The sequence below is a fragment of the Musa acuminata genome, chromosome BXJ2-5 (assembly GCF_036884655.1).
Source record: "Musa acuminata AAA Group cultivar baxijiao chromosome BXJ2-5, Cavendish_Baxijiao_AAA, whole genome shotgun sequence".
In the NCBI taxonomy this organism is placed as follows: domain Eukaryota; kingdom Viridiplantae; phylum Streptophyta; class Magnoliopsida; order Zingiberales; family Musaceae; genus Musa; species Musa acuminata.
In genome coordinates this window covers 3,040,742-3,101,689 of record NC_088342.1, presented here as the reverse complement: position 1 = coordinate 3,101,689, position 60,948 = coordinate 3,040,742, and the positions used below count along the sequence as shown (strand labels likewise).

At 38.3% G+C, this 60,948-nt stretch overlaps 5 protein-coding genes across 6 annotated transcripts; 3 read left to right on the top strand and 2 right to left on the bottom strand.

Annotated features, from left to right (window-relative positions):
- Positions 1-1,428: 1,428 nt before the first annotated feature.
- On the bottom strand, positions 1,429-7,524 carry LOC135612149 (zinc finger protein CONSTANS-LIKE 9-like). Its single transcript, XM_065108021.1, has 5 exons — positions 7,386-7,524; positions 5,694-6,297; positions 4,752-4,979; positions 2,962-3,284; positions 1,429-2,285 (listed from the first exon to the last, which is right to left on the bottom strand). Exons 2-5 carry the CDS (start codon positions 6,279-6,281, stop codon positions 2,156-2,158), a joined length of 1,269 nt encoding a protein of 422 aa, XP_064964093.1. The 5' UTR covers positions 6,282-6,297; positions 7,386-7,524; the 3' UTR covers positions 1,429-2,155.
- Positions 7,525-10,242: 2,718 nt separating this feature from the next.
- On the bottom strand, positions 10,243-13,551 carry LOC103983905 (cytochrome P450 724B1). Its single transcript, XM_009401254.3, has 9 exons — positions 13,304-13,551; positions 12,392-12,716; positions 12,163-12,315; positions 11,838-12,080; positions 11,673-11,756; positions 11,515-11,593; positions 11,258-11,364; positions 10,857-10,981; positions 10,243-10,628 (listed from the first exon to the last, which is right to left on the bottom strand). Exons 1-9 carry the CDS (start codon positions 13,507-13,509, stop codon positions 10,526-10,528), a joined length of 1,425 nt encoding a protein of 474 aa, XP_009399529.2. The 5' UTR covers positions 13,510-13,551; the 3' UTR covers positions 10,243-10,525.
- A 6,547-nt stretch (positions 13,552-20,098) lies between these two features.
- Positions 20,099-34,613, top strand: LOC103983904 (enhancer of mRNA-decapping protein 4). Of its 2 annotated transcripts, none has more exons than XM_009401253.3 (12): positions 20,099-20,971; positions 22,356-22,405; positions 22,480-22,636; positions 22,819-23,037; positions 26,488-26,616; positions 26,857-28,407; positions 32,148-32,495; positions 32,817-32,936; positions 33,132-33,302; positions 33,431-33,592; positions 33,797-33,940; positions 34,090-34,613. In XM_009401253.3, exons 1-12 carry the CDS (start codon positions 20,228-20,230, stop codon positions 34,396-34,398), a joined length of 4,104 nt encoding a protein of 1,367 aa, XP_009399528.2. In that variant the 5' UTR covers positions 20,099-20,227; the 3' UTR covers positions 34,399-34,613. The 2 variants fall into 2 exon arrangements, with proteins under 2 accessions (XP_009399528.2, XP_018682031.2); XM_018826486.2 differs by having other exon boundaries at positions 33,794-33,940.
- Positions 34,614-36,222: 1,609 nt separating this feature from the next.
- Positions 36,223-41,319, top strand: LOC103984336 (disease resistance protein RPM1-like). The gene is made up of 2 exons (XM_065110318.1): positions 36,223-38,305; positions 40,579-41,319. Exons 1-2 carry the CDS (start codon positions 36,296-36,298, stop codon positions 41,119-41,121), a joined length of 2,553 nt encoding a protein of 850 aa, XP_064966390.1. The 5' UTR covers positions 36,223-36,295; the 3' UTR covers positions 41,122-41,319.
- A 404-nt stretch (positions 41,320-41,723) lies between these two features.
- On the top strand, positions 41,724-44,139 carry LOC103983903 (uncharacterized protein At4g14342). The gene is made up of 4 exons (XM_009401252.3): positions 41,724-41,845; positions 42,319-42,404; positions 42,496-42,619; positions 43,900-44,139. Exons 1-4 carry the CDS (start codon positions 41,834-41,836, stop codon positions 43,945-43,947), a joined length of 270 nt encoding a protein of 89 aa, XP_009399527.1. The 5' UTR covers positions 41,724-41,833; the 3' UTR covers positions 43,948-44,139.
- The last annotated feature ends 16,809 nt before the right edge of the window (positions 44,140-60,948 follow it).

Genomic DNA, 60,948 nt, shown 5'->3' with positions numbered 1-60,948 from the left:
TTAGCTTCATTGTGATTATTAGGAGTGACATGACTTCAGGGATACAGCACTGTGTGCTGTGCTTGGGTCAAGCATCCAAGTGACATGCTTTCACTTGCTGAATACACATGATGTCTGAGGTAAGAAGTGTCCAGACACATTTGATGGCTATTTCCAGCTCAATGTGGTTATAAAAGTAGAAGAACATTTCTCCTAGTTCTTTCCATCAAAAGTGAAAGTAATAAAATAATTGAATAGCAGGAGGGATAAAAAGTAAAATAATTTGTAAAAGTAATAAAAATAATTTTAGATATTTAATTTTTTATAGTTAATTTGAGTTTATTGATTGGAAATTAATGGAAGAAACATACATATATGTAAGATTTAAATATATTTCTACAGGAATATAATATATGTGCAATATTAGAATATGGAGGGATGAATATACTATTTTCAAAAATTGAAAGGATAAGCAGTAAAAAAACTCAATTTATGTTTTTATTTATTGGCAAAACCCTTCTTTATAATTATTGATATTTTTTTATACCCACTGAATAGTTTCTTTGTGAAATAACAAAGGACAAAAGGTGTTTGAGGAGGACCTTAATACATTAAAAATGAAAATAAATTAATAAAAAAGATTTTTTTTATTGGGAATTGCTCCCATTTCAGAGATTCTTGTTTGCTTCATTAGTTGGAATGTTTGTGTTCATTTTTGCCAATCTACTCATTTGTTGTCCTATAAAGCCAAAGATTGGTCAGTGTGGAGACATTAAAAGGAACATGAGTTCTATTTGTGTGCCATATGGGCTCATAGAGCCAATTTTTGTGTGGCAATTGTAAGACTTAATTACTAGGCTGGCCAAATTGAGAGAATTAATTCTAGGCAGTGGCTGGTAAAAGATTGCATTTGATGTCACTCCATAGACAAAACTGAGGAATATAAAGTAAGCATGTGTTTTAGACATAAATTGTATGTTGTGGTGTCTCTAAATTGATCAGAGGAATACAAAATAAGCAAGTGTCTTAGATATAAATCATATGATATGATACCTCCAAAGCTTATCCATGGTTCATTGTGGTCATTTGACTTTTGTCAGTTATATACCACACCATCATTATACATATTACTAAAATCCATACATACTTGCATATGTAACAAAAAATAATAATGTTCTTCATTGAGATCAAAAGCGCATGCAAACACATTACTGATAGTGCACTCATACAAGCAGAATCATGTATTAAAAAGGAGATAATATTCAACATGAAAAAGAATTAGCATTTATAAGGGTTCCCTCTCATAGGACAGGATTCAATAGAACACCTTGTGAGCATGTCTCATGTATGTGCATCTTGTAATACATATACATAGAAACACATATATGAAAGAATAAAAGTTCATAAGAAAATAATGAGAATGAAATATCGCAAGACAAAATCACAAACAAAAGGAAAGTGTCTTTCGGGCAGAATTCATTCAATACCACAGCACTTTTTGAGAGACATTAGAGCTGTACAACCCAAGTTATAGGGCTTCAAAGTTTTAAACAGATATGAATAGTGTGACAATTATATTATGTTTCTACAGTCATTGGCACACAAACCAATTTTACAGACTCTCCAAGAATCTTATTACATAAATGATCCTCTTTTACATGTGAACTGATACAAAGAACTGTCTGTCAGTTACAAGAGTATGCTCCACAAATTCAACATGAAAAAAGTTAGAGAGATATCTAAAGATCTGAATTGGAAACCTAAACTGGGAGCAGAATGCTGCAGCAGGTCATGCATAGCATGGCTACCGATCCTGGGGAGAATCAGAAGAATATACTGAAACAATAAGTGAGGAAGAAGATGGGAAGGAAGGAACTCAAAGTAAGGGGGTTGAGGTTCAAGGAAAATACTGTTCGGTTAGTTTGAGGCGGAATAGAAAATTATGCACTGGCTTTACCCAAATTGTAGAATATGTACACACCATTGCCTATCAGAATGAATATGAAGACCAGTTTTTACCAGATCAGAATGCTGGGCAAGATGGTGATGGAGAACTCATACTTCAAGAACATGCCCTGATGGCTTTTGTTTTCCCAAAGGAAGCACATTACTTGCAAGGGAAGCGTGATATATGCCAGTTTTCATTTTCCCAAATTATTTATCATTGACCATGCTCTTAAAAGCTTCTTGTCTGTGCAAGTGGATCATAATCATACGCTTCACCAGCTTTGACAAACCTCCCCTTTACACGCCTCCTCACATCTGCCATAGCCTTGCGAGAAGCGTACCTAATTTTTTTCTCAAACCTGTTCAGAAGGCAAGATAGATGTTTCTGAGAATCTAATCGGACATATCCGTGAAATATGTTAACCAAGAAATTACAATTTCCATCCAGTATCCATCAATTATCTGCATTGAAAATTTAATTCAATTGGATGCTGCAAAATGTTGCATCAGACATAACTTCAACAAAAGGAGCATGCAGAACTTGACTACATTAAATGCCAGATAATTTAATTTTGACTTTCATAAGGCATGTTTCTCCAAAATCAAGTTTTACTTGAAAGTTGCATACTGGATAAACAAGCAATCTATGCTTCATTGTAGGAACTTACATTACTCATAAGCTAAAGTGCTATGCAAATCACAATCACCAGAACTTATGCCCAAAATAACAACATGTATAAATTATTGGTCATTGTTTTAAGTCTTTATGAGAACATTTCCCCTGCAATATATGGCTGTGGCTTAAAAAGCAAGCATCCAGAAGTATAAAATTTTAAAAAGCATGGCTGTGGCTTCTAGGGTACATTGTAGTTTCAGACACTAAAGTTCCATGTGCGGCTATAAATGATTTTCCACAATCATGTAAGCCCAGCCATCCAGAATTTTGTAAGGCATTGATTTCAGTTCATTTGTTGGCACATCACAGAGAAGAATATAACCAACCTTTTGATTGAAATTCTCATAGTTAGTACTTACTTGCGTGCTTTCTTCTTTTCCTTGTAACGCATCACAGCACTATCCCTGCTAGCTGTAGGCAATTGGGAATTATCAGGATCCGCTGGGAACCATGGAGGTTCACCCCTAAAAGGCACTGATGACCCCCCACAATCTTGATAGTCTCCGGCACCGCTTTCACCAGTCAAACCAGAAAATGAAAGGGATAGACTGAAGTGCGCATGTCTTGCAGAAATAAACAGTCTCGAATCTGCATTTTTTCCTCGATTTGACATCACCGAATCAGCAGAAACTGCATTACTACGTGTTGCCAGCATAGGGTTAGGCTGCCCAGCAGATGATGCCTGAGAAAGATGGCAAGGATGATGTCAACATTTCCAATAAACAGAAAACCATAAAAGTGAAACAAAGCTTGTCAATGTTAACATAGGCAAGTTTTTTAAATATATATAAATATAAATAAATATATATATATATATATATATATGTGAATAGCATTGTTATGAACTTATGATAACATAGGCAAGTTATGATAATATGTGAACATAATTGTTGCAATCAGCATTCAGCTTTACTGAGTACCACGCTCTTTAGCTTTGAAAATTTTACATAAGCTATGGGACTGGTGTCTTCTGACTACTGTAGGGTAAAAGCTAGGAAAATTGTCACAACATTGATAAAAGATTGGCACGAGCAATTTAAAACAATTAATAAGAAAATAGAGTTATGTATTTACATTCAAATCATTCTTAAATCATGTTATCCAAAGTAGGAATTGAGTCACTTTGGTGCATGATTGCCGCTTCATGCCACTCATATATCCTATCATCCAAAGTGTCCACTGAGCAACACCCACCTCACTCAAGTAACTTCACATGAAAAATATCAGGTTTCTAATGGTACTGCCTTCTCATAATATAGGACTCTTTTTAAGTTGCACAACTAGAAATTTAAATGAAAAATACTAATGTAAAGATACATCAGTTTGTGAAACACAATAAAACTGACTAAAATAAGGAAATGGGTGGAAACAAGCAGGGCATGTCAATCAATTAGGTCATGATAAGTTAATCTATCCTGGCATGAAATCTCAATTGCAATATATTGGGCTTATTCAGGTAAAAATACATAACGTATAGGTTGAACTCTATATGCCGTCAGGTCTCAGGATAAGGCAGTTCAAAATTACACTGGAACAGTGAGAACATAAAGAATAAATGACAGTGAATCAAGATGTACTTGTATTCAGTGAGTACCAGAATGAATCAAGACATACTTGCTATTCTACCAGTCAATTGTAATGAATATGTTGATAAAGCAACATCATGTCATTTACTGGCATGGTTGCAGCAGACATGAAAAGAAAGAAACACAAATGTTTAATGTCATCCCCTTTTAACTTTCATATCTACAAAGCAGTTAGTTAAGGATTCTCACATACTCATCTGTTCTAGAGCATTGTTGCCTCTTTTTTTTTTCACTTTTATCTGGCAATCTTTGCAGCAATAACTACAGAGGACACTACCATGATGAAAGAAATAATCTGCTTAAAACCATCTCTTCTTCCCTACTCGACAGAAAGTTGAACCGAAAATATTATGCAGTGCAGGATGCACAACACTAGTTAATGCATAAATCTAAGCTTGCAAACAACAGAGAAGCTAAAGTGCTGATATTGAATAAGTGATGACAATAGAATCTGATGAGCTAGTGTTTGATTTTGAAAAGGAAATACAAACAATAAAAGAAGTTTGTGGTTGCTGATAAAAAATTAGAGACAAAAGTACAGAAGAGCAAGCAGCAAGATGTACCTCTCCAAAAAATTCATCCTGGTGGTTCAAATTGGCAGCAGAAGTTTCCCTCAAATCAAAAAAACTATCTATGCCATCATCATCATCAAAAATATGATTTATTTGGTTATGAGACACGCCAAAAAGTTGTTCATAGCTTTGAAATGTCATGTCGACATCATTCACATTGAAATCCTCACAGAAATCATCTTTGCTGAATTCGAAATCTTTAGTCCCAACACAATCTAGCTGAAATCAGTTAAAAATTTATAAGCAATTGGCATCAGTGTAAGAAGCTAACATCGGAAAACATTCAAGCATAATTCTCAAGGGTAAATTCCATTCTATCTCTCCCACACGGTGCATCCAAAATCTAAGTTATGAAACAGTTTATCGGAAATTGTTATTATTCTAAGTGTTAGAAACCGGTCGTATTTGTTAATAAAGCATACACTACAAAGTTCTTAAGCTCAAACGAAATTTCTGCAATAGCTGCAGAGTCAACTGCAAGGACACCAGACTAGGGAAGTTGCTTTAATGATAATGATAGATTATAGTTTAAAAGTATTTTTGGTGTCAAGGGAATACCTAAAAGAGATCATTTGTCAGTGTCACAGAGACAGAGGAGGTGCAACACAAGGTTATAAAATGCTGAGGGGGTGACAATCTGATAGATTGATAATTTATGGATCCAGAGGAAGGGTACCCTTAAATGTATGTTATATCATGCAGACTAATTGTTAATGCAAGTAACAGCTGCAAATCTTTGGTGGCAACAAGCAATTCTGGAATATAACATGCTAGCTGATTGTTAGTGTCAGGTTTGAAGTGGGGGAAAGCATCTTGAATGGCAGAATTGCATTTCATAGTAGATAGTATAACAGATTTTTGTCAACAGAAACAATCATCAGTATATTCGATAATTTGAAGCCAGTTAAATCAAATTTCAAATGTCAAATGCACCTTAGGTATAGTTGAGTCCACTGAACCAGCTGTCTGATCAGCAGTAGAGGGCAAAGGACATATTGCAGGCCCTGAAGATGATCCAGTCAGGGGATTGAGCTTATCTACAACTATTGGATCTTTCATCTTGCCTACACTGGAAATACCCAAGGTACTGTTGCTTTCTGAACGTCCCCAGTAGTTACTAATGTTGTTCTCACTGATGGTCATCAAGCCTAAACCCTTTTCACAATCAGGCTCAGCTACAGGAGGGAACTCCTGAAAAAAGGGCCAAATTCTCGAAAGCTCTGCTGCTGATGGGCAGCCTGAATAGCAGTTTATTGTCTGCCTTTTGTGCCCTGAAGCTACCCCTGATCCATCATGACTATTCCAATCACAATTTTTACAAAGTGAAACACTTTCTTCAATGCACCTAATAACAGCTGGTTGTGCACTGCATCTGTCACACAAAAGGGTGCGCAAGTGGCGCCGAGAAAGTGCATTTGCAGAGTGGACATTGTGGTCGCATGACAAGCACAAAGAAGCAGCATCAGATCTGCAATAGATGATAGATCTTTGTTCCCCACAAAAATCACAGAGATGATTCATGCTTCCTCACTTTCAGCTGCCAACCAGTCAAATCAAATGCTGATTTGAGAAAACTGATATTATTCTTTAACGAAAATTTTCATCATGTTGGTGTTGTCAGCATACTCTTGAAAGTTTTGACCAATAACAGCATTTTCCAAATAAAACACACTAAAATTTTAACTACTTGGTTGGTTAAAACTGGTTAGGTTTAAAGTGCATTAAACAAAAAAGAACTCAAGTTGTACATTTGTGAATCAATAATGTGTCCTATATAGTGCATTTGTAAAGCAGATTTCATAACAAAAACAGACAGATATGGTTAAAGCTAAGCTCTAAAACTCAAATTGCTTATATGTAAATATTAATCAACATTGTTGATCCTATTTCAATAAAATTGCCCACTTAATAATCACCCAAATATTCAAATTCTTTCAGTTCACTAATCCCAGTTTCATAATCTACAGAAGGGTAGTTATAAATAGAACTTCTTATGATCTTGGAGACCGCTAGTAACATAAAACTCTCCAAGCTGATATCTGAAACCAATAGCGAAAAGGGCAAAAGCTAAAAACAAGCCACGCTAAACGTTGAGGAGCAATTCAACTACAACAGCAAACCAACAGAAATCTTACGCCCGATAAATTAAAGAATATTAGGTACCTTTTAACAGTACAACCAGTTAGCGTGTCATGCGAGAAGAATCTTTGAAGCCAAAGATTCTTAAAGAAAAAAATGCTTCTTTTACCAAATTTGGATTCGATCAAATCCGAAAAAAGAGAAATCCCAAAAAAAAATCAAAAAAGAATTTCTTTTTCTCGAGAAATTATAAGACGAACAATCCATCATTTGATCCCCCGTCATTGGTCCGTAGTGGTACGGCTCGTACGAAATCCACATGAGAAACCAAGAAGCGTTAGTGGTCGAGGAGTCGGGTTGGCAAAAGAACTGCAGGGGTCGTCCAAACCTAGCTACCCAAAAATGCAAGTGAAAACAACAACCCAAAATATGACTCGTTCCACACGACATCCAAGTCCACATGATAACAAGATCCAAAAAGAAAGAAGACGCGGTTATCGATTCACGGCGATCTCATCGGAAGACGAAAAAGCTTGTTCTTGTTACCTCGTCTTCGATACGAAAAAGAGAAATGAGGGGGTAGAAACCCACAGCGAAAGACGAAGGATGCGAAAGCGAATTCGCTCAAGAGAGGAATACGAGAGAGATAGGAGAGGTGAGGAGAGGAGGGACCGAGAAGATAAAGAGAACAAACATGAGACGACGAGGGGGCGGGGGCGGAAATACCTTTGCCTACCCGTATAAATCGTACCTGCCCCCGTGCTGTCCTCTGGATTTATAACACGTGCGGGACCCGCAAATACTCACAGTTTTCGGGCAAACGTGGGTAGGAAAAAACGGGTGCCAATAACTTTTGCTTTTCTGTCGAGAGGCTACTTAAAAGTTTGCTATCAGTATATTATCATTAGGAAAATATCCTCTTTCTTAAGGAAAATATTATTTATATATATATATTATTTTTGATATATTTATCAAAATAAAGGCAAATGAACTTAAGACCCAATAGAAACTGACTAATATATAAAAGTAGGTTTAAAATATATATCATTTAAGAATAATAATAATCAGATAAAATATAAAAATAACCAAATAGAGAGACTTTCATGTGGATTGTAGTTTTTTTTTTTTTATTCTTCTACTAAAATACTATCAGTGTATTAAAAAAATACTTGGTTAAAAAATATTATAATTGAGGAACTTGATCGATTCATCGTTCGGATAAGATGCTCCGATCTAAATCGATGGATTGGTTCGTTCAATAGATCGATTCATCAAAAAGGACGAAAGCTATTATTATCTCATCGAAAATATTATGAGAAATATGATAAAATGGAGAAACATATAAAATTATGACTTTTGCATGAATTTATCTTTTATATTTTTGATAAGTCTCGAGATAAAGAAATAGAGGAAATCATGGTGCGGAATGCACCCTTTCCTTCTCCCTCTACTGGATTCTCATTCATTCTCTTCCACAGGTAAGCCTCTTTCTATGAGTTTCTTCTCCCTCACTTTGTGGATATATGAATGTTAGTTATGGGTCGAAGAATCCCTGTACGATAAGAACTTGGGGTTGCAGGTCAGTTTGAGATGAAAAAGATGATAATATTTGATTGTTTTCAAGAGTTTATTTTTATTATTTGTTTTCTTATTAGTAAATTTGGTGTTCTTTAATCTAAATGGATGATTGTATGGTACTTGAATCTATGATAAATTGGGAGAAAAAGAAAAGGCAAATTATTGGGTTAAAGAAAAAATCTAGATGAGATGTTGGGGTCATGGATCTGAGGGATCTGAACTTTGTATAATGTATTCTGATTTTACAGGAACAAATGAATTTTATCTTAAGAAAAATTGTTCTACTAAAAGTCATAGCCATTAGTGTGATTCCCTATAGATATTGATGTAACACAAAATTTTCTCTTTATCATTTGGGGATTGTTTAAGGTCCATTCCATGTTGAATGTTACTATCCATTTTCTTTCATCAGTTTTCCTGTTCTAATCCAGCCAAGTTATTTCGATCATAATCATTTGACTCTCATCTTGGTTGAGATTGAATAGATGAAAAATATGATTTCTTTCCTATTTTCAACTTCTACAAACAAGTAACTTGAATATCCCCAATTAACAAATCCTTACAACTCTTGCTTGCATTGTTATTTAGATGTATTTTTCTTAGTTTATATTCTCCTATCTTTTACTTGTGGATTTTAGATGAGTAAAATAGAATAAATCTAGTGTTCTTTCCTGAGGGTTCAAGTCAAAATACTAACAATCATTCTCATTTTTTATATTCGACCACTTCTTCGCTTCACTTATTTTGTATGATAAAATACACTAATTATTTCATCTATCTCTTCCCATTTTATATCAGTTCCTCACATTCCCTATGGAAGTTCAGAACATTTAGGCTTGTTTTTAAGCTATTTGGGAGGCTTTTATTTTGATTATGATACTGTCTAAGATTGTATGTAGTTGGGTTTTTGCCAGATGAAAGACTGCTGGATGGATATAAGATGAGACTCTGTAGTTCTTCTGAAAAACTATGACTGTGGATCTTGATAATGGTGTTCAAGCCAAAAGGTTTCCTTGCGATGTCCATCGTTGCCCTTCTCAAGTTTTATTAGTAATTCCTCGGTTCTTCTGCACTTCGAAATTGTATTTTGTTTGAAGGGTAAGATGCAGAAATCATTTAGCAGAGCTTGGGAATATGTGAAGAAGACCATTATCTGCAACATTAAATAGCAAACGAGAGAAGACCTTTGACAATTCGATTAGAAACAGTGAATTGGGGACATTAAAGGATGCTGCATTTGGTAGTACTGCTGCTAATGGCTTGAAGGATCCATGTAATTTGTCCCACATAATTGGGCCTTGCAACCTGTTGCTGTTCTCATTTCCTAGACTCCAGCTTCATCCGAGTTCAAGGTAAAGAAGCAAAAACATCTGAGTGAAAGAGAAGAGAGGCATTATGATGTCTGAAGCTGTGACCATGTTGTCGAAGCAATCAAATGTTAGTCTCCGCCTGTCAGTGATTGAGCATAACTACATTTAGTATGGTCAATACAGGAGGTGAGGAGAAGGGTATAGAATAGGAGCTGTTCTATGTCTTCACCATGGCATGGATGCAGCTATCAAGAAATTGGCTAGAGATTCACGCAGTTATGCTTCTGGTATCTAATCTAACATTTCTTTTTTCTTCTAATAAGTTATCTAATGCTAGTGTTCAATTTCTTTGTGAATGATCTGCTCCTTCGTTCTGTGGCTTTGTAGCATGAATATATAATAGTTTATTTTGTGTGTTACCCGACTGATACTTGATGTCAGAAACAATGTTTGATGATCGTACTCTTTGTTATGCCCGTCGTATACTGATGTCGATCTTGGCACACAAGCAAGGCTTTTCAATGGCCATCGACAGGAGGAGCCAATTTACACTGCAAATGATGGTTAAAGCTACACAGATTTATACAACTCTCTTTCATGTTATGGAAACTGGTAGAACAACAGATATAAACATGGAAGGATCTGCAATCTGCTCCGACGACGACTCGCGATCCGAGAAAACATGGCTGAATCTGATGCTATTGCATGATGAACCTGGAACAGAGGCAGTGTGGCCATGCCCTGGTGGTGGAGTGGACACTGGAGTGGAAGACTAGCCTTTTGCTCTCTCCTCCTCGGTTAATATTCGGATGGCACCGGTTCAATTTCCAGCGGTAATCCTCTTGGGAACTCCACGTAGGGGTAAGCCATGGGAATGTCTTCTTCGCCTTCCAGTTTCCACCTAAAGAACATTTTTCATAGCAAAGGTCAATTAAAGCAGATAGCTTGCACGCTTTACTTTGAACAAGGCATCAGTCCGCAAACTTTAATTGCGTAATTGTTGTAGGAAATTCACAATTTTTATTGTGATCATCCAACATGGTGAGGTCCTGGAACTCACCAGGATACCAAGGAGCAATCTCAGGGTTACACCAGAAACATTCTGGAGGCTGATAGATATGTGAATTACCTGAAATTGAGCACCATGAAGTGGAGGAAGAAAGCAACCTCCACTTTGGCAAGTTCAGATCCTGGGCAAAGCCTTGGGCCACCACCAAATGGAGTGAACTTCTTGGTTGATGTTTGGTTGTAACCCTGCTCACAATTTGCAACAAGAGAGATGCTCATTCAAATCAGAATAAAGATGCTAGATCTCATCAGTGTCTCATAACATCACCATGCAAAAGTTAGGATGGCATCAAAACCCAAGGCACACTGCTGCGGCTTCGGTGGATCACTATGTGTTGCATCAAATTATTTCATCGTGAAGAATATATACTTCCACTAAGTATATTTAAATGTTTCTTTTAAGTTCATCATCCTCACTGATACAAGGAAGCATGTATTGTCGTAATGTAACAGCTAAATTACCTCCCATCTCCAGGGGTGAAACTCTTGGGGATTTCCATGAAGGGAAGAGTCTAAATGTACTGCACTGAGGACGGGCAGGACCTTCCAGCCACATGGGATCAGATACTCTTGCCAAGAAAACACACAAAGGTTGTTCGTCAGAAAGAGATTAAGACAGGCAATAAAGCATTTGCAAAGGATGATGATCTACTGCATGTAGAGTCATGTGAAGACCATATAGGAAGGAGTAATAATATAAATCACAAGTGGAAGGACACCTTTGTATCTGACATCCTTGAGAGCCTTTCTGTGAACAAACTTAACAATGTTTCCACATCTTAAAGTCTCATTTATGACCTGAAAGGACACACCCACACCAATTACTCCAGCAGATGGTGCATAATTTAATCTTGGAAAGGAGGCTCTTCTCACTTACATGTTGGGTAAACTCCATTTTCTTGTAGCCTTCTGAGTTCAAGAACTCATCCTTCTTGTTGGCTCTAATGGACTGGTGTTCTGACTATAAGCAATACAAAAGAAAAGGGTGCTTTAAACAGCTACGTTTGATGAGAAAAATACCTGTAACACCACAAAATCATACCTTGAGCTGCTCCAGAGCTGATGGACATTGCCCGAGAAAGTAAACAGCCATTGACATCAGCAGGGAGGTGGTCTCATAGCCACCCAGCAAGGAGTCCAGCAAGAAACTGACCTTTTCCTCCTCAGACAAATTACCAACTGATAGGAGTTCATCAAGGAAGTCACCCTTCTGACTGGAATCCCCTCCATTCTTTCTTCTTTCTTCTAGTATGGCTTTCACAGTTAAAGAAATCCTAGCTCTAGCCTGTAAACATAGAGTTGGAGTGAACAAATGGTGATGAGATTACTCTTGAGACAAGACATGAAAGAAAGCAAAGAAGACACACCTGAACAGCTTTGGCATACGAGGTTCCTGGGATGTAGAGGGGAAAAGAAATGAGACCCTTCATAAAAGTCAGGAAGTCCTCAAGAATTTTTGCAGTCTGTGGCTCATCTTGTGACAACCCGAGGACTTGTTTCACTATGACACTGAAAGTGAACTGTGTAAAGAGAATGCAAAGCATTAGACTTGCATACCAGTAGCAGGTGCCCATGTTACGAAGCTTGTGTTCTAACCTTTCTGGCCTCCTCACAGAAGAAGATCCTCTTCTTGTCCTTCCATGAGCCCATGACTCGAAGAGCGATTCTCTCTATATCATTGAGATATCCAGCTCTTGCCTTGGTGGTGGTGACCAGTGTCAAGGCCAGGTTTCTCAGCTTCTTGTGGGTGTCACCTACCACCACAATCATGGAAGACTTGCCCAGTATGCCATGTATGGGTCTCGGGTAGCTGCACTGGAACAGCTTCTCCTCGTTCTGGAGTATGAAGTGGTTCAGCTCCTGGTCACAGGAGACGATGGTCGGGGTACAGAAGAGCTGCGACTTGAAGACCTTCCCATACCTGCACAGGTGAGTCTACAGTCACCTAATCTTTCCCATGGCTTGCTTTCTTCGAGTAAAGTTATTTACTCAGCAACATTTACACTGCTTGACCATCATGCGAGGTGCATGCACTCGAATACTTTTAGCTTTCCACACACAACAGCTTAGCCATAAAGGAGATGACCACATCACATACGTAAATGTTCTTGACAAATTAGATATCATTTTCGCAAAAGAAAGTTCAGAATTAGATGCCATATTTCGTCATTGAAAAGTAGGTAAAACGAATGTGTTCGAGATATCTAAGATGCAATACGTACTACGGAAAAGGAGCGTCTTTTCTCTCATTGGTGAGAGAACCCAATAGATCGACTTAGATTGCAAATGCTTCGAGAACAGTTTCTTTCTTATCGCAAATGGAAACAAAAATACGGAGAAAAGGAAGAGGGCACCATGGTGATTGATTGCTGGGAGAAGGAAAGGGAGATTGGGGAGGAGAAAGAGACGATAGCCATGCAAGAGCATGCTACAGTGAGTGTTGCAGTCTCCTTTATCAGAGAGGTCTGGTCTTGCAAGGAGAGTCAGTCATACGAGAAGAAGATTTACCTAGAACAATGGTCTTCTAAGAAACTTCCAAGAGCATATGAAGCATGTGGGCTCAAAAACCTCAAGGTCTCGCCTAACAAAGGCCATCCGAAGCTCCCCCTTGGAGCAGCTCCAAGATTCAGTAACAAGGGAAGGAAATGGTTCAACACCACAACCAACATCACAATGGATCCCAGGAGAAGAGCAGAGAGCAGCCCTCCCTCCATCACACACTGCCAGGCCAATTCTCATCACAAGAAGCCTTGCAACTCTCCTGGGTGGAACCGAGGAGGCATCTTTATACCAGCACGACAGGAAAAGCAAACAGGCTTTTGGCAGCTTGTTACTGCAGGGTTGAATTGGCTTTTCAGAAGCCTAAGAAATGATATCAAGCTAGACTAGCATCTAGCTAGGTTTCTTAACTCTTGGGGGGTGCGGTATAGCCAGACTTTGTACACACTCGTAGAGGAGGGGAATGGGAGCCTAACATTCTAGCTTCTGATCTGCTTGCTATGTTGTGAGTTGAGAGACATTATCTCATTCTAAGAAATGTTTGAAGCCTCTGTAGAAAAGCTCCTCACAAGCGATTAATTCTTTCTTCAGGAGGTTCTTACAATGCATTTGGATCTAATCTTCACTTACTTCATTTGATTATCGAAGATGCCCATTGTGAGAGGCTATATTCTTGAACTCACTCATCGTCTCCGACCAGCTCTGAGCTCTCCCCTGTTCACATCATATTTTATGGTGCCCTTGGAGCATTGTTCTATATGGGCAGAGAGTTATTCAAAGAGCCGCACGAGTTGCAGTGATTGTAGGACAGATAGGTCCACCTTAGCCCCCATTAAGATGGCTCACAAAACAATGCCACAGCATCTACATCACTCAGCTTTTTTTCCCCCTTCTTGTTGATCCCTCACTCCCTCTGCAAGAGCTACTCCAATTAATATCTCTCTCTCTCTCTCTCTCTCTCTCTCTCTCTTCCTTTTAACCAGCTCGATTTGAGCTGAAGTGGATTGTTAGTTTGCTGATTTAATACAATATAAGGCTCTGCTGCAAGAGGAAAGGAGAGTGGAGCCAAAAGGTGCGAGAAATAAGCCTTGGGTAGTGCAAGGAAAAGTAGGTTTGAGTTAACCAAAAGTTGATAGTATTAAAAACAGGAACAGATCAAAAGTTGATAGCTTTGAGTTAACCAAAGAAGATATTTAAGACACTAGATTGATTTTAAAGTTGTCCCCATCGCAAGTTGATCTCTTGTGAATCCTCTTCAGTTGTTGGCGTTACAACACCATGGCGGATGATCATCTACATGAAAACAACGTATTCCTGATGCATCCTCAAGAATGGTAGAAGCATCGACCTGCAGGCTAATCAACATTCCTTCCAAGGTAGGCAATGGCTGGGCAAGGAATGAAAGGATCAAATTATAGTCTCCGGCTCCACGACCACTCAAATCAATTCATAGGGGTTGGTGAGGGGGGCGGGGGATATGATATGGACAACAGGATGTCATATCAGTCTACAAAACCCTTTGGTGTCTCATAAATCCACTGATTTGACGTGGGCTCCCACTGGTGCATGCATGAGGCTGCATGAAAAAGAGAGAAGAAGAGAAAGGCAAAAAAGAGAGATCATAGCTGGTTGAGTGTGGAGTTGTGGCATTTGACTCTACGCATATTGGTCAAAGGCACTTCGTCTGCCAAATTTATGTTCTTGGGTTCCACAACACTCATCTTTTAAGTCCCAAGAAACCATCTTAGGCAGTACTGATGAGAGAGAAATGCAAGCCTCGGGAATTCTTATTGTTGGTGAGACTCAAATGAAGATTCTTACCATGAGAAGAACTGCTTAAACTTGAACTTGAGGGTTTGTCTAATATTCCCACTTGGTGTTCTTCATGCATTTACGATTTATGCAAAGTGTAATAGATCTATTATGGATACAAGATGCAGAAAAAACCAAGTGGGGAAGAGAGATGACTTGCACTGAGAATTCTTCACTCCTCACAGGTGTATCTTTTGTTCTCTAGCTTTTTGAGTTTATTAGGTCTTTCTTCCCGGTGTTCGAGATGACACGAGGTGGTGTCAGCCGAAACCAGCCCTCCCTTGTCTTGCCTCTGACTCCATTTCCCACTGTCGTCTCTCTCTCTCTCTCTCTGCCTTGCTAGGGGTATTGGTATTCAAACCCTACAACCCCACGTCCCTATTGACCTCATTCATTAGTGCACGAGGGGGCATTCAAAGCTTCCAATGGATGATCTCTTTCGAGTCCATGGCTGTGGGGGTAAACCATGACAGAGGTGGCCCAGATGAGCAGGTAAATGCCAAGTCAGAGGACTGGCAGCTTGCTTGTCGGAGACATGTGGATGTGCGCATGCCACCAAACGTACTTTTGTTTCTCTATGGTCCTTTTTCTTGACTGCTTCCATCCCCATGCAGGTGGTACAGATGCCAAGTACTCCCTCACCCTCAAACCCCAAAGTCCAAACCTACCTTGAATCCTAGTTTGCTCGAATGTGTTCTACTCATCACATCTCATACGAGACAACTTCTCAAGTGATAGATATGTAGCCTCACTAAGAGGAGTTAGTTTGATCAAAACTTTGCTTACGCCATTTCTTGGATTTCTGCCACAGTTCATTCCAGCGCATTGAATGCAGTATGGAATTTAAACCACGCATGACTACATGAAACTTTCTCGAAGAGAGCTAACAATCAATAACAGGAATGACATATGTATGATCTGCGCTCACCCTCGTCGATACGATTTGGTGGACCGCATCCATGCATGATCGCCTCATGCAGCAACAAGCAGCATCGACTCATCGTCAACTCGCGACAGATGGATCAGGGACCACGAACGACACTTCACTTCGAAGCTAGCATTCATGGCTAATGGTCCCTCCAGTTGGAGCTCTATAGCACCGTGCATCATTGCTGCAGACGCCAACCCATAAACTTAAGAGGCAGAATCCAGGCGGTGCAAGGAGATATTATGCTCGTCTGGAAGATAATAGTTTGATCCAAAACTTGTAGTTGATGCTTTAGACACTAGTGTTTGCATCTACTTTAATGTGATAACACACTCAAAAGGGTTGTTTGCTTTATGGTGGAATGATTACAACTGAAGAATCCCCTTAGCCTTTTCTTTTATTTAGGCAAAGAACAACACTGGATCCCCTTCACCTTCTTCGCCCTAAAGGAATGTGCAGGACCACCAACATTGCAGACATGCAAGAATAATGCACGCTGCTGGTCTTTGGAGAGCATATATACACACACACATCACCATTTTCACTGACCTGATCCATGAGAACGCTCGTGTTGCCGTATGCTGTGTGGCACGTGCAACCCCGTGGTCTTCATGCCACCAGGGAATCATCTTCGAGGAGATGTTTGGGTCCCAAGCAGCATAAAGCCGAAGAATGGGGGAATCATCACAAGCTTCCATCACAATCACTTGGGTTTGCATGTGGGAAACATATTCTTTCTTTGCGCCTGTGGGCAGCTGCATGAGCGAAGTCTTGATCGAACAAAACAATTGATTATGTTTCGCTCATCTGATCCTTCTTTTACTCAACCAGTTCCTTGATCCTTAACATGAAGGCCTTTGGATGATGCCTCCGCTGCATGCCCTCCTTCTCAGGTCATGATGCTTGCATCCAAAGATCTCATGCCTAAAGTTCTAAAGCTTTGTGGATGTGATGGATCTTTTACTTTAATAAGAGGCCCAACCTTTATGTTCTTTTTAATATGAATCAAGGATGTGATGTTTGGGGGGGGGGGGGGTCAAGTTGCTCGGATGAGGTTGAACCCTCCAATGAACTCCATCAAGTACTTGATCCATAATGCATGCCTTATAATTAGCTTCGAGTGTTCTTGGAGGCTGTGACTTGTAGCCACTATGTCCCTAGTATGACACTGTTCATGGAGGCCAAGCTCGTCGGTCCAATGGAGGTTCATCCAGTACAACCGTTGCCTCCCACTGTTAGTGCTGTGTCATTGGGTCCATAAAGATGTGGCTGCAGGTTCAAGGCAGCTAATGCAATGCATGATGGGAGTCTTGTGAGTGCAAAAGAGCACACAAAGGAGGCAAGCAACTTAGTGGTCTTCACTGTGCTCGATATCTATTTGGATCTACTCAATTCGGTGCAAGAAAAGGTTGATGCTCAAATCTAGATCCTCGTAAACTTTGTCAGCAGCCATTTTTGATCGCCAATCTAGAATTTGAATCCTAGTCAATGAATGGACTTCAGTACAATGACAAGATTGCTCCTTCATTAGATCACCCATGTATACTACTTCGATCAAATTAAGTCACGATTACACATACGTCACACGCTTGCTACCACGTGCGTGTCTCGTGCGGAGTAATTATCCGCTACCACGTGTGTATTTTTCTTTTAGTTCCGCACGAGATACGCACGTGGTAGCCACACGACACCGGCAAAGGCCTCGAACCAAAAGTAAAATACGTTTCCTACTCTTTCGTTAAATACCCTGATAATTACCGGCCCCGTGACCGGAGGTAGCGATGGATAGAGATGGGCCCCACATGTGCCCGACTTCATGCCAAGGTAGGTAGAGGAAGTGGTAGGGAAAAGAAGTGCTACTTCCGTTGAAAGGATGGTCATCGTCTACTTCTTCGACGACGAGAAGTGATACTTGGTAATGTTTCCTCTGCGCACAGTTCTGTGAAGATTAAAACCTGAGAAGGAAGGCAGACGTCCCTCTCACAATGAAGACTAGTCCATTCGGAGACGCAGCTGCACTAGAGTTCTAAGAGGTGGTAGGATAAGATGTGCTGCAACTCAGACCACACCAAGTGTTCGATCACTTAAGACTCTCTCTCTCTCTCTCTCTCTCTCTCTCTCTCTCCCTCTCTCCCATACATGAGAAGTATCCCAGAATTTGAAATTCTTTTATAACATTTTTTTCTAATAATATTTAGAATATTCTTGACTTAACAATCAATCACCTATCCGTTTTTTCTCTATTTTTCTATAGATCAATCCAAGTTATATTTTTTTTACACCATGTAATTTTAATAATATTATAATACAGTAAAAATTCCTATAACATAATGTAAAAACATTACAACACCATTTATAACATTATAATATAATTTTTAGACAAATTTGTTTGCTTTTGTGGATTTAGCATCAGTTGTTCATTTGAGGTATATATGTTTTAGAGCAGTGGGTGGAATCACCACTTTTACATCAAGAGGATAATGACATTTTGTTTGTATCATCATTTTCCAATAATGCTGCAGCCTACTAGTGAAGTTGAGTGCTGCAATAGAACAAATATTTTACCTTTGGAAGATTCCAAGCCTTTTGTGCTAGTAAGAACTTTCCAATGTCCTTATTTGGCAATCCCTATTTTCCCACCATTTTCAATAAAAACTATGAAAAAAAATAAAATAATCAAGTCAACAATTCCCACTGCAATTGCTCCTATGTACAATAAAACTTGAAATAATACACTCTTAATTTCTCTGAAGATTAAAACAGAATAAGATTCATAAATACAACAATAATAAATAATAAAAAATAATCATAAGTCTTAATTATTTAAAGTTGATTACATCAATATTTTATTGTAAAGAGTCATATATTTAATTAAATTTAGAATCTTTTAAAAAATATTTTATAGTTTTTATTAAGATATTTTTTTTATCTTTATCTATCTCAACTTGTACTATTAAAATTAATCATTTCACCTCTTTTAATTATCATATTTGTATATCTTTTAAGTATATGTTTCTATCGTATTAAATGATTATACCTCATCTTATTCCTTATTGAACTGATATATAATTTTATTCATGAATAAGAATATATTTTTTTTATCTTTTATAGTGACTCTATTTATTCATTTCACTATTTTTGTCTCATAAATATAAATTTATTTTTTTATATATCATTTCTTAATTATCTAATACTCAAATCCATACCGATCTTATTACTATTTTATATTTTTAAAATTAAACATAAGATTCATAATGCTTCTCATAGACCAATCTTTTTTTTACTTTATGAATTATATCTCTTTATCTTATTAAATGGTTGATCTAAAATATCTAAAATATTTAAGAGAAATTTTTGTCTATCCAATTCAACTATATTGTTCTATCTATTATTAGTATTATTATAATTATATGTTATATAATAGGATAAAAATTAAAATTATAAATAGGACATGATAAACTTTTTACCCTAAGACACGACATAAATATTTTTCTTAAAATCATAGTAATTCATCAAATAATTTTTTTCATTCTGACTATAATTAAAATGGTTTAAAAATATTATCAGTTGACCAAATATGAGGATTAGGATTCAAACTTAAATGTTTAATGAATTATGACTTAAAACATCAAGTGTATGCATAAAAATATGCATGAAATTCTCTAAATTAGCACAAAAATAAGTTATAATTAGAAAATCTATGTTGCGGTTTAATCACAAAAAGCCAAATATAATATAAGGGTTTTCTAAAAAAGTAATACATTTTAGAATGTGTTAGGCAAATTAGCTTAACAATAAGTTATTATGCCTTAATTATTTGAGTTATTGCATGATTTTTTCATCATTTGTCTTGCACGAATAAATATCTGTCAACAAGTATTAGTCGAATAAGAAGTTACTCCAACAGCATATAATTAGCAAAAAATGGAATCAAATAAATATCTGTCAACCGGTATTTTCACGAAATAGAAAGCACTTCTTATCCGAAAACTAAAAACAAAATTGTGTTTTCATGTTTTTATAAACAACTAATAAACTCTCCCCATTTCTTCTCCGCTGAGTACTCCACCGCGTCGTCTTTTTCTTCCCCTGCGGACCGCTTAACGGACGCCTCCCCCGTCCCTGCGCACGGTAGCGACCGTCCGTTTCCGAAACCCTAGCCCTCCTCTCCGGCCCTCCGCCGCTGTCCGCCGATGGCCTCCCCCGCTGGGAACCCTAACCTCTTCAAGCCCCCCAATCCCAACCCTAGCATCTCCCCGCCGACGTTGCCCCCGCCGTCCTCCTACCCAGCTACGCCGCCGTCGTACCCCTCACCACCGGCCCACGGCGCCTTCTCCTATCCCCCCGTCACTCCACCGTTCCACCACCAACCACCCTTCCTCCACTACCCTCAGGATCCCCTCCACCGACCGGCCGTCTCCTACCCCACTGCCAGCCCCCAGCTCCCCGGTCCCAGACCTGGCCCTAACCTTAGCTCCAATCCCAACCCCGGTGCCCGGCTAATGGCGCTACTGAATCCTGCTTCCACTCAGCTTGAATCCGCCGTCTCGATGCCGCCGCCGTCATCCATGCCCTCTGAGCTCTCGGCCCCAGGGAATGCGGCGGTCTTACATCCGATCCCGTCGGCGCCAGCAGTTGCTCTGGCGGTTGCTCAGCCGGCGCCGGCGAGAGTGGCGAGTAGCAAGCTGCCTCGGGGGCGGCTACTGGGAGTTGGAAACCGCGCTGTGTATGATGTCGACTCTAGGCTGCCGGGAGAGTCACAGCCTCCGCAGCTCGAGGTCACGCCAATCACCAAGTACGTATCAGATCCGGGGCTTGTTTTGGGCCGCCAAATTGCTGTCAATCGGACATATATATGTTACGGGCTCAAGCTGGGGGCTATTAGGGTGCTGAATATCAACACAGCCTTGCGAGCTCTGCTCAAAGGGCACTCTCAGGTTGATCTTGCTTGGAACCTGTAGTTCACTTGCTCGTAATGTTGGTTCTATTGGTTAAAGTCTGCCTTTTGCTACCAGAAGAACTAATTTTGCCAAAGGAAACACCGGTCTGATGGTTGTTGCAATTTGCTTGTTGAATTTGATTGTTAAATGCATTGATCATATGGTGCTAGTAACTTAGTTGGACCAGTAACTTTGTTGAACTCTTTGTTATCTCATGGTATTTCTTATCTGGATTTTGGTGTGAACGTGCACTTCAGTTGACGATTGTTTAACAAATCTTTTAAGATTGAAACTCAACCTATGTGGATTACTATGGCTCTCTTGTTAAATTATGTGGACGTTTGATATTTTTCTCTGCTAACATGATTTATCAGTGAGGTTTCTTCCATGTGGAAATTTTAGGATAATACATTGTTGGTTATTGTGATCAATACATATATGATACCTTGAAAGACTGCAGTGATCTGTGACCACTGAAACTTGGGGCTTCAAGAATTCTACATGCGCCCAGAAACTTTTCTTAGAGCTACAATTTGGATACTATTAACACAGAACTTTTGTTCATCTGAGTGGGATATAAGTTCTTTAACTTTTATAAAGCTGATCCTGCTTCATGATGCAATATTAACAGTTAGCAAGCTCAGAAATAGAAACTTTAATATTTTAGCTTGTTAGATGAAAAGCTGTTTCATGTGCACAATTGGCTTGCTTGTGTCTTTAGCCTGTAGCTGTGTATATACTTCCGACAGAGGTCAAAGGTATGGGAAGGACATCCTAGTCCAACAGAAGGTAATAGGTCTTTCGTTTTCTCTTTCTGGGCTTAAAAGCTCTTTTTAGTTCATGAGATGTTATATTCTAATTTAGTTTGATGATGATGGTACCATTGTGTGTAGAGAATGGAATTAAGGGTACAGTGGTACACTAGGTTGTGAAAACTATAATCCTCTTGCTGGATAAAGATCAAGCAGGCTACGAGGCCTAATTTTTTGGTGCCCTTGTTTGGACCATGTTGTGAGGCATCATGATCGACAAGTTCAATTAACCTCATTAAACGTTACATTCTACACAAGTTCATGATTGTGAAATCTTTTCTGTAGTCTTATTTTACATTGAAAATGCAATTTCTATAGGAGCAGTTTCCACACAAACATTCCTGCAAGGAGCTGCTACTAAATAATACATTTAGTTTGTGGTTTTACTAAACCTTTTGGAAGTTAATGTTGTTTTTTTATCTCAACCTTGTTGTTACTAAGTTCCTTTTGAGGTTTTTTTTCTTTACATTCTTTACTCATGCTATATTAAAGTGGAGGCACAGTAAATTGAAATTGATTATATAATGGTTTTTGTCAGCATTTTGAATTTATTTATTTTGCACTTTCAGAGAGTTACAGACATGGCTTTCTTTGCTGAAGATGTTCACCTTTTAGCAAGGTAATATATTGCTTATATTTGTATCTTTTATATGCTTCTTTTATTTGTCAGTTAACTAATCTTTTGTATTGTAGTGTGAGCATTGATGGAAGGGTTTTTGTGTGGAAGATTGATGAAGGTCCTGATGAGGGAAATAAACCACTGATAACAGAAAAAATAATAATTGCTCTTCAGATTGTAGGAGATGGAGAGCCTTATCATCCACGAATTTGTTGGCACTCTCACAAGCAAGTATGTTGAACTATGACATGCATTATTGGCATGAACTTTTTGCACTTAATTGATCTTAATCTTCTTGATATCTATGTGGCTATAACTTAATAAGAATGCATCTTTAAATTTTTTGTTCATAAAATATTTTGCAAGTGTTTCATGTGAAGTTCATGCTTCTCTTTTTTGAGAAACCTTTGCAGGAAATCTTGTTTGTTGGAATTGGAAATCGTGTATTAAAAATTGACACAATCAAAATTGGAAGAGGAAAAGAATTTTCAGCAGAGGAACCTCTCAAGTGTTCTGTTGAGAAGCTGGTTGATGGGGTTCAACTTATTGGTAAACATGATGGAGAAGTGACAGATTTATCCATATCCCAATGGATGATAACCCGATTAGTGTCAGCATCAAAAGATGGCATGGTATGTAATTATCACTTTTAGCTCCACTTGTAATTGCCAATGATTTGCATGTTCGAGCTTATTGCTATGGCTTTTGGTTAGTTTCACACTTAACTATATAGCTGAATGGGCTGCATAGAATATAAGATTGTCACCACCATCTGAACTTTTATATGGATAATTTATCATCACTTGTCATGGCAGGTTGTAGTAGAAGTATATTCTGAAAATAACATGTGGCCTTGAAAATGTGTACAGATGATGTTCCTACTTGTGATGACCTATATAAAATATTTGGTTGTAATAGAAGTATATTCTGAAAATAACATGTGGCCTTGAAAATATGTACAACTGCCTACTTGTGATGACCTATATAAATTATTTTAGATACACACATACATGTAATACACAATACATTTAGTTGGGTTGATAAAGCTGGATATTAGATACTTTAGAAAAGCACATTTGGTAAGTTTGCTCTTTGCCACTTGGGTGACTAGGGTTCAAGTTGCGAAAACAACCTTTTAATAGGGGAAGACTATGTATATTGACCATTCCCGAACTTCACATTGACAGGAGCCTTCTGCATTGGGTTTCCCCAAAAAAGCACATTTGAAGGTTCTTTTTCATTGTTCTTTATGTGAATTAACGGCCAATTTAGCCTCTAGTAATTTTGTTATGATCTAAATACAACAAACTAGCAGGAACAAGAACGGGGTAAATGTTATTAAAGATCATAGAGTAAAAGGTTCTAGAGTAAGTTCTTAAGAAGCTTTATTCAGGAGATGCAATGTTAGCATCTGCCTTTTAGCACCACTTGTCACCACATATTGTGCTAACGCATACTATTTCCAGAATGTGTTATTTGAAGCCATATTAGGACATTTATTTTGGTTTTTTCAAGGTGGTATAGGTTGATATAGCTCCATATAGTTACGAATGTTTGATAACTTGTCCTACTTTCAGTCTAGGATTTGGTTGACCCTAAGCCAGTGTTTCTAAAATAGCCAGGTGCTATAAAGCGACAAGGTACCCTATTGCCTGAGGCGATCTCCCGAGCAAAAAAAATTCTTACCTTACAAAAAATTAGAAAAAAATAATTAAGGATAAAGATAATCATCTAAACAAGAACTTCAATCAAAACATGAATTTTTTCATTATATCAAAACAAGAACTCACAGAAGGAGAAGGAAGAGTGTAAGGGGATGCTGACTGAGAAAAGAGGAAGCGGCAGCGGGAGCGGGAGTGTAAGGAGGCAGCGGCAGCAGCAGTGGGAGTGTAAGGAGGTAGCGGCAGCGGGAGTGGCGAGCGGCGACAGTGGCGAGTAGCGGCAGTGGGAGCAGGAGCGGCGATAGCGGCAGCGGCGAGTAGCGGGCGCGGGAGCGACAACAGCAACGAGCAGGGTTAGCCGGTTAGGGTTGGGCAGCGACAGCTGATATCGATTTTAGTTGGTTCGATTGAACCAACTAACCACCGAAGACCGAACCGGACCTAAAATCCTGGTTCGGTCGCCTGGTTTAACCCAGGCGCTCGCCCGAAGCGTCCAACGCCTGGGCTCGCGCGAGCGCTTAGGCGGCGCCTCTTTGAAGCGCGCCGCCTGAAAGTTTAGCGAGGCGCTCGAGCTTCGCCTCGTCTCCCCTGAGCGCCTTTTTAAATTACTGATGACCACAAGGCTAAAGTTAGCTTTTTATATAGTTTTTCTTGTGACTTGCATATAGTGTTTTGTTGACATTCTGTTCCAATGTAGAAACGAGGTCATCAGAACAGAGACATCTCTGGATGCCTCCATACTTTGGTTCACATCATCATATTGGTTGACATATTGAATAATGTTAAATAAATTTGCTTGATTAATTTGATTATTTTTGTCTAGTGAATGAAACCCTTAAGAAGTTCAAAACGATCCGGGGAGTGATGTTGATTGATCTTAGTTTTCTTTTTCAATTTTTCTATATGTTTTCACACTGTCATGATAATTCTTTGATGATTTGAATTTTGAATAATGGTTTTGAAGTGACACTTTAAGCAGAATTGATGATTACAAGTTGTGGATAAGTTTGGGTTGGAATTACTATCAAGTCACTGGGAGTCAATCTTTTGCAATCACATGAACATACTTTAGTATAAGCACTAGTTTCAATTATTTAGTCTTTGTGCATGGAGGTCATCATTTACAGAAAATTCAACTGTTTCTGTAGCTTTCTTCTAATTCATATTTTCTTGATTTCTAACCTTGTTTTAATCCCTTGGTTATCATTTCAGCCTGTCTTTTGGATTGTCATTGTTTTTTTTAATTTTTCACGCTTTATATTGCTGCATTATGCATTATCATTGATCAAAATCAGATTTAGGCTGTCTATAGTCACCACACAATCCCCTGTGTTATCTAGTAGAGGATTTACTTTGAAGAAAGATATTGTCTCCTCCTCTTTCTATTCAGATTTTTTTTGGCTATAATTTCGTTCTTAGTCAATTGGCAACCAATTGCAACATCAACAAAGAAGAGAAGAACAAGAACTTTCAATTCTTTTTTGCATTCTTGGGAATCAGGATTTATCTACATTACAAAGACTAAGACCAAAATTCAAGGCATTGCAGTGACTATTAATCACTAGGTTGTGAATATTCATAGCAGAAATGTATTGATACATAGTAGGTGTAATATAGAGTTAGGTTTCTTTACAATCTAGATCGAGTCATATAAAGTTGATAATCAGATTTTCTCTTTCCTTCAATTGTATATATTTTTAATATTAAGCCTTGTTCCATCAAATTTCTTTTCCAAAATTCTTAGGTATGTGAGTTAATTGTTCTCTATATATGTGGGGTCACAATTATAAAGTATCAAGTTTATACATGGATACTTTTTAATTCATAGAGTGTCTTAGGTGCTGGCTGATCCATTTATGTTATCTCCATCTTTATGTTTTCTCCAGTTTATGACATTTTATTTACCCCTATCACTAATCTAACTGCTTATGTTTAGTTCCTAATCTATCTTTTGGGTTATACTTTTGTGTTTGATTTGTCTGCTTTAAGTTACTGTTCTGTGTGTTAAGCATCTTATCAATAACTCTTCCACCCTGTACTTACTTTCTTGGTACTAGATTTTGCATGTGATTCATGTTCATGTATAAATTAATCACTTTTGCTTTATTTGCATGGGCCAGATGGTAATTAATTTATGCAAGCCAACTTATGAGAGAATGTATCATTTTGTTATACTTTTTTCTTTTCCTTTTTGGTCTCTGTTCCTTCTTTTTTCAGGTGGGAAAAGGAAAAAGGTAGGATCTTGGTTTGGAGTTTGTAGAGTTGAAAATTAAATATAACTTTTGATATAGAAGATAAGCATTTCAAAGTTGTAAATATTCATTTGATGCAGCTTCCGTACTTTCTAGACCCTGCAGTTTAGTTATCGAACCCTTCTCTTTTATGTATTTATACTTTTGTCTTTTCTTTATGTTGCCACAGGTAAAGATCTGGGAAGATCGCAAAGCGATAGCCCTTGCCACATTGAGACCACATGATGGTCAACCTGTTAATTCAGTTGCATTCATGACATCCCCTCATCAACCCGATCACATCAATCTTATCACTGCGGTACATTTCCTTTTGACTCTCGAGATGTGTTTAAATAGCATGCAGTTTTTGTTTTGTTATTTTTGATGAGTTCAAAGTATCTTTAGGTATTCGTTATGCACAAGTTAGGTTATTACTTCTGATGCAGTTGAATATTGTTAGTTAACACTTCTAATGGTGCTTCATTCATTATCAATGTCATCTCTTTGTCAAGCTCTCATCTTACAATGAACTTTAGTTGATTAAAACTTTTTGTTGCAGGGCCCTTTGAACCGAGAAGTGAAAATATGGACTTCTTCTAATGAAGAAGGTTGGCTCTTGCCTAGTGATTCTGAATCTTGGCGCTGCACTCAGACCTTGGACTTGAAAAGTTCCTCAGAACCTCGTCTTGAAGAGGCATTTTTCAATCAAATTGTAGTCTTACCTCAAGCAAATCTTATAGTTATTGCAAATGCTAAGAAGAATGCGATATATGCTGTGCATGTAGACTATGGCACATGTCCGGCTTCCACACGCATGGACTATGTAGCAGATTTTACAGTTGCAATGCCTATTTTGAGTCTTACTGGTACAAATGATTTCTTGCCTGATGGGGGACAATCGGTTCAGATATATTGTGTCCAGACACAGGCAATTCAGCAGTATGCATTGGATCTGACCCAGTGTTTACCACCACCAACTGATAATGCTGGTTTGGCCAAAGATCCTCTATCTCGTGTCCTGGGGACACCCAGCCCGGAAGCATCATCTGTGTTAGAGTCATCTTGTGGACCGTCTGTCGATGATCCTTCAGTAAGTGCTTCACCACAAATTCATACAGTGAACAGCAGTGACTGTGCAATTCCATATCTGACAAGCTTAGCTTCTTCTGAGGTCATGGATGTATGTGAACCACCCATGTCAAAACCTGAATCTAAGCCTAGTGCTCCATTTTCTGAGAAAGACACTGATGCTCAACATGTTTCTTCTTTTCCTGCAAATCCAGACCTTGCTGGAAGAGTACCCAGTCTGAATAGCCCCCATAAAGGTTCTGATCATGGATCATCAATTGGTGAACATGTTGTGGACCAGTCGGTTTTTGATCATTCAGTTGACAGTACACCTGATGTTCCTTCTATAAATGAGAACTTGAAAAAAGATGATTCCAAAACTGAACAAGATGATCCTTCTATGGTGCCAAATCGTCGTTTACTCTTTAAGCTTGGTGGAAACACAACACACCTAATTACTCCATCAGAAATCCTTTCAGGTGCTATAAGTTCCTCAGAAAGTAGCCATGTCAATCAAGGTCCAGTGGTTGAGGGAGTCAAGGTCCAAGATGTGATCATAGATAACAATATGGCGAGCCATGAGGTGGAAGTAAAAGTTGTCAGGGAAGGCCAATCAGGTGAGGCAGAGGGCAATGGTTTTCAGAAAGTGCCTCAAGTTGTTATTATTGAAGATTATGAAAGATCCTCCCAGACTTTAGAAGCAAAATTTGAGGCCAACAATGAGTGTTCTACTGTGATAGAAGCTTGCCAGGGTGGTCACACTGCTGAGACATTGGATCAGCCACCCAGTATCCTCGAGGAAGAAGTTGAATACAACAAAAAGGATATGCCTGAAAAGGAATCTGCTATTACACCCCAAAATCTCTCAGCTACTAAAGGGAAGAAGCAAAAATCAAAACAATACCAGACAACTGGCGTTTCACCCCCTTCATCAAGCCCTTTCAACTCTACTGATTCTCTGAATGAACCAGGGAGCTACTCCAGTACTCCAACTGATGCTGCCATCCCTCAGATTCTTGCACTACAGGAAACACTGAACCAGGTATTTAGAGCACTTGACTTCGTGATGCTTTTCTGATGGATATTAGTTTGATATTACTTAACATGTTATGTTATATACATTAAAAAGTATAGGTTGTAAGACAAATCTTCATAATTTATAGTGTATGACAAACAACTTATATCCCGACATATTTTTGGATAACATTGTCCTTGGATGATGAATCCTGTTTTCTTAGAACATAGAAGTACTTTTTTCTTTTTGTTTGGAAAACTTAATTTGGTTTTCTTAAACATCAGATGATTATTGATTGGCAGGGAGCTAGGCTTATGAAGTATGTCACATTTAGAAAAGTAAACAGAAGTTTTCTCTATTTTGCTTTTGAGAATTTTAATTCAGTGCATGTTACATGATATCTTGAGGGGCAGAGCTCTTTTTCTGTACTCCAGACATTGTTGGTATCTGTACTGTCTATGAAGTTGAGTTCTTATTTCTTTTTTGAAGAGGTGAACTGGTGTACTCAACTAAACTGTTTATTTTGTTAGACATAGATGAACTTGCTATTATCTGGTAACCCCTAATCACTTGGTCATATCTTGTATATTAAAAAAGATTTTGACAGCCTTCGGCTTGGATGAGGTAGTTAACAAAGTTTTGCTCTTTCTTTCTGCTTATACTTCGAATTTTAGAACTTATTTTTGCTAAGAAAGTTGACCTCATTTTTGTTGCTTTGTCAAATTTGTTTTACAATAGTCTTGCTGTTTGTTCTCCTATGAGTTTTTTATACATGACTAAGAATTAAAGATTGAGATCATCTGGAGGTTCCATCCTCGTGAAGTAAGACTGCGTTTGCCTCACATTTTTCAGGAAGTTAAAGGAAGCTATTTGTTAGTATTTGCTTCTCTGGATATAACTAGTATATCTTAGGACTTCTTGCTTTTACTTGTTTATGGTTACCTGTTATTGGAACTTCATAGCCTAATATTCTAATGGGTTGAGAAAAACATATTACGAATCATTTGGTTGAATGGCTACTGCTAGAAATTTCATAACCATTAATGCATATGGATGGACATATTTAGCCTAAAAGGCAATACAGATATCTAAAATGGTTAAGTAATGAAGAATACGCTTGTCAACTTGGCTCTAGGAGGCCAATTCTACAGTGACTGCATATCCTATCACTGTCCTGGTATCTGAATTCCTTGTTCTCCTTGAATGGACTGTAACCTTACCTCTCTCATTCTGTTCTGTCCTTTATCTTCTGAGGATCCTGTGCTGTCTGATTTGTGATCTTCAGAATTCTAATCATCGGCATATGATAGGGATTTCGCATGATCAGAATTCTAAGTAGGAGTTAAGTACATGCATAGTTGTTTAGGGTACCATATATTATGATGTATTTACTATGATTTTTTATTGTTGCAAAATAAATATGAAAGGAGTTGAAAATTATTATAATTCAATGATTTTGTTCCCTGTATTGTTAAAACTTGAAATTATATTTACAAAGTCAAACATCTTAATTTTCTTCAGTGTCATGCTAATATTTCCCCTTTACCACGTGGATGATTATGTTTTAAGCAGCGATGTAACGAGGTGTTCTGGTGCTCATCTAGATGCTTGGACAAGGTGAGTTGAGGATTTTAGTGCCCCGATAAGTCTGGAGCAAGGTGCTGTCAACTAGGCATCACCTAGACGAGCGCCTTAGCTGACCTGTTGGGTATTTCAGGTGCTCTTCTAGGCTGACCCGGGCAACACATTACTTGATCTGATCCAAATCTAATGCTCTCTCCCTGGTCCAATCTAAACCTAATCCTTCATGCCCGACACCCGCCCTATGCCCTAACATTTTTGCTGTTGAATTGATGCTGGTAGCCACATCTCCCCTCTTTGTCGAGAACATCTCTTCTTTTCTTCTCTCCCATCCCTCTTCCCTCTTTTCTACCTCTTCTTTCTTCCCTCTGTCCATAGGTGCTTCGCTGCCACCCTCTTCCCTCTTTTTCTCTCCCTCTCCTCTATGCATGGGCAACACCCTCCATCGCTGTTGTCCTCTATTCCCTCTCCTCTCCTCTCCTTTCCTGTAAGTGTCCAGCACCTGTTGCTGCTGCTTTCTTTGCCCTCTATGCATGGCCAACACCCTCCATCGCTGTTGCACCTGTTAACAGTATACTAATAATAGTATTTTTATTTATTAAATTAATAATATATTATTTTGATTTTAATACTGTTAAATAATTATATTTATTAATTATATTATATATTTTAATATTTTAGCGCCTCGCTTCGCTCGGGCGAGTGCCTAGCGCCTCGAGCGTTTTTTGATCTTGGCGCATTTTGACGCCTAACGCTTTTTAAATCACTGATATGAATAAAATGAGATCACAAAAGATAGAATCTTTTCGTCATTTACTTGATTTTGATGATTAGAGCTCCTAGATCAATAAATGTTTAACTTTCTTTTGTTTTAATTTTTAGATATGGACTAATTTAATTATCATTTTATTGGTTGAGTGCTCTAGTTATACATGTGTGATTGGTACTTTAGTAGTAATCATCTTGCATATGTAGTGTTACAAAACTAATGTTTTGATTTAAGTTCTTGTTGGATGATAATCTTTACTCTTAATTATTTCTTTAGAGCGAGTGGCCTAGTGCCCCAAGAAGTTGTGAGATCAACAATGCTTTATGGATCGGAGTGTTTGACAATTAAGAAATAACATATACAAAAAGTTTGTATTGTCAAGATGAGAAAGTTGAGATAGATGTGTGGAGTATTAGGAAAGATAGGAGAGATTTTTTTATTTGTGAACAACTAGATATCGCTTCAATACAGGATAAGATGAGAGAAAATCGCTTATGATGTTATATGCATGTGTTTAGAAGACTTTCGGATGCAATAGTCAGAAGAGGTGAAATAATTAATGTTAGTGATACGAGGAGAGGTAGAAGAAGACCTAAAGAAACTTTAATAGAAACTATAAATAAAGTTTTAGGTACTCTAAACTTAACTAAGCATATAACCTTTTACAGATCTCAATGGCGGCAAAAGATCTATGTAGCTGACCTTAAATAGTTGGGACTAACGGCTTTGTTGTTGTGCTTTATGACATATAGTGTGTTTGACAACACTTATTTCAAGTCATAAACTGCCTTTTATTTTACAGGGTAAGGGTAAGGGAGCCCCGTTCACCCTTACTTATTGGTGTTTGTTTATAGCTATGTGTTTTGTGACTTTATTGAGTAATTTTTTAAACTTATGCATAGTATTTATCTAAATTTATCTGTTCTACTATGAGATTCTCTTTCATTAACTTCTGTTTCTCATATTTCTCATATTTGATGGTTTTCTTTAAAATACTTCGTGTGCATCAGTTTTTTGTTTGATGGTTATACTTCTTTATAGAGTGAATGCCATGAATCATGACTGACTAGGACTTGATGTGTGCTGCGAAGTCAGGCAAGGGTGTCTTCAACATGAAATTCTTATTTGTTTAGGTTTTGCATCTATCCTCTTTGACATTTTGGATAAAGATATTGTCAAATCCTTGAATTGTTTGGGTTTACATGTATCCTCTGTCATGTTTTAGACAGAGCTATAGTTGAAGCGCAAAGAAATGTAAAAAGTTCATGTGCCACTTGAATAAACTAGCTTTCTTAATTTAGCTTATACAAAAATATCGCACCAACTTTGAACTGATTTGGTTAATTGTCACTTTTTATATGTAAAACTCCACCTAGCCATTCTTCTAATATAGTTTAGCGATGATATCTTTTTGCAGATTATGAACATGCAAAAGGAAATGCAGAAGCAAATGAGTATAATGGTGGCCGCTCCTGTTATGAAAGAAGGCAAACGAGTGGAAGCAGCATTAGGTCGTTGCATGGAAAAAGCTGTCAGGGCAAATTCAGATGCTCTATGGGCTCGTTTTCAAGAAGAACATGCAAAATGTGAGCGGGTTGGGAAGGACCAGATGCAGCAGATGGCAAATTTAATCACCAATATCGTCAACAAGGATTTGCCTGCCATATCAGAGAGGATATTAAAGAAGGAAATTTCTGCAGTTGGGCCTACTGTAGTGCGGGCAATTACACCAGTTATTTCTTCAGCTATCACCGAGTCATTTCAGGTTTTCTTTTTATCAATTACACCCCACCCCTGTGGATTTTGTCTTAATAGAAAAAATTTCATACGTATCCCATTATTGTCCCTTGAAGACTTGACAGGTTACCCATGTCTCTCGAGAACTTGAAAATTATTGCCTATATCCATCATGTAGAATGTCCTCAGTGATGGATATGGGCGTTGACTTCAAGATTTTGAAAGACATGGGCCTTGAAAGTTCCGAGAGATAAAAGCTTGATTTCTCAACTTTTACGGGGATATGGATGAAACTACCCCGTGGTTTAAATATGTGCCTTTAATAATTGCCTTGTGTCTTGCTTCTTAGAGGGGAGTTGGTGATAAGGCAGTGAATCATTTAGAGAGGTCTGTTTCTTCAAAGCTTGAAGCTACAGTATCAAGGCAAATTCAAACACAGCTCCAAACCTCTGGAAAGCAAGTTCTTCAGGTAGGAAAATGTCACTGCTTAGTCAGTTTCTGTCTTCTGACATTTGATGAGCTCTTCCTGGGAACAGATATGAAACCCTGTAATATGCAGAGAGCTACTTCCCTCTTGTTCATATATATCTGATGCTGATATGTCTTTTTCATTTTTCTCAGATATTCTGTTCGTACTCTAAAAATTGCTTACCTTAACACGCAGGATGCTTTAAGGTCTTGTGTGGAGTCCTCAGTGGTTCCTGCATTTGAGCAGTCTTGTAAAGCAATGTTTGAGCAAATAGACTGTGTCTTCCAGAAAGGAATGAATGAACATACTGCTGCTTCTCAGCAGCAGCTTGAGGCCGCACATACTCCCTTGGCACTTACTTTGAGGGTGCGTGCTTAACATGCTAGTTTCTTGGTTAGCCTGTGTGTATCAGGTTCTTGGAATATTATTTGCAGTAGTGCCTATGGCAGTAGAATTATTCTTTGGTAGTGACTTCTGCTGTTCTGTGTGCACAGGATACCATCAATTCTTCTTTGTCAATCACCCAAAATCTCACTACTGAATTGGTTGATGGTCAGCGTAAACTGCTAGCTCTTGTCGCTTCAGGAAACACAAAAACGACTAGTCCCACTACTATCCAGCAGACTAATGGTCCCCTGCCAGGTCTTCCTGAGATGGTAAATACTACTCCAAGCATGTTTGATCCCTCCATTCTCCTTCACTTGCTAAAAAAGGAAACAAGAAAAGATCGCTCATGTAAACACACACGAAAGGAAAAAATTTCTGTATCACACATTAATAGTCAATTGGATTAGTTTCATGGTGGAGGCTGAAAATTTGGTTTAAGGGGAACAATTTCTCTGAATTCTTGTTTCTAGCAGGCCTTGTCCGTGCAGCAGGTTGAGGCACCTCTGGATCCCAAAAAGGAACTCTCAAGATTGACATCCGAATGCAAGTATGAAGAAGCTTTCACGATGGCTCTTCAAAGAAGTGATGTATCAATTGTGTCTTGGCTCTGTACACAGGTTTGTTGTTCATACTCATCCGGAACTTGGCCAGGGAAGAAGGATCAATCTTTATGCTCACATTTCATATTCAAGCATTATTTTTTCCGAGTTTTTTCAAGGTTGATAAGCAAGCCAGTTATTTCGCTGTATGTGGTATAATTTTTCAGGTTGATCTGCGCGCCATATGTTACACCGTGCCACTTCCCCTGAGTCAAGGAGTTCTTCTAGCTCTTCTGCAGCAGCTAGCATGTGACATCAGCATCGAGACACCAAGGAAATTGGGTTGGATGACCGATGTGGCTGTAGTGATCAACCCAGCAGATCCAACAATCACATCCTACGTTCGGCCAATCTTTGAGCAGGTTTACAGTATACTAATCCACCAAAGATCACTTCCCACTGCCACTGCTTCTGAAGCAACTAACATGCGTTTGGTTATGCACGTTATAAATTCTGTACTCATGAGCTGCAAATGATCTCCACCTGCTGAGTCAACACCCATTGGATCTGTTGATGTGTAGTAGTACCTTAGTAACTGATTTAACATTAGAGGCTGTATAAAGAAGTGAACAAGGAAAAGAAAAAGAGAGACTGGTTATTGCATTTAAGGTGCTTTTTTTTTTTCTTTTGTATGTACATTAGAAGGTGGTGTTGGAAACTGGCCAATTTGGTTCATGTGGCATTTTTTCTACGGCCTATTCATGATTGTAAAAACCTCATTTGTAGAACTAACTTTGATTAAGTCATATATATATATATATATATATATATATATATATATATATATATATATATATATATATATATATATATATGTATGTATGTAAAATGGAGAATGGAGTAGGGACTCTGTATAAAGCTTGCCCTGTTAATTTTATTTATTTATTTTCCTAATCCTTTTTTAACATTGTGAAAATCATCAGAAATAATTTTTCCAAGTAAAATATAATTTCTATGTATATCATCGAGAAGACCTTAATATTGCTGCAAACATTTTATTATTGATCCGATTAAAAAAAAAGAAAAAAAAATCAAGTAAATTACTTTAACAACAGTTAAATTCTCACTTCAAATATGAATAGATATGTCTTGCAGACGTGCCTTGTGGCTTAAAGAGCTTGCTTTTGATGCCCATTCTCCTCAGCAATACAGCAAAACTAAGGGCTCAAACGAGTTCTTTTTTTGTGATAAGGACCAGAATGCAGCTGTGGGATTGTTCAGTCTCCCCATTTCATTTCGTATTTCGATCAATCTGTCAACTTGGAGTGTTATGGAAGAGAATAATTTGGTATATATTTTTGAATACGATAATCAACAAAATACCTCTGTAGTCACTCTTGTTACAGTATTCACAGGAAGTTAAACTTCATATTCTTTCTCTTCTTAGTTTCGAAAGAGTAGGGATCAATAGAAAGATTAGAGAGGAGATCTCTGATCTGTAATAATGTTGTTGATCCCTAGGATCTACCCATATACAACTGAGAACAGAGGATCTAAAAAATTTTAATTGAAAGAGTCTTTCTTATCAAAATCATCTTAAAATTTTTTAATACAAGTAAAGTTTTTTATAATCTTAATCAAAATCTATTTAAAATTTTAATATATTTTAATCAAATTAAATATGATCACAAAATCTAACATAGAAAATACAACATAAGAACACGACCAACTCCTCCCAAACGATCCATTTCGGATCCCATTCTGTCCCTCCGTGGCCATCCTCACCTGCCGGATGCAATTTCAATTCAATAGTTACGCGCTATGCGAAACTCCAATCTGTAATGGATATAAAATAGACTGATCCACAGATAAATCTCTCCCTATATCAACCTCGAACGCCGAGAGCTGAGCTTGGCGTTGACAGCCTAAGATGAAAAGAACTCGTGCCAGCTGAAAGGGAGCAACTTCGCCTGATGTCAGGTTATAACACGATTCCACCATCGAAGACTTCGTCCACAAGATCAGGTTATAACACGATTCCACCATCTTATCCTTTACGCTGTGAATACTTCTTCTCGGAATTTGATCTGCGGAGGAGTCCATGCATGCCTGATGTCAGGCATGGCGTCAGGCGCAGGATTCCAAGAGGTCCGGTAACTGGACTTTTCTGGGAGACGGAACGTTGTATTCTAGTGGCGATCGAGTGGCCGGGCCGGTTGGTAGACGTCAGCTTGCATGCTTCAGATTCTACCCAACGAAACAACAGGGAACCTGCTAGCTCAGAAGAAAACGACCAGCTGAGCTAAAGAAGATTCATGGCCTCCGTCTTCCGAGATCGTTAGAGAAAGAATTGGAGACATTGCCATCGCATGCCTAACCGAGAAGATCACGGAAGCTGTAGCTGCAGCGGCGTTTCGCCGGTTGGACTCGCTCATGAAGCGTTCGGGGAAAGTTCGGGGCAAGATGGTTCAGATCGGAAGGGAGCTCGAGGTCATGAACGAATTCCTCAGGTGCACGAACGCATACAGAGGAGACCACGAGCAGCCTCTGAGTGCATGGGCCAAGCAGATTCAAGATGTGGCGTATGAGATCGAAGACATCATCGATGAGTACAACTACATCGTCGCCGGAAGAAGCTGGGGCGGCTTAGGGGGCTACATCTACAACGCCTTCAATGACATCCACAAGGCCAGGGCTCTGTGTGATGTGATCACCAATCTTGAAGCCACAGAAGCCAGTCTTGCCGATTTATGGAGGATGAGATCCATGTACGGCATTAAGATCCCTCAGAAGACGACGACGAACGGCCCGTCCGACGAGCGCGAGCTCAGCCGCCGCGTAGCGGAATCAGCGCATTTCATGGAGGAAGACGAGCTCGTGGGGTTCGACGGCCACAAGGATGCACTCATCAAGTGGCTGGTCAGCGGGGATCCCCGGCGCGGCAAGGCCTCCGTCTTGGGAATGGGTGGCGTCGGCAAGACCACCCTCGTCACCAGCGTCTACAAGAACCAAACCATCACCGACCACTTCAGCTGCCGCGCATGGGTCTCCGTGTCTCAGAACTACACCACCGAGGAAGTCCTCGGGAAGATCCTGAGAGAGTTGCATCAGGAGAGGATGGAGGAGGAACTTCCACAACATGAACTCGACTCCATGGAGTACAGGAGGCTGGTGGAGACTCTGCGTTCGTATCTGCACCACAAAAGGTACCTCGTCGTCTTAGATGATGTTTGGCATGCAGATCTATGGAACGATATCAGTTACACGTTGCTCGACAACCACTGTGGTAGTAGAATCGTGATCACGACAAGGAATCAGGAGGTGTCTTCTGCATCAACCAATGGATGCGTCGTAAGAGTTGACCCTCTACCGGAGCAGACGGCATGGATCCTCTTCTGCATGAAGGCGTTTCGTGGGGAGGAGGGAAATGCTTATCCCCAAGAGCTGGAATGCTGGGCGAGACGAATGGTGGACAAGTGCGAAGGCCTCCCCCTTGCCATTGTCTCCATCGCCAACCTTCTGTCGCAGAAGGAAAGGCTTGAGCCGGTGTGGAAGATGTTCCATGACAGCCTAACTTGGTCGACGACGACCACCGACAACACACGGCTGCACACGGTGTCGAGGATTTTGAGCCTGAGCATCCGAGATTTGCCTCACCATCTACGGAATTGCCTCCTGCATTGCAGCATGTTTCCGGAGGATTATCCCACAGGGAGGAGCAGGTTGATCAGGTTGTGGGTGGCTGAAGGGTTCGTGAAAGGAAGGGGCCAGAGAACCATGGAGGAGGTGGCCGAGGACTACCTCAACCAACTGGCTGGCCGATGCTTGCTCCAAGTCACCCACACGAACGAGTCCGGGCGGATCCAGTTCTACCGAGTCCATGACCTCGTCAGAGAACTCATCATGGCCAAATCGAGAGACGAGCACTTCGCCGAGGCGTACGACGGCAGACTGGAGAACACGAGCCAGAGAGTTCGACGGCTCTCGATCACGAACGGCGGGCAGGAGGCTTACCATCATTTGAAGAGGAGGATGCCCCTGCTTCGATCCTTCCATTGGTTTTCGCCGGTCTCGGCCTCGTTGATCTCGAGCTGCAGGCTGTTGAGAGTCTTGGGTCTCTGCTCTGCTCCGGTGGAAGTTTTGCCGGATGAGGTAGTCTGTCTCTTCAATCTGCGTTACCTAAGCATACGACGCACTAACGTGAGAAGGCTACCGAGATCGCCGGGGAACCTGCGCAATCTGGAAACCTTGGATGCAGTGCACACCCACATCGAGGAGCTGCCGAGCGGAGTCGCGAAGCTGGAGAACCTGCGGCACCTGATGGCGAAGAAGTTCCATCGCCAGACCTCGAGGTTCACCGTTCTCGGTGGCGGAGTGAAGGTTCCCGGAGGAATCGGGATCCTCAAGGGGCTACAGACGCTGAAGGCCGCGCAGACGATGGGATGATACGGCACTTGAAGAAGATGACACAGATGAGAAGTCTGGACATGAGAGGGGTAACCACCATCCACAGCGTCGATCTCTGCATCTCCATATCGAAGGAAGATGGAGCACCTTCTGTTCGGCTAACAGGTATGTTCAGTTCGTTTTATTAGTTCAATCTCAATCTCTCTTAATCTAACAACATTAAGGGAGGGATGTGGAGGCGGTCAAAAACTCCATAAATAGGGCAGCAATATCGGTGATCCGAAGTAGAAAAAAGGAGAAGAAAAAGATATAAAAATAAAAGAAAGAAATGAAAGAAAATAAGTATAACGCAGAGAGACTGTTTTCAATCATCTAGTAGTGTTATCATCTCAGGTTAGATTAAATCTATAATAGACTTTTGTGATTACTTGGGGAGGTTTTAGATATTGTGGACAGTGACGTGATCATTGTATACCAATTATTCTCTTGTGATTATTGCTAGGGTTTAGGGCAAGAGAATGAGATTTGTATATTCATTATTCTCATAATGGATTATCTCTAGTTTATCCCGTGGTTTTTACCATTTAGAGTAATTTTTCACGTATATCTTGGTATTTTATTTGATTGTGATTTCATTTAATTCCGTTGTATCTCATGGCCTGTTAGTATTTATTCATATACAAAAGTTATTCCGTTTTATATCCCATCAACTGGTATTAGAGAAAGGATTTTGGTGATTTAATTTTTATATTTGAACATGGAGGTCAGTAATGTTTTTCGTATGATTAGTTTAAATGAAAATAATTGGATGATATGTAAACCAAGAATGAAAGATCTCTTGTATTGTAAAGATTTGTATAGACCTTTGTAGGGAGATAGTGTAAAACCCACAACTATGATAAATAATGAGTGAAATATGTTAGATCGAATAATAATTGAGTTTATTCGACAATGTTAGATCGAATAATAATTGAGTTTATTCGACAATAACTTGATGATAGTGTCATTCATCATGTTTCTACTGAAATTTCTATTGGAAAAAGTTGGAAAGTCTCTATAAAAGAAAAACAGGTGGCAACAAAGCTTTTTTGATAAGAAAATTTGTGAACGTAAAATATAGAGAGGGTACTTCTATTGTTAAGCATTTGAATGAAATGCAAAGTATTACTAACCAGTTATCCTCTATAAAAATGTCTCTTAATGATGAGTTACAAGTATTGTTACTTCTAAGTTCATTACCAGAAAGTTGGGAGACACTGGTGATTTCCCTTAATAATTCTGCGCCATATGGTATTGTCACTATGAGTCAAGTAACAAGCAGTTTGTTGAATGAAAAATTGAGAAGAAAGAGTTCAGTAATATCTTAGAATGACTCATAGGCACTTATCTCAGAAAACAGAGGAAAGTCGAAATCTAGAAGTAGTTCATGCATAAGTAGGAACAAATCAAGATCAATAAAAGATATTGTTTATTATAACTGTGGTGAGAAAGGATATTACAAGAACTAATGTAAGTAAACTAAGAAGAACAAGAAAAAAGGAAAGAAGTAGAGTTTATAGAATCAGATAATATCACAATTACAGTGCAAGATGGTGATTATTTGATTTTGTCTTATTATAATGATATTTTTTCTTGTGTGTGTCAAGATATTGAGTGGGTTATTGACACAAGTACTTCTTATCATGCTACATCACGGAGGGAGTTTTTTACTACATACAGATCTGAAAATTTTGGTATTATCAAGATGGGCAACTATGACACAGCAGACATCATATGCATGAGTGATATCCATTTAAAGATCAACAATAACTACGTTTTTAGGGCAGAAAAGGACGGCAACATAGGGGATCTTCGCAGCAGCAAAGAGGAGAAGAAAAAGACAAAAAAATAAGAGAAAGAAAGGGAAGAAAACAAGGATAACGTAAAGAGGCTGTTCTCAATTATCCAGTGTTCTAATATGAGGTTAGATCAAATCTAAAGTAGACTCTTGTTGTGATTATTTGGGGAGGTTTTAGATATTATGGATAGTGACATGATCATTGTATCTCAATTGTTCTCTTGTGATTATTGCTAGGGTTTAGGGCAAGAGATTGAGATTTGTATATTCATTATTCTAATAGTGGATTATCTCTAGTTTATTCCGTGATTTTTACTGATATTGAATAAGTTTTCCACGTATATCTTAATTTTTTATTTGATTATGATTTTCTTTAATTCCGCTACCTATAATGATCTGTTAATATTTATTCATATATAAAAATTATTCGACTTTATATCCCATCACCTACGTCGCCTAATTCTAACGGAAGGGGATGCGGCTGTTAGCCAACCTCACCCCACAGCTTCGAAAGCTCAGCTTGTCCGGTAAGCTGGAGAAGGGGATGCTGCCTCACTGGTTCGATTCGCGTGCAAATCTCACTCACGTGGTGCTGAAGATGTCAAGACTCAAAGAAGACGCAGTGTCCGCGCTCATGGCGTCGCCCAATCTGGTCTCGCTCTTCCTCATGCAAGCGTTCGAGGGGAACGCACTGCGCTTCCCTGCAGGATCGCTGTGCAAGCTCAAGTCACTGGGACTGTGCGACATGGCGCACCTAAACTGCATAGAAATCGAGGGGACCGCCCTGGAAAGCCTTCAGGAGCTGACACTGGTGAGATGCAGCCAGTTGCAGACGATTCCCAGAGGGATTCAGAGCCTCAGTGGTTTGCAGAAACTGGAGCTCGAAGACATGCCTGATGAGCTGGTGGAGAAGCTCCGGGAATGGAGACAGCACTACCAAAGCATTCCTATCATTAAGATTTGGTACCACATAAATGGAAGCTGGATCGTAGAGAGACTCTCTTGCGCCTCCTAAGTTTCCATGGCTGATGAGATCACAGCTCACATAGAAGCTTGTTGGATTTTGGCTCAAGACCAGAGTTGTAAAGCAGTAATTCCTTTTTCATTTGTGTATAGTGTTGTCTGTATAGGTATCTGTTCATAGTGTTGTCTGTATAGATATCTGTTCTTGCTTATAACAGAGATGTAATTTTTCTCTTGCCAACATCTCCTTTTTTTTCCGAGAAAAAAATGTAATTAAAGTTAATATTTTGATGTGAAAATTATCAGTTGCTTGGTCAAGTTTATTACTGTGAATTATATGCTCTGATTACTTGAGATCAATTACATTTTCTGTAGCCTACTGTTAGCTTCATTGTTCATTCCATCTTGATTCCAAGAATTGTGATGGATTTCTTTCTTCTCATTGTTCCTATTCAAAGCAGGCAATCAGTAAGTCAACGCCTATTGGAGTTGACTCACGTTTTATTCACGGCCGCCGAACACCGTTGACTTTTACTGCACCCGTCGATTCTGGTGAGTATGGTTGCTGCTGCTGTGCTCTCCGTCATGGGTATGGGAATCTTCAACCATGGGCATAGCAGCAAAAGCCCAAGCCCGGTCCATTTAGGGCCACTATTTTGTTGGTGTCGGCTACTGGAAGGAATGGAGCCCTAATCTCGTGACTTAACACCTCGCAGGCGTCCTCCAATCTCCCTCTCCGGCGACCCGCGAGAACATAGCGGAAGATGGATTTGAAGGTGCCTACATCTCTTTCTTTCACTTATCATATCCGTATTTTTTTCGATCACAAAAACTTGTTGTGCACTTGTCTGGTTTTACTATCTCCTCTCCCTGTTCCTCTTCGGTGTTCGTGATGTGCTTTTCTTGATTTACTTTCCTTGTCTGTGTAATGTCTCCATCAATTCTAATAATCGTCCGATGTCTCACCAAGATAAGTTGTGTAACACTGTCTCTGTGCTTCATGATTACTCTCTGTAGGAATAATTTAGATATATGGTGGTAAAACACTTGATTGTTGGTGTTTGGTGAAGCCAAACTTGTGTGTTCGAAACTCATGAAGGGATTTTAGATGCAGATCGTTTGTGTGTCCAAAACTTTACCGAGTTATTTCATGCATAGCAAAATGATAGCTTGCTTGTATATTGCCCTTTTTTGGATTAAGGTATTTTTTTTTCGACTGAATATTGCATAATTACTCTGTCGTGTGCAGGCTAGCGACAGATTCAACATTAATTCTCAGCTCGAGCATCTTCAAGCTAAATATGTTGGAACAGGGCATGCTGACTTGAGTAGATTGTAAGCTTCCAAATCGTTGTTAGACATGCTTGTTTACTATGTAGAGGTTGCTGTATAAATTTCCTACTGGTTATATTTCTTAATGTTACAGTGAATGGGCAGTGAACATCCAGCGTGATAGTTATGCATCATATATCGGTCACTACCCTATCCTGGCATATTTTGCGGTTGCTGAAAATGAATCAATTGGAAGGGAACGCTACAATTTTATGCAAGTGAGGCATTGTTCTATTTATTCTTTATTGTAGCTTGCATCATTTATCAGTTGTACATATTCTGCACCTGCTATGCGCTAAACCACCGCCAAACCTCAAAGATGATTTGTGGTAGTTTGGCAAATACCATTTATTATATGACTCATACAAGTTAATGACCTAATTTATCTGGTGGGTACTAATATTAGTATAAGGAATTTTCTTTTAATATGGTTCATTGTTATTGTTGAGAAGTCATTGAAAATATATTTCGTAGCATGTTTGTGTAATACCCACAATTCTATTATGTCTTAGCCAAGCTGTTAAATTTTGTTTTCTCTATGGCTCAGATGAATCTACCGACATAGCGGCATTCATGCTATATCTTAAACATAACAGTGCCACGTTATCAAAAAGTTCAAATACATTTTCTTTACATGTCTGTGCCCATATTTTGTATGATATTTATAAGGTCTAGTGGGTTGGTGTATTCATATCGTGTCAGTCCACTATCTCTATCCATGCTGCACAGAATCTTGCTGATGGCTGGCTAATATCACAAAGTTAGTTATTCCAGTTTCTTAAAGAGATTCATCCTGTCCCAATATTAAGGCCATAGGCAACATGAATGATGGTATTGGAAAGGACCTGATTACCTCTTTCGATGTGTTCTCACCATGGGGTTTATTTGATTTGTTCATGAGAGATAGGGGTCAATAGTTTTGTCGTTGAATCGTTAATTAGATTCTAATTGGTTAAATATTGTACTAGGACATAATTTGTGATTTCTATTTCAGCCTGCTTTGATTGATTTGTTTAAGAGAAATAGGAGTCAATAATTTCATAGTTGAACATTGACTAGATTGTAATTGCCTAATTGGTTAAACATTATTTTTTTTGACATAGTTTGTGATTCCTTTTTGAGCTTGCATTAAACTTTTGATGATTGCTACTGTCTCTACAACTAGTTTATGCTACTAGGACTAGGCTAATGATTTTTCTTTTCTAAAAAGCTAATTCTTGCCCTGTGTTTTTGTTTCACCAAGTGGATTGCTATCTACCTATACTTCTATTTCCTTGTTCTTCAAAAGTTTCCTTTGATAAACAAAAATATTTAGCTTTCTGGTTGAGTTCTAGGTCAACTATGCTAGCATCCGATGCCATCTCGAAAAGAACCCTTCTTCTTGGTCCTATTTTACTGCTGGACTAGGCATAGTAATTTACTTGGTCAGTAGTTTTGCATTTTGCTTGTTTCTTCCGACAAGCCGCTTGCGACGTAACTTAAATGTCTTTCCTTGCAGAAAATGTTGTTGCCCTGTGGTCTTCCACCAGAGAGGGACGAAGATTGAAGTGGATTATCACAGCGTCTTCGAATCTGGCTTCTGAGGTCGATTGTGGGTTCCTTTTGCCAGGGAGTCGAGAAACAATCAGGGTGTAACCATATTTCTATCACCAAGTTATTGTAGTTATCATGTCTCCTTGAACTTTCAAGTTGGGATTTTTAAGTTAAGCTCAATCGAACTTGCTCCTTTCTACCTGAACCTTGTCTTGATATGAACGCTGTGACTATGCTTGCTGCTTGGCGGGGAGAATTATTTCCTTAGAAAACAGAGATTTCTGGATGTCTTGTAAAGATGAAATCGCTGCATCTTGGAATCTTTTATTTAGGGTCTTTTTATTTTTTTAAAGAGAATGTTGATATTTTTGTGAACTTGGAGCTAAAATCTTTGTTAAATTCAATTTGTAAACAGCTAGCTGTAAGATCTTTACTGAATGCATCTATAAACAATCATCTGTAGGTCCGATCAACACACTTTATGTTTATTATGTTTGTTTTGTGTTCTAAATTTGCATTTCAAAGAGCAAAAATAGATGTCCATTATTTCTTAAAATGAAAAAAAAGCAAAATTTAGATTTTCTTTTTTTTCTGGGTACCACCGCTAGCTAGCTTCGGATCAGAAGTTATTGTTATGCAGGTGGCATATATCATCATCTCGGCAATGGAGAGACTATGCAGCTTAATATCATCATCTAGTGAGTGTTATTGTTATGTAGGTGGCATATATCCAATAATATCCTAACTAATTGCAAAAAGATATTTCATATAAAGAATGAAGCAGAGAAATTTACGTCAAGTTGGAACCTTCTAGTATTAATAATCTTTTAATGAAGCTGAGTATGAATACATTTGGGATCACTTGCTTTGAATGAATGCATCCAGTGTTGCTTGGTAAATAATAGATAAAACTATATTTTAAATATGCATTGATGTAAGTGTTGCTTGGTAAAATTATATTTCAAAAATCCATTGAACATTATATGTTTTTAATATTTATTCAAAAGTTAACATATATATATATATATATATATATTATTTAAATTAATGAGTAAATAAATAAATGTATTTAATCTTATAAAAAAATTGATATGGCTCAAATATATAAGAAATAATATAATCATAGAAATCAATATAAAATAATATTTATAAATAAAGTCTCAACTTATATAAAATATAAATCATGTTTATTTCACACTAAATCATCTTGGCAACTTTGTAATTTTAGATAAAGTCATAGGATCTTTCAAAATTTAAAAGAATTATATGAGCATCCTGAAAATGCTGAGATGCTAATGTAATAACTCTAAGATAAGCATCAGCATTTGAGCTTTTTTTAATGCAGCATGTAAACTAGATGCGATTTAAATAAAATTCACCCAACATCAATTCATATTTGAAATGTGTTTATATACGCATCCTATGTTGGATCTGTGTAGTTGAGTAATTACAAAAAAAAAAAGATTTTTTTTTGCTGCATGGACTAATGAGATAAATGTATCTCGACAACCTAACAACTAATAGGTATATTTCCAAACACTTACTAAGTAGAATAGCTTCTTTACGAAGAACAATGCAGATTCATAACATTTGGTCAGAATGCTCATGGGAAGTTTAAAGGAGCTATCTTGGTCCTTCCCAAGAATAATTGGAGTTATCTGAATGTTGTGAATGGCTTACAACCTATGGAGGGAGATCCATGCTGCATTTGAGAGAAGCTCGTTTAGTTTAGAATTTAAAGGGCGACGTATCTAAGAATGCATTAAATATGATATTGTAATTATCACAGATAATCGAGAATATACAAGTAGATAAAGAAGCTTGTGGCTGTATTGTGAGAGGCACCTATGAGATTGCAGAGAATAAGAGCTCATGTTACCCTATTCCTTTGTCGGCAATTGATCGCCATCGGAGGAAGCTTGACTTGAGGTGAAATCCTGTTGAAGAACTAGTATATGACTTGAATCTTACACCTTTACACCTGAGTTGGATCGTATTATGGAAGAGTGAGTTCAATGCAAGTGATATAGCTCACAGAATTCGTTGAACCATCAACTATATGAGCTTTCAAAGACGAAAGGTTGTCCCAGCGATATCCAGTTTTCTTTGAGATTATAGAGTTCGCTCAAGATACTACATCTCTGGCTACTATAAGTACAACTATCTAAATGAAGTCGAAATTGAGGGTACAACATCCACGACAAAATAAAAGAATAGCAATTGTTAGAGGGTACAACGTTTACAATTATGCGTATTGTTTTCCTGCAGGTTATTTAGACTATGTTCGACTTATTAGAGATATTGAAGCTGATGAAAATTATGGATTTTGTGCTATTGTTGGGCTACTAGGCATGAGTGAGAACTATTAGGATCGATGAATTAGTGTTATAGTAAATTTTAACTTATTTTAAAGCTCGATCATAAAATTCGTATTAGAAATATGATGAACCAAATATTGAGCACAAATAAACATTTGAGTAAGGTGAATGATAATAAGCAAGCAAGCACAAACCAAAAGAAGTCACGAGTAAGAGAAGAAATATAAACTGATTTATAGTAGTTTGATCTTTTTGACTTATATTTACTCTCGATTCTTCTTCCCTTGAGACAATCAATCGGCTTTCACTATTGATCTTCTTTCTAACGGACGAAGATCAATTACCCTTATTACAACTTTTCTCTTTTTTACAAGCTTAGAAGTGAATCTATATAATTACTCTTTTACAACTTATCTTTCACCTCCTATAACTTAGTATCATAACTAAACTCAAAAGGGAGGAAGAGACTCAAACAATACTTAAAGAGAGAGTTACAATACTTTACAAACTAGAATGGATATTCCATCGATCAAGCTAAGATAGGATATTTATAGGCCCAAGAAAGCTTTAACAATAGAGTCAAAAATTTAAATCCCCAAAATTTTGGGTACGAACGATGCTACCATTAACATTGGACAGTACTACCACTATAAGTATATTGCAAATCTAATCTAGCAATATTACCATTAGCCTATATGGTATTATTGTCGGCATAGGTGGTATTACCATCGGGATAAGCAGTACCACAATTGGAAAAACTAACAAGGCACAAATAGTGCTTGTCACTTGGGCTTTACATTGCACATTATTCCAGCATGTCGTCGGATCTTTTGGCACTTCGTTTGAATCTCTAGTACATCATCTTTTCCTTTAATATATCACCCATTCCATTGTTATGCCTACTTTTTCATAACATCCAATCTTCTGACCTTATATCCGATCCTTTTGGCACGATGCCTGAACCTTCTGTTGAATCCCGGATTTTGATGATGAAATCAATTGATGAGTTTATGGACTACTAAGTATTTAAGATAGAGGACACAGTGTTAAGATCAAGTCGGCATTAAGAGGGGAGGTGAATTAGTATAGAGGATATAAACGTCAGTTTTGAAAGTAGATTGCAATAAAGGTAAATAGTAAAACAGAAATGCAAACCAATTTATAGTGGTTCGGTTGTCGTGACCTATATCCACTTCACCGATTCCTCTTATGTCGAGGCCACCGATATCTACTAACGATCTTCCTTCAATAGGCGAAGATCAACTACTCTTACAACTCAATTCTCCTTTTGACAGGTTTAGGAGAGAACCTTTACACCCCCACTTACTCCTCTATTAAACTATACTAACACTTAGAGCTTTTAGAGAAGTTCTCACAAGATTATAATAACGGTTTTCTTCATTTTTACTCTCAATTCTTATATATGTTAACCAAGGATGAGAGGGGTATTTATAGGCCTCAAGTGGATTCAAATTTGGAGCCTAAAAGAGTCTCATCCATGATTTTTGGGGTACTGGTGGTACCACCGCCTGTGTTAGGTGGTACCACTGCCTGTGTTGGGTGGTACCATCGCCTACAGCATTGACACTGACACAGACACTAGGCGGTACCACCGCCCAGTCTGGTGGTAGCACCACCTGACAGTCTCTCGGAGACTGTGTCTAGGTGGTACCACCGCCTGACACAGTCTTAAAGATTGTGCCATGACGGTTCCATCTGTTGGGTCACTATTTAAGCATTTCACTTAGCCCAACATAGCATAAAATTAGGCCCAATTAGTCTCTAATTGAGTTAGCCCAATTCCAACCCAATTATGTGATAACTATAAATTTTAAGGCATACACTAAGCTAAATAAGTCCGATTAGTCTAGGTTTCTTCCAGCGAGCTTCCGGCGATCTTCTAACGAACTTCTGACGATCTCTCGGCAATGTTTTAGCGGACTCCCGACAAGTTCCCGGACTTCACGATGATCTTATTGGTGAGTTTCGACGAGCTTCTTTGGCAAACTCTTGGACTTCTCGGTCAATTATGACAAAACTTTCGATGAATATCTGAACTTCCGACAAACTCTTGAACTCCGAACGAAATCTCATTCTTGACTTCGGGACTTCATTTTGCTTTATGCCTTGGTCGCTATCGTAGTTAATCATACACACTTAAAACCTACTTCAATCTAGACAATTATTATAAAGCTTGAACCATGTTGTCCGACATGTCATTGGTTCATCGATGCTTTGTCCAATTCTTCGGCGCATCGTCCTCTCTTGCGGCCTATTGCCCAATCGGCCAGTTAACATATACAACTCCGATTTCCTTGGTGCAATTTTCGCTCTTCTTGGCCCGATGCCCGAACCCATGGCCCAAAGCCTTCTGCCGATACGTCGATCGATCCTTCGGCACGACGTCCAATCTTCTGACAAATTCCACTCCCTTATCCAACATGATTCTTCCTGCCTTAATTATCTCTCCCTGATCGAAGCTTCCCGCATAACTCAAAATGCAGATCAAATCATAAACACTATCAATTAGTTTCAGCATTTTACAACATGCAAGTTAGCAATAATTTTAAGTTTTGCAAGTTTGTAAATTTTGCTAGATGTGCAAGTTAGCATGTTTTACTTCTCGAGATAGGCAACATAACACTTTTTGCTTCTCTTTTGAGATAAGCAAGCTAGCAAGTTTTGCTCTCTTTGTGATGTGCAAGCTAACAAGTTTTAGCTTCTTCTTCCATATATCATCATGCAAGCTAGCATATTTTATCTCCCCCTTTGTCATCCTAAAAAATTTTATAATTCCTTTTACCTTTGCAATAATTTTCAAATCAAGACAAAGGTAAAGTATCGTTCTTAATTCAATATGATTGTGCATCATTATAATTTCAAATTAAAACATATATAATTTTAAAAACCTTACATTTCATCCTTACTTTATTAATGATACAAAAAATAAATCAACACTATGGACATATATACTAAAGCATTCATGATACCAAACATTAAATCAATATTTTTTAAGCATATATCACTTCATGATTCTTGGTACCAAACATTCATCATTTATTTTCTCCCCCTATGTTATAGGCAAAAAGAGGAGAATAACACAAAGGTGTAAATATTCAAGTCATCACATGAAAGATATCAAGAAAAAATTGATGATGAGATATACTTCATGAATTCAAGGAATTATATACAAAATCATATCATTTAAGATAAGATCATGTGAATATTAAAAGACATGATTCATATAGTAAATCTCCTCTTTAAATAAAATACCAAGAAGGAATCGTAGGAGTACAAAGAAGATATCTTGATTCAAAAAAAAATCTCAAGTAATATTAGGAAATCAAGATCATGATTTGGATAAAACTCATTCAAATTTAAATCATCAAATTATCAACATTACTTTTAAGAGATTCAGAATAATATAAATAATTTTATTAATCTCTTAATGAAAAAACGATAAGATAGAGAAAAAAAATTTTCAAGAAAAATGTTTTCCTCTTTTTAGTTGTTTCAATTTAAGTGATTTGATTTCTTACAAGCATGCCCTTGTCATTTATGTCAAATCAAAACATACATCATATTTAAAATAAAAAAATAACTTTCATTACAATAAAGATCGATAAGCCATAAATTACAAGAATCATCATGCATAATTTTAAAATATAAACTCATTAAGCATGATCATTATGCATCATTACTTTGGGTATGATACCAAAACATAGTTTCAAGTTTTCAAGGTATAATATATATAATTTCAAACTATAAACTCATTAAGTATGATATCAAACCTCTTAACATTTTTATTAAAATATCAAGCATGGTTTCATTGAACATAAGGCATATTTAATCAAAATCAAAAAGCAATACGGAAATCAATATAATACATATTATTACTTCTTAAACATATACATAAGATTAATCTTACTAGGTCTACAAGCATTAGATTAATATTTTATTATATTTTCATAAAACATGTAATTGTCATGATCATTTTTTCAAAATAGCTAGAAAAAGAAAAGCATGATCCCCTCTTATTTATTTATTTATTATATTTTATAAACTAATTTAAAAATAACATATGAAATGTATCAAGTAATTTTAAAATTAAGCAAAGAGATTTTGGTTACCTTATCGTCAAAAGCCGTTAAGGTGTAGTTTGCCACCTTGTCTTTGTTGGTTTGTTCTTCATCTTCGGATGAACTTGATTCATCCTAAGCCGTCTTGAGTATTTTCTTCTTCTTTTATAGTTTTTTTTTTAAGTTTATTTTTACTTTTTGATTCTTGTTTTAAGTACTTTTTAAACTTTATTGTGAGAAGTTCAAGTTCATCATCACTTGAGTTTTTGCTCGAGTGGTTTTCTTTTGTTCTAAGTGCAAAATCCTTTATGTTCTTTGGAAGGTTGTTCTCAAGTTCGTCATGTGCCACATAAGTCATTTCATAGGTCATTAATGACCCGATAAGTTCTTCAAAAGGGAAAGTATTCATATCCTTAGCCTCTTGAATGACTATTACTTTATGATCCCAATTTTTATAAAGAGATTGTAAAACTTTATTAACAAGTTTAAAATTTGAAAAACTTTTACCAAGCACTTTTAGACTGTTGATCACATTCGTAAACTGGGTGTACATGTCTCCAATGGTCTCACTTGGTTCCATCCGAAACAATTCAAAATCATGTATCAAAAAATTGATTTTTGAATCTTTAACTTTACTAATGCCTTCATGTGTGATTTCAAGTGTATGTCAAATGTCAAAAACTGTTTCGCAAATAAAAACTCGATTGAATTTAGTTTTATCCAAAGCACAAAATAAAGCATTCATAGCTTTGGCGTTCAAAGAGAAAGTTTTCTTTTCCAAATCATTCTAATCGTTCATCGGAAGAGAAGACTTTTGAAATTTGTTTTCGATAATATTCCATAAATCGAGATTCAATGAAAGTAAGAAAACTCTCATCCGAGTTTTTCAATAAGTGTAGTCCGTGTTAAATCTCGAATTTTGATGAGGAAGTTAATTATAAATTGTTTGATCTAATCTATATGTTGAGAAAAGTATGCAAGATTAACTACGATAGTTGTAAGATATAAAGCAGGTGTTATGCTAGAGTCAAGATCGAGATCTCGTTGGGAGTTCAAGAGTTCAAGAGTTCATTGGAAGTCCAAACGTTCATTTGAAGTTCTGTCGGAACCAACCGAGAAGTCCAGGAGCTTGCCAAAGAAGCTTATCAGAACTCGCCAAGAAGATCGTCGTAAAGTCCAGGAGCTTGCTGGGAGTCCGTCGGAACATTACCGAGAGTTCATCGGATGTTCGCCGGAAGATCGCCGGAAGCTCATCGGAAGAGCAATTGATGTTTCGGAACAAGAAAGCCTTGATAATGTCTTAGTCATTGTAGTTAGGTCGTAATTTAAATTAAGATTGGGAGGTAATTCCACTAATTTAATTAGGGGCCAATTAGGCCCTTAACAGGGTTGAATTGAATCGGATTGAGTAGCCCATTCAGCACCTGAAATCTTGGTCGACGGTGGCACCGCTTGGGAGACAGTGTCACAGGTTATCTGGGTGGTGGTACCGCCTAGATTGGGCAGTGGTACCGCCAACAATGAATGCTGCCAGCAGGGGTACTGCCCCTTTCAGGCGGTGGTATTGCCTAGTGTCAGACTGCGATGGTAGTACTGCCCAGTAACGACGGTGGTACCGCTAGTACCCCGAAATCTGGGGATGTTATACTTTTTGGCTCCAATTTTGAAGCCACTAGGGCCTATAAAAACCCCACCCTTTTATGCATGAAAGGGCATGAAAGTCTTTAATATAATCTTAAATATCTAGGGTGTTAAGTGTTGTAAAAGTGAGAAAGAGTCCTCCCCTCCCAATCTTAACTTTGTAAACATCCAAGAAAGAAGAGTAAGGCTTGTAAAGGTTATCTCCTAAACCCGACAAAAAGAGAAAGAGCTGTAAAAGGTGTTTGATCTGCACCTATTGAAGGAAGGCTATTAGTGGATGCCGGTGACCTTGACGGAGGAGGAATCCGAAAGTGGATGTAGATCACGATGACCGAACCACTCTAAATTCTGGTTTGCATTTCAGTTTGAGTAATTTATCTTTATTGCAAGCTACTTTACCTTCTCACTGCCTTCTCAACATTCCCTTACGCTTTAAGTTAAAATCTTTACGAAATAATTTTCGTTGGAATCGATTTTAATCAAAACGAAGACTTTTGAAATAGCGAAAGTTTTCCGCTGTACTAATTCACCCCCCCTCTTAGTGCCGCTCTTGATCCTAATTGTCCGTCCCATTGAACATGAGAGGACGAACGATAGAAAAGCCCGCTTGAAAGCCGAAAAGACTCATTTCTCTTTAGTGTTAAACCAATTGAAAAAAACTATGGCTTTGATACCAACTGTTAGGATCAACTCGGCACTAAGAGGGGGGGTGAATTAGTGCAGCAGATAAAAACATCGGTTTTGAAAAATCTTTCATACAATTAAAATCCATCTCGGAAAATATTTTCTTGAAAGCGTTTGAGAGCATAGTGAGAGTAAGAAATCAGTTTGCAATGTAAAATATATTTCAATAAAGATAAATAGCAAAATAGAAATGCAAACCGATTTATAGTGGTTCGGTCGTTGTGACCTATATTCATTCCATCGATTCCTCTGCCATCCATTAACAATATTCCTTCAAAGGATGAAGATCAACTACCCTTACAACTCGATTCTTCTTTTGACAGGTTCAGGAAAGAACCTTTACACCCCCACTTACTCCTCTCTTAAACTACACTAACACCTAGAGCTTTTAGAAGAGTTCTCACAAGATTATAATAGCGTTTTATTTTTTTTTGCTCTCAATTCTTGTGTATATTAACCAGGGATGAGAGGGGTATTTATAGGCCTCAAGTGGATTTAAACTTGGAGCCTAAAAGAGTCTCACCCCCGGTTTTCGGGGTACTAGCGGTACCACCACCTGCAGCACTGACACTGACACTGATATTGGGCAGTACCACCACCCAGTCTGGCGATACCACTGCCTAACACCCTGCCATTGGGTGGTACCACTGTCTGATAGTCACTCGGAGATTGTCTGGTTAATACCACAGCTTGACATAGTCTTGGAGACTGTGCCATGACGGTTCCACCTGTTGGGTCATTGTTTGGGCCTTTCACTTGGCCCAACACGACCTAAACATAAGCCCAATTGACCTCTAATTGAGTTGGCCCAATTCTAACCTAATTATGGGCTAATTATGAATTTTAAGGCATACACTAAGCTAAATAAGTTCGGTTAGTCTAGGTTTCTTTCAATAAGCTTCCAGTGAACTTCCAACAATCTCTCGACAATGTTCCAGCAAACTCTCGGCAAGCTCCTTGACTTCACGACGATCTTCTTGGTGAGTTCCAACGAGCTTCTTTTGACAAGCTCCTGGACTTCTCAGATTTGTTCCCGCAGAACCTCCGACGACCGTCCGAACTTCCGTCGAGCTCTCGAACTCCCAACGTGATCATAGTCTTAACTCCGGCGCAACTCCTGATGCATGTCTTTCTTTCATCGTAGTTAATCCTACACACTTAAAATAAAATTTCGATTGAGATAATTAATCCTAAGCAATTAACTAAGTTGTTCGGCATGTCATTAGTCCCTCGACGTTTCGTTCGATTCTTCAGCGCATCATCCTTTCCTGCGGCCTATTACCCAAACGGCCAGTTGACTCCATAACTCCGATATCCTTGGCGTAATACCCGCTCATCTTGGCCCGATGCCCAAGTCCACGGCCTGAAGCCTTCTGTCGATATGTCGACCGATCCATCGGCCCGACGTCCAATCTTCTAACATGTTCCTCCCATTTAGAGGGTATTTATGTTAATTTTAAACAATATTATAATGAGAAATAACATAATATTTATCAATTGATCACTCTCATTTCATCGCCCTCTCTTCTTCTCGCCATCTTTGCGCTCCACATGATCATCTTCCTCCACCATTACTCTCTTTCCACCTCTCCTCTCTCATACATTCTCTTCATCTCTTCTCCTACCAACCACCTCTACTTTTTATTATTTTTCTGTATATTTTTCGTTTCTCTTCCTTTTGTAATGGATTGTCTGCCCCTTTGCCATCGATCATCGTCTCTTCTAAGGTTATTTTCTCATTATCAACTCTTATTATTATTGTACATTAGTTATTAAAGTAAATATTATTCTAATGTAAGTTATATCTATGTCTGCTTAAGCAAATTGAATTTCATATTCATCTTGTAATATTTTATATATTATCTTGTGTTACTTAATGTGCGTGAAGGTTTACGTTTAAAATATAAGTTGACGATATTAGTTTTATCATATTTTATGTGATTGATGTTTTATTTTTATTTGTTTAATATTTTTAAATTTTTATTAATTATGATATTTTGTATTTTTGCTATATAAAATTTTGAATTATTTATACGTTCTAAGGTATTTTCATAATTAAACATGTAGTCTGATAAGTATATCGGTGCAACCTATCTCCGAGAATTATTTATACTTCTCGGTTATATTGATAAGTATATTTTGTAGTTATGATGCCACTAAAATTTAACGTATATTTTTCAAAAAAATATGAAACAAAATTGAGATATCCATTTTCCATGCATCGGATGCCAATTTGCATCCATTACATTTTTTTTTTTCCCTGATACAAGGAGGTTGAAGAAAGAAACAAGGGAGAGGAACTCTCGTGTGGAATAGTTCATCACTTTTGCCTCACATCACAATCCAACAATGAGAAACTAGATACAGGAGTCTGGTTTCACATTGCCATTGGAGCTACCATAGACATGAACGCAAGTAGACGTCATATTTTTGGCTTGCTCGTCGTCGCCATTGCACTTCAAGCTGATGTCGTTGAGCTCCACGCCCTCACATGGAACAGCCTTGCTACACACTAGTTTTATAGCTTCTGGCGAGGCAGAGGTCCCCGTGATGTTTCTGAATTTGATGTCCTTGATCTTAACCAGAGAAGGATCCTAAATGAAGAGAGAGAGGGAGGATGCACAAATTCGAAGACTTTGAGAACTCTGATGATATATTTAGTAGTAGTAGTAGTAGCAGTAGTAAGGAGGTATACCGTTTCGGGACAATTAACATAGGGGCAATAGTTCTGATCTATGATGATGGGATTGTAGACATTATTCATGATGATGTCTTCGAAGACAAAACCGGTGGCCTTCAAACTGGATGGAGAAGATGGCCATGTCTTGATCCTCAATCCATTACTTGTACCGGTAAGAGTGCATTGCCTCACCGTCAACCCAGTGACATCTTTCTCATTGGCATTTTTGCCGAGACTTCCGATGCTGATGCCGTGGCCGGGACCGCATATAACATTAAAGATGGTCAAATTGGTGCAACCTGGGCCGATGGAGATGCAGTCATCACCGGTGCCGATGACCGAGTTGGTAACCTGGATATTGGTGGAGTCGGCTATGTGGATGCCATCAGTGTTAGGGCTGTCTCCGGGAGCAGTGATTTTGATGGAATCAAGGGTGATGTCTCTTGATTGAAAGATTTGCATGTGGAATAACTTGCTGTCGATAGAAGAAATGCTACTGATGGTTGCATTCGTCACGAAACTGAACACCAAGTTCTATAGAGTAGTATTGTTAGTGCAAGTCAAAGTGAGAATGAATTAGTGATAAATTTTGCTTGGTTAGAAGAGCAAGGAAGACAGGGCTTAGAATACCGCGGGTAGGAGTTTGCATTTTTGTGTCTTGGGGCATTGGTTGTAAGGCCATGCAGAAGCTCCTTGTCCATGAAATATTCCACCACCTGAGATTACCAATCCATTAATGTACTGGAAATCGAGCCAGTTTTGTGTGTAAGCTTCGAGATGGGTGGATGCCAATAGCTGCCCTTTCACTTGCATCACCATTTTGCCTTTGCAAGGCCCTTTAAAGATTATTGGACCAAGCAAGTATTCTCCCTCTGGGATCACTATTGTTGCTGTCCCTTCCACTGCACATGCCGCACTCCATGTCGATTCAAAAGCCTATCGTATCCATAATTGTTACAACCCAAGTATGGAGTTCTTGTGATAACAAATACAAAACGTTTCTTATGTTCCACTCAAACTTTTTACGATTCAAGTTCATGAAGATTGTTTAAATTCATAGGATCAAAGAAAGACACAAACTATTTGTACTAGTAATAACCTATACTAAACATGAAAAGTTACCTACCTTTGTGTTGTCGGTATGGCCATCTCCTACGGCTGCGTAATCCTTCACATTGTAAACACCGACAATTGTGTCTGCACCCGCACCACTTAAGATGAAGAACAACAAGCTAATCCCAATAATACTTAATTCTAAACCCATTATCAAGAGTCTTCTTCTCCTCGATCGATCGATGTATTATTTGTGTGTGCTTGTCAATATTCTGAATTAAGCAACCATTTATAGTCACAGCACAGCATGCAAGAGATTTCTTCCCATGAAGTCAACTTGTCCAGATTTATTAGGCAATTTTTCACCACTAATTAATAACAACTTGCTATTTATATATATATATGCTTGCGGTTGAGAAGGATACATACAATTTTTGGTTTGCCATTGCACTATCCTATTCTTGGCCTATGTTGAATATGTAAACAAAGTGTTGCCTCAATAATTTATCAACTTTGTGAGCTTTGTTGGTGTCGAAGTCTTTTAACTTTTTCGTCACATATAAAGTGAAAATGAACTATACATGATGCCACATATAAGATCAAACTGAAATATGATGTTCGTACGATAAAACTGATTTACGTCTAAACACCGATTCGGAAAATACTGAACTTTGAAACACGATCGTAAATTCGCAGAAGGCAGTAAGCCATTGAGGAGGTTTGCAGTAAAGATAATATGTTCAAAGTAAATGCAAACCATAAAGCACCGCGATTTTAGAGTGGTTCGGTCAATCTTGACCTACATCCACTTATGGCTTCCTCCACCGACGAGATCACCGACGTCCACTAGAGGCCTTTCTTCGATAGGCGAAGGCTAACCACCATTTTATAGTTTCACTCCTTTTGACGGGCTTAGGAGACAACCCTTACAGAATTTTCTCTCCTCTCTTAAAAGATCAGAACTTTGAAGAAAAGAGGGAGAAGAACTTTGAACTCATATAACACTTTTGAGCTCTAAAAATCACAGAGTAAGATCAAGATTTCGGTGGTTTTGGTTACTCTTTCATTGTTGAAAGAGTGGGGTGTTTATAGGCCCCAAACCAGTTTGAATTCTGAGCTCAAAACTGTCAATTCCGAGAATTCCGGGGTCTGGCGGTTGGCACCACCTGACTGGGGCGGTTGCACCGCTTGGCAGAGCTCGGAGACTGAGCCTCTCGGCGATGCCACCGCTTGTCAGGGGCGGTTGCACCTCCTGCCAGAGCTCGGAGATCGAGCTCAGGCGGTGCCACCGCTTGATTGGGATGGTTGCACCGCCCAGCCAGAGCTCGGAGACTGAGCCCTGGGCGGTGCCACCACCGACCCAGGCGATGCCACCTCTAGCCAAGAAATCTGGGTCCGAATGGGCTGACCATTCGGCCCAATTTGGATCTTTCAAGGGCCCAATTACCTCAAGATCAAGTTAATGGGATAACGTCCCATTTCTAACTTAATCATCGTGCTAACTACAAATTTCTTAAGACATTTACTGCAACTTGCTCCGGTGTGTCAATCGCTTCTTCCGACGAACATCCGACGAACCTCCGGCGATGCTCCAACGGACTTCCGGCAAACACCTGAACTTAAGATGATCCACTTGGCAAGTTCCGACGAGCTTCTTTTGGCAAGCTCCTGGACTTCTCGGATTTGTTCCCGTAGAACCTCCGATGACCGTCCGAACTTCCGTCGAGCTCTCGAACTCCCAACATGATCATAGTCTTGACTCCGGCACAACTTCTGTTGCATGTCTTTCTTTCATCGTAGTTAATCCTGCACACTTAAAACAAAACTTCGATCGAGACAATTAATCCTAAGCAATTAACTAAGTTGTCCGGCATGTCATTGGTCCCTCGATGCTTCGTCCGATTCTTCGGCGCATCGTCCTCTCCTACGGCCTATTGCCCAATCGGCCAGTTGACTCTGCAACTCCAATATCCTTGGCGCAATTCTCGCTCTTCTTGGCCCGATGCCCAAGTCCACGGCCCGAAGCCTTTTGTCGATACATCGACCGATCTATCGGCCCGACGTCCAATCTTCTGACATGTTCCTCCAGTACAACAAGATTTTTCCTGCTTTAATTGTCTCATCCTGATCAAAGCATCATGCATCACTCAAAACGCAGGTTAAAACATAATACATATCAAGTGGTTTCATCATCAAAATACGAGATTCAACAAAAACTTGGATATCCGGTCCTTTCCTTCTAAACTTGACTTATGTATTATACTTCAACATACGAAATGATTAATCAATACTATAATGTTTTAATCCTTGTATGACATATCACTTTCCAATTAATAATGGTATAAGTTTAATTATACAAATAAATTTTGAATTTTTTTAAGATGAAAATATGAAATATATCATGACTCAAATCAAAGTGCAGATGCATAAGTAACATCCGCAATCCTTTCGAAAATATTGACAGATTTAATAAATCAAAATATCGATTTGTTATATATTTTAAATCACTTGATACTTTGAGTAAAGAAATTTTTAAGAAAATATAATTTTCAACTAGGAATACTATGCCATATTTCTCCCGATCAACGTATCAATTTTTTTTGCATAATCGATAATAATGATTTTTTAATCAACCAAATGTATTGAATTATTTTTTTAATTATATTAGGTCCAAAATTTCATTTCACTAAAATCATATCAATATAATGATGACATATAATTTCTATCGTATAAAATTTTATTGGATTATTTTAAAGCTTCTTAATACTTACTATTATAAATAAATTCCACCAATGATAATGAAATGATAAGATTTGAACAATTCCCAAAAAAAAAAAGTAATATTATTTCTCATTAATTATCTACTTATGGCAATTGTCAAAATAAGTGATTAGATCAATTAATCCATCAATTAATTTCATCATCAAAATTCGAGATTCAACAATATTATCTTCTTATGCTCTCCTACCAACCACCTCTTCTTTTTATTATTTCTCTATATATTTTTCATTTCTCTTCCATTCGTAATGGATTGTCCCATCCATCATTATCACTTCTAAGGTCATTTTCTCATTATCAACTCTTATTATTATTGTACCTTAGTTATTAAACTGAATATTATTCTAACTATCATCATTTATGTAAGTTATATCTATGTCGACATTCGTGCTTAAGCAATTGAATTTCATATTCATCTTGTAATATTTTATATATTATCTTGTGTTACTTAATGTGCGTGAAGGTTTACGTTTAAAATATAAGTTGACGATATTAGTTTTATCATATTTTATGTGATTGATGTTTTATTTTTATTTGTTTAATATTTTTAAATTTTTATTAATTATGATATTTTGTATTTTTGCTATATAAAATTTTGAATTATTTATACGTTCTAAGGTATTTTCATAATTAAACATGTAGTCTGATAAGTATATCGGTGCAACCTATCTCCGAGAATTATTTATACTTCTCGGTTATATTGATAAGTATATTTTGTAGTTATGATGCCACTAAAATTTAACGTATATTTTTCAAAAAAATATGAAACAAAATTGAGATATCCATTTTCCATGCATCGGATGCCAATTTGCATCCATTACATTTTTTTTTTTCCCTGATACAAGGAGGTTGAAGAAAGAAACAAGGGAGAGGAACTCTCGTGTGGAATAGTTCATCACTTTTGCCTCACATCACAATCCAACAATGAGAAACTAGATACAGGAGTCTGGTTTCACATTGCCATTGGAGCTACCATAGACATGAACGCAAGTAGACGTCATATTTTTGGCTTGCTCGTCGTCGCCATTGCACTTCAAGCTGATGTCGTTGAGCTCCACGCCCTCACATGGAACAGCCTTGCTACACACTAGTTTTATAGCTTCTGGCGAGGCAGAGGTCCCCGTGATGTTTCTGAATTTGATGTCCTTGATCTTAACCAGAGAAGGATCCTAAATGAAGAGAGAGAGGGAGGATGCACAAATTCGAAGACTTTGAGAACTCTGATGATATATTTAGTAGTAGTAGTAGTAGCAGTAGTAAGGAGGTATACCGTTTCGGGACAATTAACATAGGGGCAATAGTTCTGATCTATGATGATGGGATTGTAGACATTATTCATGATGATGTCTTCGAAGACAAAACCGGTGGCCTTCAAACTGGATGGAGAAGATGGCCATGTCTTGATCCTCAATCCATTACTTGTACCGGTAAGAGTGCATTGCCTCACCGTCAACCCAGTGACATCTTTCTCATTGGCATTTTTGCCGAGACTTCCGATGCTGATGCCGTGGCCGGGACCGCATATAACATTAAAGATGGTCAAATTGGTGCAACCTGGGCCGATGGAGATGCAGTCATCACCGGTGCCGATGACCGAGTTGGTAACCTGGATATTGGTGGAGTCGGCTATGTGGATGCCATCAGTGTTAGGGCTGTCTCCGGGAGCAGTGATTTTGATGGAATCAAGGGTGATGTCTCTTGATTGAAAGATTTGCATGTGGAATAACTTGCTGTCGATAGAAGAAATGCTACTGATGGTTGCATTCGTCACGAAACTGAAC

Coding starts and splice junctions, on each gene's coding strand:
- LOC103983905 (XM_009401254.3), bottom strand. CDS start 13,509: ATGGAGGGAGGGCTGCTCTCTGCTCTTCTCCTGGGATCCATTGTGATG. Junction 12,081..12,162: donor CGTATGCCAAAGCTGTTCAG/GTGTGTCTTCTT, acceptor CTATGTTTACAG/GCTAGAGCTAGGATTTCTTT. Junction 11,594..11,672: donor AAATGGAGTTTACCCAACAT/GTAAGTGAGAAG, acceptor GTGTCCTTTCAG/GTCATAAATGAGACTTTAAG.
- LOC103984336 (XM_065110318.1), top strand. CDS start 36,296: ATGAAGCGTTCGGGGAAAGTTCGGGGCAAGATGGTTCAGATCGGAAGG. Junction 38,306..40,578: donor AGGCCGCGCAGACGATGGGA/TGATACGGCACT, acceptor TTCTAACGGAAG/GGGATGCGGCTGTTAGCCAA.
- LOC103983904 (XM_018826486.2), top strand. CDS start 20,228: ATGGCCTCCCCCGCTGGGAACCCTAACCTCTTCAAGCCCCCCAATCCC. Junction 23,038..26,487: donor CAGCATCAAAAGATGGCATG/GTATGTAATTAT, acceptor ATGTTGCCACAG/GTAAAGATCTGGGAAGATCG. Junction 26,617..26,856: donor ACATCAATCTTATCACTGCG/GTACATTTCCTT, acceptor TTTTTGTTGCAG/GGCCCTTTGAACCGAGAAGT.
- LOC135612149 (XM_065108021.1), bottom strand. CDS start 6,281: ATGAATCATCTCTGTGATTTTTGTGGGGAACAAAGATCTATCATCTAT. Junction 4,980..5,693: donor TGGACTCAACTATACCTAAG/GTGCATTTGACA, acceptor AACTGATTTCAG/CTAGATTGTGTTGGGACTAA. Junction 3,285..4,751: donor AGGATGAATTTTTTGGAGAG/GTACATCTTGCT, acceptor CATCTTTCTCAG/GCATCATCTGCTGGGCAGCC.
- LOC103983903 (XM_009401252.3), top strand. Junction 42,405..42,495: donor CATGCTGACTTGAGTAGATT/GTAAGCTTCCAA, acceptor TTAATGTTACAG/TGAATGGGCAGTGAACATCC. Junction 42,620..43,899: donor AACGCTACAATTTTATGCAA/GTGAGGCATTGT, acceptor CTTTCCTTGCAG/AAAATGTTGTTGCCCTGTGG.